At 40.2% G+C, this 72,089-nt stretch overlaps 5 protein-coding genes across 6 annotated transcripts in view; 2 read left to right on the top strand and 3 right to left on the bottom strand.

Annotated features, from left to right (window-relative positions):
* znf395b (zinc finger protein 395b) overlaps window positions 1-3,349 on the bottom strand; it is a 19,527-nt gene extending 16,178 nt beyond the window's left edge. The window contains exons 1-2 of the mRNA XM_079255377.1: window positions 3,256-3,349; window positions 777-947 (exon numbers count right to left, since the gene is read on the bottom strand). Coding sequence (XP_079111503.1) covers window positions 777-893 — 117 coding nt within the window. The 5' untranslated portion in view covers window positions 894-947; window positions 3,256-3,349. The remainder of the gene's footprint in view (window positions 1-776; window positions 948-3,255) is intronic.
* A 25,494-nt stretch (window positions 3,350-28,843) lies between these two features.
* paqr8 (progestin and adipoQ receptor family member VIII) lies at window positions 28,844-29,917 on the bottom strand (the record flags this gene model as incomplete). Its single annotated transcript, XM_079255159.1, has 1 exon — window positions 28,844-29,917. One exon carries the CDS (start codon window positions 29,915-29,917, stop codon window positions 28,844-28,846), a length of 1,074 nt encoding a protein of 357 aa, XP_079111285.1.
* Window positions 29,918-36,935: 7,018 nt separating this feature from the next.
* On the top strand, window positions 36,936-45,973 carry mcm3 (minichromosome maintenance complex component 3; the record flags this gene model as incomplete). 2 transcript variants are annotated; one of them, XM_079255371.1, is made up of 17 exons in its annotated part: window positions 36,936-37,077; window positions 37,314-37,426; window positions 38,860-39,068; window positions 39,155-39,285; window positions 39,378-39,616; window positions 39,695-39,803; window positions 39,887-40,040; window positions 41,210-41,341; window positions 41,439-41,647; window positions 41,739-41,913; window positions 42,003-42,129; window positions 42,205-42,355; window positions 42,439-42,579; window positions 42,686-42,795; window positions 45,348-45,421; window positions 45,590-45,686; window positions 45,775-45,973. In XM_079255371.1, the coding sequence occupies exons 1-17, from the start codon at window positions 37,003-37,005 to the stop codon at window positions 45,971-45,973; spliced, it is 2,445 nt and encodes an 814-aa protein (XP_079111497.1). In that variant the 5' UTR covers window positions 36,936-37,002. The 2 variants fall into 2 exon arrangements, with proteins under 2 accessions (XP_079111497.1, XP_079111496.1); XM_079255370.1 differs by having other exon boundaries at window positions 42,686-42,801.
* Window positions 45,974-56,534: 10,561 nt separating this feature from the next.
* On the top strand, window positions 56,535-59,650 carry il17a/f3 (interleukin 17a/f3; the record flags this gene model as incomplete). Its single annotated transcript, XM_079255158.1, has 4 exons — window positions 56,535-56,543; window positions 56,795-56,997; window positions 58,443-58,586; window positions 59,506-59,650. The coding sequence occupies 4 exons, from the start codon at window positions 56,535-56,537 to the stop codon at window positions 59,648-59,650; spliced, it is 501 nt and encodes a 166-aa protein (XP_079111284.1).
* A 4,637-nt stretch (window positions 59,651-64,287) lies between these two features.
* Window positions 64,288-67,603, bottom strand: stmn4 (stathmin-like 4; the record flags this gene model as incomplete). The annotated part of the gene is made up of 5 exons (XM_079255157.1): window positions 64,288-64,347; window positions 66,010-66,201; window positions 66,941-67,146; window positions 67,299-67,394; window positions 67,591-67,603. 5 exons carry the CDS (start codon window positions 67,601-67,603, stop codon window positions 64,288-64,290), a joined length of 567 nt encoding a protein of 188 aa, XP_079111283.1.
* Window positions 67,604-72,089: the final 4,486 nt, after the last annotated feature.

Raw genomic sequence — 72,089 nt, 5'->3', positions numbered from 1 at the left:
CGCTGTTGCCACATATAAAGCAGCTAAGAGAATATTTCCTGTCCATCTGTGGCATCCCGCCTGCAGACGCCACAGCCTGCCGGTGAAACAGAACGAGAAGGAAGCTGCCGCCGGCAACGGATCAGGCACCACGTCACCTCAGAGGGGCCTGAACTCTGTCGCCTTTTAGTTAATATGTTTTCCTTCTCATATCCTCCTGACTACCAGTAGTTCAATTTGTCCTCTGTGGGGGACCTTTGTAAACCTAAATATTTTCATCTCCCTGAATTCTACTGAACTAACACCTTTTGGTCTTTAAAGAGGACATTTAGTGCTTTTAAATGGTACCTCATTTGTGGGAGTGGGGCTTTGTGAACTTTCTTTCTCTCTTCAAGAAAAATGGCTCCATTTGCAACAAGCATGTTTTATGGGAAGAGCAAAAGTGCATAATACTTTTCTTTGTGCTGATTTTTACTTGAAATTTTGTAGTTATATTTTTATTGAATATCTTATAAACACATTAAATCGTTTCTTAGATAAATATGACCATATATTACCACAATATTTAAAAGTTTAAGCAATGTCCTCCGTAGTGGACGTTTGTAGTTACACATTTTTTTTCCTGGTAGTCGGGAGGATATGCATACAAATCAGCAGATTAATATTTGAAATACTGACAAAAAAAAAAAAAAAAAAAAAAAAAAGGCCGGAAGAAAACAGTGAAACTGAAAAGATACGCTAACAAAAGTCAAATTTTTTATCAGGGAATAAACATAGGATGGAGTCTAAACCCTCACCGGAGTCTGCTGCCCGTCGGGCCTGCTGCTGCCTCGCGTCGTCGAGACGGCGTCCTGCCGTCCCAACGGACAGCCTGTCCCTGCTCCAGCGCTGTCCTCTGGTCCCATAGCTGCCATGGTGCTGCTGCACACGGTGAGGGGGACTCAGCAACTCAGCAGTGTCACACTTGGCTGCAGACAAAGGACACAAACACATGATCAAAAGTAGCCTCACACATTGGTTTCTATGAGCTTAATATTATGTAAAACTACTGCACAAACAGCCTTATGCAACTTGTTGGAATATGTGCACATCTTCCTGATTGAAAGCATTAAAAAATGAGGCTAAAGATAAAAATGCTCCGCGTGAATCATGAAAAATATGTTGATCTGAACAGACGGCAGCTTTGCAGACAAGTGATTGTTGGCAAACACTCGTGCACTCATTCCATCTTGACAGCCCAGAGGAACAACGCCACAGGAGGTTTGGAAATCACTGAAGGCATCTGAGAGAAAAACAAATCTGAGTGGATTTAGATAGCGGCCAAATCGAATATGGATGTTGGTTTGTTGTCTTCTGAGGTAAACACATGACTGATAAACTCTTCAGACATAATCTGACATTTGCTTGTGCCCGTCGTCTGTAGAGGTAAAATGAGGGCAACGCTGTTTTCATCACCCGGAGGAATAATCTAAAATAAATACTTCAAAAGCTTAAATCAAGGCCTGTGCAGCAGTGAAGATACATAATTAACTATGTTATGTCAAAGCAAATAAAATAAGTTATCTCAACAATCACATAGTTAGTGAAAAATCTTCAGAACAGATATTGGCTGTACAGAAAACACTTAAAAAATAAATGAAAGATACTAAGTATATATGATTGTACTCTGTCATAATGGTACAATCAGACAACATTAATATTTAGAACCATTAAAAGATATTTTTTGTTATTATTGAAGTAAACTTTTCAATGCCCATGTAAAGTTCGAGTTTATTCTTTTAAATCTTAAATATCTACATCTAATTTGCAGCTGTTAGCATTTGTGTTGCGATTGTTATGACTACTGTGGAAAATCTATGAAAAAAATGGATGAACCTTACAAAATACGTCTTACCATTGCTTATAAATGGTAAATGGTACTATCAGGGCTGGATTACCCAATGGGCATTGGGGGCACAGGCCCAGGGGCCCACACGGAGCCCACTTGTGGCCCATTTGGAGACTAGTGGGGCCCACATAGGCCATACATCAGCAGTTTGGACATGAAACGAAATGTACATAAAAGCCAGATATTTACACCACAGTGTCTAGTGTATTGCCATTGGTACCACCGGCTGAGAGATGTTAGAAATGTTGTTTCACATTGTATCATTCACAATTTTCACAATGTTGCGCTGGGGAAGGGGGCCCGTAGAACACTCTGGGCCCAGGGGCCTGTGCAATTTTAATCCGGCCCTGGGTATTATATTATATTATATTATATTATATTATATTATATTATATTATATTATATTATATTATACGTTAGCATATTTATAATTGTACGTTGTATTATACCGACTATAACTGCTTTATTTAATTTTTATTACCCATATTAATCGATTTCGCGAGTTTTATAGATATAGCAGTTGGTTGATGTAGAGATCCGCTTCAGACGACAGCTGAGGACGAAAAAAGCTATATTCTCCTATTTTTTTCCGTCCCTAAACACACCACAAAGCCCGATTTTTTTCCCCACCTCTCCACCAATCAGAGCCGAGTATTGGGAGTAAACAAGCGCATCAGTGTGCGTGTAACGCCGTCGCTGATTGGCTGAGCGCTGATTCTTCAGTCACACACCCCCTTTCCAACAACGTGTTCAGGCACGAGTTTCGCCGGGAGGGAGCGAGCCGTACGGCGGAATATGGCTGAAAATAACTCGATATTTTTGTTTGTTTGTTTAAGAATACACAAAACGACAAAAGAGGAGGAGAAACTGTTATTAAAACAGACCAAACACCGCGGATATAATGATGAAAGTGCAGCCCGCAGGGGGGGAGTGTTAAAACTTAAACACAACACAGGCGAAAGAAATAACGTCATCTCCACGCTCATGTAGCACGAGAGAAAATGCAATGCATGCTGCTGTAGCTCATATTTAACATGCCTAATCTGCATAACTACAAGCAGACTGATATTATTTAACATAAACCGACGGTGAAACCTGAAATGAGGCAATTAGACAGAAATTTAAACAAAAATGCATTTAAAAAAAAAATGCACGTAAAGTTGGATTCTGTTTGTTAGTTGTAATAAAACGACACGTTTCAGTGAAAAATCACAAGTCAGCTTCATCATTCCCAGAGTACCTCCACCTATTTCCACCCGGCAACAAAGATTGAGATCAGGAGAAACACCCCCCGCCCCCCTCTTGCAACACCGCCATGAAGGAAACTGTTTCCACACCGTCTTTTCTGCAACACTAAACCGGCTTGGATAAAGCTTTTCTTTACTTACTCTGCCCGTGTGGACCCCTGGTCCTGCCTGTCCGGTCCGAGCTTGCAGCAGCGGGTCGTGGCTGCCTGGCTGTCCCGCCGCTCGCCGGCTCTACAGTCTGCCGGAGGAAGAAGGGGGTTGGTCTGATACGCGCCTACGTGTGTCTGCTTGGTGGACCAATGCCGGGGGTGACAGCTGGGCAGAGCGCAGAGATATCAGCCTGCGGCGCGTCGTGCACAAAAGGATGATCTAGGTGAGGGGTTACCAGAGCAGCAGCAGCAGCATCAGCAGCATCATCCTCTGTCTGTCTGTCTGTCTGCAGCATACGCAAATCTGTCTGTTGGTTCAGCTGATCTGTTTCAATCACATCAACATCCGGCGTGGATTCTCTGCAAAAACATAAACAAATAGCATCCAAATGGAACCATTTTCACCATAATACAGCATTTTTAAATGATGCATTGGTTACAAACACAAACAAGATCCAGATGAGATAACAAAATTATTAATATATACCCCCTTTACATGAGGCTGTAGATGCATACTGTATATACATATTTATGTGACTTCTAAATGCAATCAAGCTATTAATCAAATTCAGGAGAGGTTTAATTTAAATTTCATTTAAGAGCACGCAGACACACAGTAGTCTGATCCCTTCAAGCACCATTTACTGTTTCGTTTAGGCAGAAAAAAAGCCAAAAAAACCAACAAAACAGCTGACACCGTTGCATTCAGCACATCAACCCCCAACATCACATGATGAATTGCCTGCATATGAAACACGACTTGCATGTGTGTTTCAGAGCGCGTGCCTGTGTGTGTTTGTTTCTGTGTTTGAGAGGCCGGATTAGTGTCGGCTGTCTGCACCCTCTCCACCAGACATCCAGTCAGCAGGGATTTCAGGGTCTGAGCACCAACACGGCCAGAGAGAGTAACCCAGGCCTAGTCCCAATCTGATTCCTAAACCAGACGGTATTCCTTCCGCACTTACATTTCATCCATTAATGACACTGGAGCATCAGCAGACCGCTGGTTATGGCCTGGACTAGACAGATTGAGACGGATGAATAATGAAAAGATTACAGAACAGGAAGCTGGATCTAGTAAACACTCACAGCAGCGACGTTTCAACAAGACACAACTAGCGGTTGTAGCGTATGAGTATGGATGGTTTCAGGGGCTGTCATTGGGAAAATATTGGAGTCAGTTTCAGTAAGTGGTAGCGCAGTCATGTGAAAGAAAGCTCATGTTTGTCTTTTGCTTAATTATACATACCTAATAACACCGGGTGCTTTCTAGGGCTTAAAATGTGTCAAGTACAAACTGCAACAAAAAGAGGGAAATTCACTGACTGGCCACATTAACAAGTCCGTCTTATTCGTACCGGATTGGACCCATTTTTCTTTCAGAATTATTTTCATTCTTTGCGTTGTAGATTCAGCAAGGTGGAAACATCCTCAGAGATTTCCTCCATGTTGACATGAAGCATCACACAATTGCTGCACATCATGATGAGAATCTCCCGTTCCACCACATCCCAAAGCTGCTCTGCTGGACTGAGATCTGGTGACTGTGGAGGCCGTTGGAGGACAGTGAACTCATCGTCATGGTGGAGATGATGTGAGCTTTGTGACATGGTGCATCATCCTGCTGGAAGTTTCCATCAGAAGATGCTACACTGTGCTCAGAAAGGGATGGACATGGTCAGCAGCAGGACTCAGGTAGGCTGTGCTGGTTAAACCATGTCATGTTGGTACTAAGGGGACCAAAGTGGGACGAGAAACCCCACACCCCATTCCACCATCAGCAGCCTGAAGCGTTGATCCTGATGGCAGGATGGATCCATGTTGTCATGATGTTTCCAGCAGATTCTGATCCTACCATGTGAATGTGGAGCTGAACTGGAGACTCATCAGACCAGCAACGTTTCTCCATCTTCTATTGTCCAGTTCTGGTGAGTCTGTGTGAATTGTAGCCTCAGTTTCCTGTTCTTACTGACAGGAGGGAACCCACTGTGGTCTTCTGCTGCTGGAGACCATCTGCTTCCAGGCTGGACGGGTTGTGTGTTCAGAGATGATGTTCTGCAGATCTTGGTTGGAACCAGTGCTAACTGGACTTGTTGTCTTTCTATCACCTCCAACCAGTCTGACCATTCTCCTCTGACATCAGCAAGACGTTCAGGTCCAGACAGCTGCTGCTTGCTTGATATTTTCTCTTCTTCAGACCTTCTCAGTCGAGATGGTTGTGTGTGAAAATCCCAGTAGATCATTCATTCATTCATTATCCAAACCGCTCAATCCGATAAAGGGTCGCGGGCCCGGTAGATCAGCAGTTTCTGAAATACTCAGACTAACATAAAACTCATTTCTTCCTCATTCTGATGCTCAGTCTGCTCTACAGTAAGCTTTCTTCACCATGTGACTGGTTGAGTAGCCATTTGGTTACCATTAACTGGCCAGTCAGTGTACATTCCTTTCTGTTTCTACAGGAATGAAGAGTAGAACTAAGGAGCAGATCCTACTTATTAAAAGCACTTAATCAACTTATTTTAAGCAAGTGCGAAAGCCTTTATTAACCCAGAAGTTTTAAGCTTCTTTTTAAGTTTGCTTTAGAAAAATGACAGGTAGGAAGGACATTAGCAGCGATCTCAGGCTACGTTCACATCAGGGACTTGGTTCAGTTGGGCAAGGTTATTCTGAAAAAACTTCACACGTTCCTTTGATTTGGTTTGCACTTTTCTCAAGCAGATCAAACTGTCTGGACAGCATCATACCAGAACTGCTCACTAGGGGGCGATATTCCCAGATATGATCGCTGACCTTGAGGACAAAATGCAGCAAGAAAAGGGAAAGCTAGCTCATCAACTGGCCAGGACCAAAAACAGACATCCTTTCCCAGTTTGTTCATCACAAGCAAACAAAGGCGCAACAATAAATATATTCAGTATTATTGCTTTTTTCATCGCACTAACGCAGGGGTGTCCAAAGTTGGCCCTCGAGGGCCACTGTCCTGCCGGTTTTCCATGTATCCCTGTTCCAACATGTCTGGCTCACATTAAATAGATCCAACAGCTAATAAAGTTCTTCACAATGACTGATTCATTTGAGTCAGGTATGTTGGAACAAGGATACTTGGAAAACCTGCTGGGTTGTGGCCCTTTAAGACCGGAGCTGAACACCCCGGCTCTAGAGTCTGAATTCACATTTACACTACTCCAAATGAACCGTACTATCCATGGAACTGAACCAAGGTTATTTTAAAAGGGACCAAACGGCAGCGGTCTGAAAGAACTGGGATATTTTCGCTGTTAGCAAGATATTCTTGTACATATCATGACTTCCACATTTTCGCTGGCCACTCACTTTGATGCAAGGTTATATTTCGTGTGCATGAGTTACAATATTGACTTGAATGTTGGAGCACTCATGTGAACCTTGTTTGCAATTATCTTTATGATTTTTCCTACCTGTTGCACAATGACAAACACTTATGCCTTAATACTTGGAAACAGACTTTTAAACTGTTATTTACAGAAATTGTAAAAATATCTCCTCCATCATGACAATATCCACAGAGATGGTGCGACTGATATGAGATATATATATATAAAGTGAGAAACAAAAAAGGGTAATCAAACATAGACCATGTAAATGTATGACCTGTTTTAAGTTTTTATTCTTTTTTTTTTTTTTTTTTTTTTTTTTTTTTTGGCATAGTGGAAAATGTGTATTTATGCCATTAGGAATGCCCTCCCCACATTCCCCTATTGACTTCTTTAATTAATTTTCTCCTTACTTTGATTTTTTTTTTTTTTTTTATCAATATGTTAAATAATATGTGTGTATTGACATATATATGCCAATGTGAGTATCTATATTTTAGAATTTGCACTTTGCCTTGTTTCCATCTTGGTAAGTGAGTGGGTGGATGGTTGTGGGAGGATAGAGGGAACCTGACCCTACATGTGCCAATGTATAACTAACTCCCTCGGGGTGGAAAGTTATGATGTAAATAACACTCAAAATAGTTTTTTTTTTTTTTTTTTTTTTTTTTTTTTTTTTTTTTTTTTTAAAAAAGGTGATTACCAAAAAAACAGTAAATCTTAGAAATACAATGTGACTAGCCGATTGGGTTTTTCACTATTTCAGACTCCTAGTGCTGTGTATTGCCCCCTACTGGTGACCTCCAGTGTTGCCAGTATTGGCCCCTGGTCATGTTTCTGCTGTTTGCAGAAAGTACATAGAGACATAGTGGAATGTTGCATGTACTGTTGCGTACACAGCTAGTATATCCCAGCCCTAAAGGCCCATTTATACCTGATAGAAAAACAGGATATGCAAATGGATGGACAGTTTTATTCGTCTCTTGGATTGGTTATGCACTTAATTTGGTCTGTTTTCAGGGACTTTGTAATCCACCACTTGTTGTACAAAACAGCAATACCAACGGAAATCATGGGAGCAGTTCTGAGTTGTACAGCTAATATACAACCAGCGAAAGGAACAAACCAAAGAAGAAGAAGAGGAACAGGAAGACAACGATGAAGAAACTGTCAAATAAAAGACGACGCAGAAAAGCTGGAGAACAGAAAAAGAAACTGGTTTTCTTCTTATGTTTTTAGACTTTTGTAAACATCCTCATAGTGGTGGATTACCGCTACCAACCAATGTGAAAACACAGAAGTGAACTCAAAACTTAGTTCTGCCCACTAGTGGAGGAACTGACTTAACAGCTTTGACAACGTAAAACGCACATAGAATTGTGAGAAAGGCGATGTATGACGATGTTTGAAACCAAAGTCACAGATTGCATAAATATGGGAGCAGAAATGGGCTTTTAAAAAAGCAAATATTTCTGCTTATCAACCTGGGAAGGGTTGTCGAGCCGATTGCAATCAAGTTGGAGTTGTTTTACCGAGAAAAATAATTTAAAACTTTCTTTCCATCTTCGTCCCAGCAAATTTACTTCAAGGTCAGATGGTTCAACGCTCTGAGAAATTATTTTTTCTTTCTAGCGTTTGTTAAGATTGCAAAGTTGCATCCCATCAAACTGCTGGAACAAAGTCCTTTATAGGCCAAAGCTGAGACATGATTTGGACATTTTGCACCACGGTTGATAAAAATTCAAACATCACAAACAGCTCATAGCAACTATCAAGCACGGTGGTGGAAGGGTAATAATTTGGGCCTGTTTTGCATCAGCAAAAGCCCATTGGGAGCTTAAAGTCCAGACCTTGACCTGATTGTAATGCTGAAGTGGGATCTGCAGAGAGCTGTGGAAACATCCAAACCTGTTTGAACCGAAGCAACACTGTGAAGCATAGTGGACCAAAAATTCCTCCACACTGATGTCAGAGACTGATTATGTAAAGTCATGAACGGTGGGGCGGCCTTCCTTTTTAATGCACCGCTTCTTTATTCTGGCTCAGTCTGTTACATAAACGATGAAACTGTAAAATGTGTGTTCGAGATTGTTTTAACCTCCTTTTAAGACCTGAAAATCACCAGATTTGTTTTTTTAGAATTATTATTTATCAATATATCTTTATCGTATTTATATAGTATTTTATCTTTATAGTATTTAATTACTATTTTATCTTTATAGTATTTATCAATCTATATATTTTTACATGCTCATACACATATTTTCCTTTTTCCACGATTCTTGTGTCTAAAGCTTTTACAAAAATGAAATTTTCTCCATGTTTAGTTGTGCTTTTCTTTTAAAAATAAAGTTAATTAACCTCCATGCTCAGAGAGGACAGTGGCAACACATTTGCCTTTTTTATTTTAGCTTTCTTCTGTTTGCTTTAAGGATGAGTCTTCAGTGTTGAATTATTTACTCAGGATTACAGAAGTGGAAAGTACTGTAAAATGTGTTAAAAATACATTTCTTGAGACAAAGACACAGTTGAACCAGTGGCGTCTGGCACCCAAAGACACACCTGTTCTTGCCCTACTGGTCTTTCTGGTAAGAGAGAGAGGGTGGGTGAGATAGAGAAGGACATGTGTGGATGTGTGCATCCAACACAAAGGGGTCAAGAATGGAATGAGGTGCAGGTTAGTGTCCTTTCCGTAGACACAAATATTCACTACAGGGTCTCAAAAACATCAAGAAATGGTTCAATCTGCACCATGCTGAAATACAACAACTGCTGGAGAGGTTGAATAATCCTGAATAATTAAGGGACTGGAGGCAGATTTTCTTACCGTCTATTTACTAATATCTCCAAATAAATATTTATCATGATAAATATGACTAATGTACAGTTTTTCATGTCACCTTTGGTGAAAATGTGGAAATATTATTCTAATGGTTTGGCTGGTTTGGCCAAAGTGCAAAGTAAACTCAATCTCGATCCACATGGATACACCGCCTGCAATGGAATGGAGAGCTGTCCAGGGTGTACCCTGACAGTGTAAGCATGCTCCTGTTCCAGCCTTTTTGGAAAGTGAGTTAATATTTTTAAAAAAAACAACAACAATACATTTCATCATTTTGAACAATAAATACAACAATCTTTGTTGTGTGATAAGTTAAACATATAAAACGATTAGCCAATTATTGCTTTCAATTCAGTTTAATTCAGGTTTATTTGGATGTTGCCTCAGGACACTTTACAGACACATTAATTCAAGCCAATTCATAATGAATAGCCTAGTTAGGAAAACCAACAGATTACAAAAAATCTTGACATGGATCCAATCCAGCATCCTGAGCTGCACAAGCCAACGGCGGAGGGGAAAAACTCCAGAAGAACCCGCCTCAGGGAGGACAGTCATCTGGCTGGACTGGTTGGGGTGGAGAGGACAGGAAAGAGAGACCAACATCCACTGCAACTTTTATCCAGGAAGACCTGCAGAGAGAGAAGAAATATGTTAATGATGCCAAAACTGTCATGTTTCTACATAGAAGATGAGAAACAGAGAGACAAACAGAGCTCAGTGCATCATGGGATGTCTCTCAGGAATTTAAGCCTATGGCAGCATGGCTAAGGGATGACTAGAAACTCTATAATATTTGTCAAAAAGGAAGGTTTTCAGCTTGATCTTACAGGTAGAGAGGGAGTCAGACTGGGACCTGGTTTCATAAGAGAGGAGCCTGATCGCTGAACGTTCTTCCTCCTATCCTACTCTTAACACTCTGGGAACCATAAGTAAACCATCAGTTCGAGAGTGAAGTGCTCTGTTTTGAGTATATGGAACTATGATATCTTTGATATACAATGGAACTTGGACATGGGGAGCTTTATATGTAAGGAGATGAATTTTAAACTATCATGGATTTAACAGGGAGCCGATGGAAATGCACTGAAACTGGAGAAATATGATCTCTTCCGCTAGTTCTCATCAGAACCCTCACTGCAGCATTTTGGATGACTTGGAGACTTTTCAGGGCATATTTGAGACAGACCATAAATAAGGAATTGCAGTAATCCAATTTTGGAGTAACAAAAGCATGGATCCATTTTTTCTGCATCTTTCAGAGACAAGATGCCCCTGATTTTTGCAATATTACCTTGATGGAAGAAGGCGGTTCTAGAAACTGGTTTTCAATGCGAGCTGAAGGACAAATCCTGGTCAAGAAAAACTCCAAGTTTTCCAGAATAATTACATAGCTAGACCATTTTGTCCTGAGTTTTTCAGGTCCCATGACAACGAGCTCAGTCTGAGTTTAAAAGGAGAAAATTCAGAGCCATCCAGGTCTATATATCTATAAGACATCTTGGTAATCTAACAAAATATTTGGTTTCATCAGGCTTCATGGAGAAGTAAATCTGAGTATCATCTGCATAGCAAGTAAGGATTAGGCAACGAGGAGCCGTGCATCAATGCCCGATGCAGAGTCTAGAACACCACAATGTGAAGCAGAGTGCATTAAAACTGTATAATGCATGGATTTCAATTGTTCAATTCACTTATACCATGGGCCCACACAGTAAACATTTTATAATAAATGTTTATTTCTTTTTTTTAAAACTTGCTAAATACAAGTTACATTCTAAAAAACACCCAGCAATAAATTAAATTCGCAAAATGACGACCTTATTAATTTTTTTTCAGTATTCAAACACATGTTAGAGCTTAATCATCCTTCCTTGTAGTGTTTAAGGACCTTTCCCAAACTATAATAAACATTTTCAACATTCTCATATACTTTCTACACTCTCAAAAATCTATGTTTAACAACTTGAATTTCTTAATAATTACTCACCCCGTAAATTATATTACCTCTTCTCTGATGGTGCTGCCTTCCCACCCTTGTTTGTAACATTGTTTTTCACAGTAATAAGGCTCAACACATTGAAGATTACTGTACTGAAAAGCACACTGGGCTGATTCTGACAGTAAATTTGGACATAAATGATTAAAATAGGATTTACATATTTTATACTTAAATATGCAGTGCTACATAAAAAATAAAAAAAAATCTGCGAAACAGCAAGACCGCAGAAGATGAACTGTGACAAGGCGAGGGCTCACTATATGCTCAAGTATGGGAGCTATTTTATGTTGGTCTCAATGTACTTTTTATTCTAAACAACAGTTGTTGAGCTACAGGATGTTTCTCTCATTCACCTGTCGGAAGTCAGCTGATTTATATCACTTCATTACCACGTTACTATGATGACATCTGTAACAGAGTAAAATAACAGTGATTTAACTTGCCAAACCACATGTGCATTTATACAAAAATAATAATAATGCACACAAGATAGCATTAGAATTATCACTGACAATGGTCATGGTTGTGGTGGAGGTGAGAACCCAAATGCGGAGACGAGAGCAAGAGATGCGGAAACTAGACCTTTATTCCGAAGGATAAATGAAGACAAGGAAACACAGGAGACTAACAGAGAAAACACAATGGACCAGCAAACAGAACTAAAACCAAGGGCTATAAATACAGACAGAAACCAAAAAAGATACAGGTGTAATGAATAAAGTAACGAGACCAGGTGAATCTAACTAACAGGAACAAAGGCTACACAGGATCCAAGACAGGGGAACTAAACAGGAGAAAACTACAAAATAAAATAGGAATCTGGAACTTAGAAAACACACGAAACAACAAGACATGACAACCACAGTATAATGAAAGTTTATACGATGCTGTCTGATGATATTACCTAAGGGAAGCATGTATAATGTGAAAAGTATTGGTCCAAGTATAGAACCCTGAGGAACTCCATGGCTTATCCTGGTGTGTGAGGAAGACTTATCTTTTACATTTACAAACTGAAATCTATCAGATAGATATGACTGGAACCGGTCTAATGCAATCCCTTTAATCCCAATAACATGTTCCAGTCTCTGTAGCAGAATGTTGTGATCAATAGTGTCGAATGCAGCACAGACGTCTAAAAGAATGAGTACAGACGGAAGTCCTTTATCTGAGGCCATGAGAAGATCATTAGTGACTTTCACCAGTGCTGTCTCTGTGCTATGATGAGCTCTAAATCCTGACTGAAAATCTTCAAACAAATTGTTTTTGTTAGAATGGGAACATAGCTGAGTTGAAACTGTTTTCTCAAAAAGTTTAGACAGGAAGGGGAGATTGGATATTGGTCTATATTTTGCTAAAACTCCTGGATCCATAGTTGGTTTTTAAAGGAGAGGTTTGATTACAAGATTAAGGTAAATATTCTGTTGATAGAGATAAATTGATCAGGTCCAGTACAGATGTATTAACTAAGGAAAATACAGCTTGCCATTAGCATGTTGCCATTTGCGTTTATTTTATTGCAATATTTAGTTAGTTAGTGTAATTCTAGCTGTAATGGAAACACACCTGGTGAACCATGTTGCTGGCAGCTTCACCATAAAGAAAATGAGTTTTGCCCTGTTTCTTCCCACCTGAAGGGACTGTCAGACGTGGGTTGTCCATAGCAACGCCACTACAGAGATTTAGAAACTGAATACACAATCTGCGTAAAGATTTGTCAGAATTTGAACAAATGAGGCAGTATAATTTCTTTATCAAACAGCATTGTTTCACAGTTACTCTGGCCATAGATATATGACATGACACACCATTTAAGATGACATCAACATTTGCGCTTTATGTTGATTGTAGAAAATTTTCTTTTGTAAACGGGACTTTTCTTTTGTAAACATCCATAACAGAAGTTTTGGAGTCATTAGGAAAGTCTTCACACATGCCAGAAATTATTATTTCGTAAGTGTGTAACAGTAGAAATACTGTCAGTCTGTCTGGATCCCAGCAGACAATGTCTTCAACCCAAAGCCCATTACAATAAGCAAACTGTAAATTACCCGGAAAGATGTTCTCTTGCCTATCTCTTGCCTATTGAGGTGAGCCGATGAGAGTCTCTGCAGGACAGGTCTGTAGTCATCTGGTGCTGATGGTTGGTATTTTGTAGGTCCTGACATGATGTTTCCACAACATGGGAACTCTTTTCTGACTCAGGCTAGAAAAGGATTCTGAGCAGGTTTTCAGAACCCTGGGGCTGACACCACCTGGACCTGCAGCCTGGTTCTGGTTTCCCCAGTTGTTTCTTCACCCGTCTGCTATTGTGTTATTCATTGATAACTCAGAAACTATGGGAAAAAAGTTGTGGATATCCATCTTTGGGATGGAATATACAGAAATTGCAAAAAGTTGATAATATACTGTCATACAATAAATGTAGGACATTTAAGTAGAATTATATGGTCAGTAAGTATTCTAATGACAACTGGTGTGCATTATTTTTGAACAAACGCACATGTAGTTCGGCAAGTTAAACCACTGTAATATCCCTCTGTTATGGTGGTCACCATAGCAACACGTTACTCAAACAATTCAGATCAGCTGCTTTTAACAGGTGAATGAAAGAAATGCGTTGTAGCTTGACAACGGTTGTTTAGGATAAAAAGTACAGTGAGGCCAACATGAAATAGTTCCTATACTTTAGCATATTTAGCAAGTGTTGTAAAAAAGAAATACAAATTTGTTATAAAATGTTTACTGCATGGGAACATGGTATAAGTGAAATAAACAACTAGGATCCGTGCATTAGACAGTTTTAATGTACCTTGCTGCGCATTGTGGTGTTCTAGACTCCGCGTCGTGCATTATAACCGTACGACTCTTTGTTGTTTAATCCTTCCATGTATTCGGTGCTGTTTTGGTCTGATGATGTCCGAACAGTACGATGACTGCTCAGATATGAGCTGCTGAATCTGAATCTGAATGTGGTTCAGACAGTTCAGACACGTCTTTTGGGTCTTTGGAGGTTAATCACCTTGTTAGGGAACAGCATGCGGAGCTTTTAGTTAGATACCTGAACATTTGTACACTTGCATTCAGACTAAGTTCACCTGTAAAGTTTATTTTAGGTTAATTCAATCATTCTATAAGTCGAATATCCCTAACTTTTTGTGAGTAGTGTATATTCTACACTAAAAATATTCTGACTACGATTTTTTTTAATGAGGACTGCTGTTTGTTTTAGTTTTTGTTTAATTCATTCATTCATTTATTTATCATCTTACAACCATTCATTTTTATTATATCCCTTTCTGCTGAAAGTCATTAATGTTCTAATACCACACCATTACTTTACTGCTAAAGCACATCAGCAACAACATAACAGCTGACTAAAGTATCCCACAATAAATATAAGATAGAAAAAAGAGCCTAAAGCAACATAAATGAGAAAAATAATTAATATTCAAATAAAAGTAAAACAGAAAAACTAAACAAGATTTATAAAGTTTAAATAAAATATATGAATACAAAAGGTAACATTTTAAGACACAGAAGACTAGATTGGAAAATAGGCACTAAAAGTATGTTTTTAAATGAGTTTTCAAAAGACGGAGCCGTCTGACCTGCATCAGCCGGCACATTTTACCAGCTATGAATGAGGAAAGGATTTATAAAACATCTTCTGAACAGTTACAAGCATCTGGTCAGCTGGAGAGCTTGAGATGGCGTGTAAGCATGAAGCAGCCACAGATAAAAAGTTGTAAGACCATCAAGAAGAATCTAAACTTGAACAGGAAGCCAGAGAAAAGCTGGAGTTGTGTTCTCCTGTTTGCTTCCACCAGCTAAAAAAACATATAAATCTGTGTTTTGTACCAGCTGTACAGATGAGAACATTTGTTATTTAAAATTTGCTTAGAATAAAGCCAAATCCATTTATGAATGACCATAAAAGCAACAAGGCTCAAATATGAAGCAAATGTCAACAAAAGCACAAATAAACGGACACAAAATGTTCTGAGTGTTTAATCTCCGATGGCAGGAAAAGCAGCGTCATGGACAGCAATGTGTCTCAGTGGGGTGTGTCTTATTTCAACAGTTCAGTTGACAAGCATGCCAGCGGATGGCATGACAACAGGCATTTCAGGAATGATGACTCCACCCTGCTCTTAGATCTGGCGACCTTTAGTTCCCTTTGAATTTCCCGTTGTTACAGGTCCCACTCCCATATTATCAGCATCAATTGCTTTGTTTCTATTTAGTCTAATTCTGCAGCACAGTCTCGATCTGACACAGCTGATCCGAGCTGTAATATGAGCTGATGGAACACGAAGAGAACATGAAAACAATAGAACAAATACAAATAAAAGATTTTCAGACCTTTCATTGGTAATGAAGGGTCTGAAAAATCCCTTCAGTTTATCAGCATCAACACAAAGACGAGTAAGCAAGGGTAAACTTCGTAAACATGTTCTTCTCTAAGCCTTAGTACAGGACATTTTGACATCATGAACTGGTATTTTGGTTAACCCGGTTATAAATCAAAGGTAAAACACGCATACATTTAGAAAAAGAAATAAAAAGTTTGAGTTTTCAAAGAACTGGTTCATTCAGTAACAGATGAAACAGACATTACATTTATTTTGACAATTTTCGGCTTTGAAGGCTAAAGTTTGCCATTTGGTCATCCATCTCCACCTTGGATTATTGCAGCTGAAGTGATGTGTGATGGACAGAATATGAGGACTCTGTGCAGGTTCATATGAGAAGGAATTAAAACATTTATAATATAAAACTGTCAGAATTAAAGCAGTTTTAGGAGTTACAGAATATGTACCAGCCTTTACAGCAGTTTTGGAGCTAATAAGGACTGGAAAAAATGCAAGATTGCAAGATGACTTTAGTTGCAAAAGATCTGATATAACTGAGGTTTACATGTTGTATTAACTGATTTAAATGATTGGTAACAACAGGATTATTGTTTTATTGTAAAAGTGTGATGCTTTTCCTCAACTTAGCCAGTTCTGTTTTCTCTCTCTACATCTTGAGGTGAAGTTATATTCAATCTGTCATCGCTCTGTTGGTTCATGTGGAAATCAAGCAGAAGCTATTATTTACTTCTGAAACTAATTACTTCTCGATTCATCTACATCTTGAGAGCAGCAGGTTGTCTTATTGTTCACATTTCACAGCTGTTAAAAACTCTGCATATTAAGCACCAATCAAGTAATTATTGTCTGGAATAATCACCTCAAAGACTGGACATCTGAAATAATCTGGTACTGGTGTTCCTACTTTCAATATTTTCCATTGTTTCTGTCTTTATTTTAGTCTCACAGTTAAATCAAGACATTTGTTCTCATTTTGAGTATGATTGGCGTGTGAACTACGTAGATAAATATATGAAAGAGCAGATGAAGGGTTAAATGAACTCAGAATCAGTAAGTTGTACTTTTGATTAAAGTGTGCTCTGATAAATGAATGTGTGGCGTGATGTGTTCAAGATGTAGATTGAAGCTGAAGCTTCTCCAACCCTTCCTTGTCTTTTCCATTCATATGTCCATTTGGGACAATGTAAAGTTTGGAAAACTGGTGGCCTGTGCAGTGGGAGGTTCAGTATGAGAGCAAGATCCTTCTGACTGTAGGCTTTAGAAACGGGGTTTTCTCTGGTGTGTTTATGTGTTCTGGATTGTCGCTGGTTGCTCAGTGGGTCGTTACAACCCTATCTAGTGTATTTGGAGGCATGTCTTCGTGGTTTCGCCATGTGGAGTAGACTGCAGTTTCCACTTCTGTAAGTTTTAAAAGAGAAATATTTAGTGAAATCTTGATTTCTGAAATAATACTTCTGAGGAAATATCTTTTAATATGCAGAGAACTCACCATTGGATCTTCCTGTTTTAGTCGCAGCGTTCCCATTGGCTCCTGCTCCATCAGTTTGCTAAAGAGAAAAACAAAAAGAGATATGTATATGGTAAATGTGATGTTAGCGCGTAGGCTGTTAATACACCATTTTTACCATGGGTATACCAACTAAAACAATTGTATTAAAGGGTTTCCCACTGCCAGTAAACACAAGTTAACCCCTCAATGCCCTGAGGAATTGTACAAACATGGAAACTGAGTCTCTAAAAGAAGCTATGAAAATACTCTGTATTAGACACGTTCTTCATAATCATGATATTATCTGATTATTAAATAGGTTTTGGCTGCACTGCAGACATCAGCCCTAAACAAAAGGACTAAAATGAGCAAATAGTTGTCTTACACAAATCATTTTTTGTCTAAAATAGATGTTGTCTTCTGTCTCATTTTGTTCATGAGGAGCTCTTATCTCAGTGTGAGACATTATATTAGTAAATAAATGTTTTGCATAACAGGGAAATAAAAAGTGAGGCTGCATACTGTTGTAGTCTAATTGCAACTAAAAATGACCCTGAGCAACCAGGTGTTGTGTTCCCATCTGATCACAACAGGAGCTGAGAATGAAGGATGAGAATGTGGGACTGAATGAAAAACTTATTGCTGTACTAAATAAATACTGTTAGAATGTGTTTTATGTTTTTTTTAATCAATATAAAACTGATTAAGACTTCAGCTGTGTCCAAAATATAGATACAAAAAGCATATAAGATTTAAAATGTTAATTTGCATAATTTAACGAAGTAATTTTCACATTTAGTGCATTTTTATACAGTTATGCTAGATGCTAGTAGCAACATGATCATTATTCATACAGATGTGAAACTTAGCTAAATTCTTGTTTATCTCTTAGCATGATCCTATATACATAAACAAGTTGCTACAATAAAAAAGTTCAGCTTGATGTGTATAAACCCTGGGTATATAAAATCCAAGGCTAGCATGCCAGTCCATGTTAGCTTGAAGGTTGATGAAGGTGTTTTATGTGCTAAAGATCATTATTGGCATTTCTTTTTTATCACTTAGTCTAAAACAACAGATGTACTTTGTTAGGGTTAGGCAAATATCATAGTTTATGGTCTTTTGAGGTACTTTTAGCCCTCTTTACACTGGTAAAGCAAACATGCTAACGCCTGCTAACATCTGCAATGAAGCGTTTATTAGCATTTTGACCCACATCAAATAATTCTGTTGTAAATTTTAGCCATTTATAGTTCAGCTTGGTAACAGCATACCTGCTACCTGCCACAGAGATGGACAAAGCTTATTTTTTCCTTCTTTCTTGACAGAAACATGTTTTCTGACAGTAATGTCTCATGTTAAGGTGCTGAAATGGACTCCAACGACTAATAGACACAAAAAAGGATGAGAAAACTGTGATTCTTTTTTGTTTAAAATGGAAGTGAAGACAGACGGAATCTTATGTTTGGTTGTGCTATATGGTGTTCGAATCTGTGTTCTGGTACAAAGTGGTATTGACATTTTAACTTGAAAACTGGGTTGAATTCGAACTGTTGAATAAGATATTCTTAAATACCAGTTTTAGACTTATCCTTTGGTTTCTAATGTCTTTCTCTAGTTTTGTTTTTGTCATAAGGTTATTTTCATGCACCTTACATAACATTTTCTGTTTACTACCTGTTCATGTTTCACAGCAGGCTACCAGCCACTGATTGAAACACCTTTATCTTATCAGTATAAATTTTATCGTCTTCCCTCTCTTTAGAACTGGATTCTTGTCTTCTTTTTCTTTTAAGCATCACTGGCTTAGCATACATTATGTGTTTACTTCAACTCAGTTTTTCATTTTTGCTATTATTAACTCATAACAAAACAATTCCACATTTCAGAATTGACTTGATACATTATTCAGTGTGGGGAAATAAACTCTCAAACATCATTGGCCACAGTGACGCAAAAACAACCAGAGCAACTCTTCAGAGCCATCTCTGGGACCTTTTTTTTTTTATTTTTTTTTTTTTTTTTTACATTTCTCAGTGGCTGTGATCACAGTTTCCTGTTGGTGTTATTATTTTTGCCTCACCTGTCAAGGTATGCAGGTATCAGTCTGGCTAACTTCTGAATTATATTTACTACTTAGGTTAGTTTAGGTTGGTATCTCATCACAATTGCTATGTTGACATGGGAGCAACGTTTCTCCTGCTTCTATTGTCCAGTTCTGGTGAGTCTGTGTGAATTGTAGCCTCGGTTTCCTGTTCTTACTGACAGGAGTGGCACCCGGTGTGGTTCTCTGCTGCTGGAAACCATCTGCTTTATGGTTGGACGTGTTGTGTGTTCAGAGATGATGTTCACCATATCTTGGTTGGAACCAGTGCTTACTGGACTTCTTGTTGTGTTTAAATCATCTCCAACCAGTCTGTCCATTCTCCTCTGACATTAACAAGACGTTCTGGTAGAGAGGACTGGATTCAAATACTCAGATCAGCCTGACTGGTGCCAACAATCATGTCACATTCTAAGTCCTTTTGATCCATCTTAAATTCATTCCTCATTCTGATGCTCTGTTTGAACTTTAACCACTCATCTTGACCATGTCTACATGACTAAATTTATTGAGTTTGTGCCATGTGATTGGATGATTAGATATTGTTCTTGTTGTTTTTATGGCCAGTAAGTGTTTCCATATAACGTTTTTAACGTTGTTTATGAATCTGCAACTTCTTTGTTTTTATCTCCAGTGTATAATTATAATTAATTGCTTTGTCCATAAACTAAATATAGTGTAATATCAATCATAAATGATCATTTTTTATTAAATTTACCTAAATTCTTTCCAAACATTTCCCTAAATCTTACGCAATTAGACGTTTTCACTGATGGTGCAATCCATTTTAGCTATGTAATGAGTTTTCATGGTTTGGATGTAATGAGGCCAGCAGCGGATCCAGTCTCACAACCTCAACCATCTTCTGACTAATTGCTGATCATCAGCCAGTAATTGTTCTTAATTAGCAGCTAATGAAACTATAATAAAGACTACATGCTATATTTACACATTGATCCAGCTGCATTAATGAAGTGCTACTTTGGTGATAAATGAATACAGAGATGGATATAAAGACCTGACAACAGACAGAGATGAAGGCGGGAGTACATACCTTGGCTCCGTTCACGTCGTAGGCACTGCTGCTTCTGTGAATGTGAAGACAGTAAAATGAGAGGTCATCAAATGTTATGTTGGTATTATGTCCATGCATTGGATGTATATGAGGGCAAAGGCCTCTTTATATGAAATCAAAACTCTGTTATGTTTGACTTTTTCCATGGTTTTCATGCATTCTGATTTGCTCTGTAAAATATATGTTTCTCCAATAGCTTTTATTTCAGCATCAGCTCTTCTTTTCCCATCTCACCATTGGTTCCAGTACTACAATACAAAGATGAGGTGGTTCCAATCCATGCCAACACTCAGAGTTAATGCTTCTGGGTAAAAAGGTACTGATGGAACAAACTTTCTTAGGCAAAATGTTATACATTTAATCTTTGTTTGAAATGTATTTGAAAGGTGCTTTTATTGATCTTGAGCTCTGGCAAGACCTTTCTCAGACTTGTACTGGCAACATTTCCCTTGAGACTCAAGAGAAGCCAAGACTCTGGAATTTGACAATATAGTGAAAACTTCAACTTTTTATATGTCTCAAGTTTTAAATTGATCACAACTTCAGGCTCAGTTTAATTAAACATGCCTGTGGGAACTGGGAAGCTTGATACCTGCTCAAATTCTTTAAGAAAAGGCACTTCAGTATCAGGAAACAATGGAACATCCTCTGTTAAAGGAAATGATCCATTTGGGTTATCCAGTTGTACTAGTTGTGATATATATTGCTAAACATGAGGACAGGAAGTTGATTGTGAGCACGCTTTGATAGCAAAGTATTTTATTTAGTTCCCTTTTGTAATTTCAAGACAATGCAGGCTGGTGTATAGTGTCTCTTCAGACAAGAAGTGGACGTCCATGTCCATTGTGGTCAAAGAAAAGATGAAGATCTTATTTGGTTGTACCATAGACTGTATATAAAAAGATGGACGGAGCCTCCGTGACATATATATATATATATATATATATATATATACTTATATATGTATATATATATATATATATATATATATATATATATATATATATATATATATATATATATATATATATATATATATATATATATATATATATATATATATAGTCCCAGCTGTCTTGGATCTGCTTAAATATGGTGGATCCCTTATTGGACTGCATCATTTTCTTCTGCCAATCTTGGAAAGGTTGAGTTTTTCTTCTTTTTGTGTTTTGGGTTGATGTCTGTTTCTTTTTGATTTGGAGAACTTTGATTGTTTTGTCGTTTGATACCTTACTAGTCAGTTCTATCTCTATTTATTTTGTTGGCCTCTTTTATGGACCCCAAAATGAGTGTATTTTGTATTTACTGTCTTATTTGTACATAAATCTGAAATATGTTGTGTAATCCCTTGCGCCTCTATGGTTTGGACACTGACAATAGGTATTGAATAATATTACACACTATGTTAATACTAAATAGCAAAAGTTTCATCACTAGTCCATGTGACTTCCAGGGTGACAGATTACACTGCCTACGCGGAACATTGCACTTAATCTTTTCTCTGAGAAAAATCAACACAAGCTGGCACCAGTGCACTTCCTTCTTTTAAATCTACAGACAATCCTCTGAGTTATGAGTAATGACTCCAATCTGTCACCATAGTCTGATGGTGGTTTTCATTCTTGTGAGTGACGAAAAAGCCCTGGAATGTACCGGAACAGACTGCAGAGGATAAACCTCAAACTTCCTCTGTGCCACTCTCACTGATAAGTTTCGGTGAGGCGGCTGGAAGAAACGGTGTGCGGACCAACAGGTGCACCCACCGATGCATATGAAAACAGGCTTTAAAGCTGTGCATGGACATGGATTTTCACTTGAAGATCTGAGCAGAACCATCAGGTTTGGAGCTTGTTGATCTGAGCCTGACCCATTCTGCTCAACTGCTTCTGCTGTAAAATGATATGGGACTGAAGTTCAGCAACTCCTCCTCTTCAAAGAGGCAACGCCCTCAACCAAAACCGCTTATCAGGTCTAACAAGTCTCTGGGCTGCGCTTTACGATGGTGATGAATAGGAATTAAAGCTTTCAGGGAACCAAAAAATGAATCACCCACTCCAAACAAGAGAAGACTTGCTTTCTCCAGGCATGTGTCATCATTACTCACAGGTGCCACACATTTGGTGGCATGGACCTATACCTACATTGAGTACACATATGCTTATTTTTTTTAAAGGTAAGATAATTCTTAGTTTTTATGCCAGAGAATTCCTCTTGTTTTAAGAGTAATTTTACTTGTTTTGGGAAGTCTTGACATGTCAAATTTTCTTGTTCTGTTGGCAGATAATTTATCTTATTTTAAGCAACATTTACCTCATTTTTGTATATTTTTTCTTGTTTTTAAAGGCTGTGTTTTTGCAGTGTAATTCCTTTAGTCCCTGGCATGACAGGCTGTAAATGATCCAGTACAGTTTATCACATAATGTACTGGAGTTAAACAGACTAATAAGCGTCCCTCACCTGTTACACTTGGCACAAAGGGCGAGAAGAGTGATGCTAAGGACCAGGAAGGCAACTAGGGAGATAATTCCCACCTCCTGAGAGGAAAGCCAACTCAGATCTCCAACCATCCCGACTGGAGCCATCGTGCTCTGTTGGGGATAAACATCAAACATGAGCACCATGTCAAACCCAAATTAACATTCCTAAAAACAACAAGTCAAGGTATACAGCTGAATATATCAAATTTCCATTCATTTTCCCTGCTATGATATATCTCACTCTAAAGACAACTATCCAGCTGATTGTTTAAAAGAATAAAAACAGCTAGAAATACCTTAAAAAAATCTCTAAAGTATCGATCATAACTTACGTCGTGTGCTGCCTGGCTGTGCCGTAGCTCTGATGTCGCTCTGTCACCAACTGCTGTCAGTCACTCAGCTGCTTTTTGCTTTATGTGCCTCACAGCATTCAGGCGGGTCAGGGAGGGACTCCATCCACTGCCATCCCGCCTGTTATGAAGGAGGTGTTGACACAGCCCCATAGCTGGCTCATCGTCTTTTTTATCGCATTTAAATTACATCCCCAGCTGAAGGTCTCTGCACCTGACATGCCTGTGGCCTCAAGGAATGCAGGAATGCACATTTTTTTTACCCCGAACTGGCACAGTTACCACACCGGTTGCTGGCTGATCAGGGGAAAATCTAAAAAAAGATCATTGAAAGAAGCAGAAAAAAGCTGCTACGACTTGGATGTTTGAGGCTAGACTGTGAGATGGTTTATGTTGTGTTGTTGTTTAAAGGAATGTGACAAGGAAATGATGATTCAGTGGTGATTCTGTAATGCAAACAACGCCTCCCTCTAGCAGCAGTTTGTATTACTGCAGAAAATGTGCAGCTCATTACAGGCAGAAGAGATTTTCTTTTTAATCTTAGTCCTTCCGCATTTTAAACATGCTTCTTTCTTTTTTTGTCTTGTTGTCTGCTTGACATTTCAACTATTTCCTTAACATTTAATGCTCGTATTGCTATCACAAAAGTAATCTATATGAACGTATTTAAACACCTTAAGATCAGTTTACTGTAAACATTCATGGAGAGGATTTAAAACTGTACTGCTGCTGTAGTTTCTCCATCTTCATCTGATAGACTCTGGGCACTGAAATTATACTCACAAGGAAGGTATTAGAGGAAAAAATAGGATCTTTGTTCTGCTGCAGACTGCAGCTTAGAGCTGGATGCAGAGTACGCCCAGTAAAACTGCATTACTCTGCTTCCAGGCTGCAGTTTCGGATCTACAAGGCAAAGTTTTTGCTCTGTAGATGGTCATATGTTTTAGTTATGAATATAATGATCCGTTTAAATGAGTTTCCCAATAAGCGGAGATGGATCAGGTTCATTTCTGTCCATAAATGTGACAACCAGGCATGCCTTTACAAGGTGGATTGTTTTATGTGTGTTGGTGTATAATTGTGTGGTTCATGGAGTGAATGCATGAAGCCACTGCTGTACAATAATAATGTCAGACATGAACATTTTTCTCTTCTACAGAAGTAAGCTCATTGTAATAAGCCGAGGAATAATTAATACATGCTGTACTTTGTACTACCAGGTTAGATCCTGTTTTTCCTTCGAATTGCTTTCATTCTTTGTGTCAAAGTTTCAACAAGGTGTTGCAAACATTCCTCAGAGGTTTCGCTCCACATTGACACGAAGCATCACGCAGCTGCTGCAGATTTATCGGCTCAGACGATGCTGCGCTGGACACGGTCAGCAACAATCCAATATTTCATTCTTTTAGCATCTTGCAGTAACTCTTCTCTCCGTTGTTGTATTTCCAGTCAAAACAGCCGAGGAGGATGGAAAAAACAACTGTACGCCAGCCCCGGTAGAGGGGTAGGAGCGATCACCTTTCCTGGTCTTCACAGGAAAGGAGGTTCGACGTTAAATCCAGGAGACAGTGAGCAGAAGTGATGAGAACCTGCATGGCAGCTGGAATGAAACGGACAAGATGAAGGACAGTCAACTAGAAAGCAACTCTGGCTGAGCTTTGGAACGATGTGCAATACTTTATCACATTGTCTTGTGAAGATAAAATGTAGTCACCATGGAGACAACAGTGCTCAAAATTAGCATCACTTTGTAAGAAGGAGAATTGGTTCAAACTCAATCCTTGATCTCGTAGCTGAGATCAACCATCCCCAAGTAGGCTGTTCCTTCCAGTCTGTACGTCTACACGGCCTCTTCGCTCTGCAACAGAGATAAGAGGCCTCGGTCAGCAGATATGTAGCCACAATAAATAAGCTCTGTACTTTGACTAAACGTTTACGCTGTGCCTCAGAACAGCAAGCCACACCTGAGAGTCCCGCTGGAGAGTTGCATGGATCAGTGGTTCAGCCATGGTGAAGGTGTTTCCCAGTGATGAGGAGGCTGCAATATAAAGATGTCTTAGGTGCCAAGTGACGGCTGCATTTACATGTTTTATTGACAGGAAGGTCAGTCCGTTTGCAGGATATAAAACAGCATTTTTCTGCAGAAATATATTTATAAACTTGAATGGGAAATTAATCATTTTGAACCAAGAGAAGGAAAGAATATCAGCGATATGAACCTGATAGAAGACTCACAACAGAAGAGCGAGGACATCTGTGATTCGCAACCCTTTCTTTGGCCAGAGACATGAAAGCAGAGAGGAAGAGGAGAAGCTTGCGCATTGCTACAATCTGGCAGAAAGCTCCTCGAGATGGATGTGGATCAAAAGAAGAGCCGTGGATTCTGTAGCTAGCCATATGGAGACGAGCAGGAGTCTGATCAGCTGTTGTTGGAGCATGTGCGATGTGAAAATATGTTGATTTGAGTAACATTTCAGGCATCAGTGGGAATGCGAGGATAACTGCTAACTTCCAGTCAGGCTAAGGCTTCCAGAGCTCCATTTGCATGGTTCACAAATAAATATAAGCTTTTTATTAACTTTGCACAAAAGCTAATAAGCTTTTTTTTTTCTTTTTGCCGTACAATAAAGTCCCCAACACACATATCTGCACCTCTCAGCATCCATAAATCTTTACTCACACCCACATCGTAATAACACCCATGTCCAATACTTGTTTAGCAGCTCCACGCTGAAATAATCATCTGTTGAAACTTCACATAAAAGGCGATCCATACCGCTCAGCAGCTTTAATTTGCTCCTTTTGCTGGGATCCACATGAGGTTGGATCAGGGGCAAAAAGCTAAATCAATAGGCACTGCCACAGCGAGTGACAGGAAGCCAGCTCGCGGCGAATTTCTAATATTTCCAGCTTTTTCCTTGAAACCACCATTTGTGCACACAGTGATCCAACGAACACATAATTCCTGTTTAACTTTGCAGAGGAAGAGGGGATTACTGAAGGTGTGTATGAATCTGTTGTGCTGTAACAGATTACATTAACACTTTCCATAAAACACTAAACAACACAGAACAATTTGCAAATGCAGTGTACTGCATGGTTAAACGTATGAGCATCTCCTGAGTTGGAGTCTGCATGTATGGGACCCAACTGTCCAGGTTATCCTCTTTGCTCTTATAGTTATGGGTAGTCTAGCCAACCTTTACTTATGTAGCAATGGGGATGTTACCTAATGCACTGAGATGTACCTCGCTCTATTTCTCTAATATATTAATGTATAAATATATGCCAATATGGCCGTCTCTAACTTATTTCTCCTTTTTTCCACAGGTCTTCCTGATTAAGTGCAGTTGTACATGTTGATCTGTCTTTCCTGTCGTCTCCACCCCAACCAGTCGAGGCAGATGGCTGCCCTCCCTGAGCCGGGTTCTGCCGGAGGTTTTCTTCCTGTTAAAGGGGAGTTTTTTCCTTCCCACTGTCGCCGCATGCAGCTCAGGATGGGGGATTGGATCCAAGTCATGATTTGATGCAATCAGTTGGTTTCTATCATAGGATATATATGAATTGGCTTGAAATGATGTGTATGTAAAGTGCCCTGTGGCAACATTATTGTGAAGTGGCGCTGTACAAATAAAGCTGAACTGAACTGAATTGAATTGAATTAAACGTGTTGCTGGAAACATGCTTAATAGAGTCTGATGCTTGTCTTGACTTTTTCTTTTTTTTTTATTTGGAACAAACACCAGAAACAACCGAAGTAGCAGCTCTCTGCAAAGGTTAAAAATATCTGCATACCAGCATCTCAGAAGGTGTGATCTGACACAACTCATGCTGGATTATAGATGTAAAATGGAGTATGAAGTCCATCAGAGAGAGATGTGATGAGGGGGGGTGGGCGAGATACTTTTTCTTCCATCTGCGTCCAGTCTGCATGGTCAGGCTGACTGATATTACAATGACAAAAGTTTTCTATAAGATAAGATCTTGCTCATGGACTGATACTGGGCTGTCCGAAACTGGTCTCTGGAAATTCACTGAGAGGCGTGCTTACACCTTCAGAATGGTTAAAATGCAGAAGGTCTGACCTCGCAGGTAAAACCACAGAGGCGCTCAGCTTGTGTAATATCTACAAACAGGATCAACATGATCATCTTGTGTGTGAGCGTATGAACCATCCTGCAGATCTTCATCATGTAATTTGTCCATTTTCATAGATTTGTTTAAAACTCTTTGTGTTTTCCAGGTTGTTTTGCATCATGTAAGACTTTTTCATGGTGGCAGAAAAGAAAATGTGTTTTCACTAAATATGAAGTTACATATCTCGCTGGACAGTTTTATTCTGGTTTTTCTTTATTAACCACACACACCACTGCTCAGACGTAGCCTGTCCCCCACTCTGAGGACTGTTCTGCCAACTTGTCTCCATGCACTTATCCTCTTTGTTCACCCAAATCCTGCTATCTGGCTAGCTCAGTTTGTTGAAAGCCATAATCCAGATTTGCTCTTTTACTCTGGCTGCATTGTTGAACCATTAGTTCCTGGTAAAGTGGACTGAACGGAGTGTTTAACCATCTTAACTGAGATTCCATACTGCATGAGGCAGAAATGCTTTGTTTTAAGGGAACTCTTCACCTTGCATTGTGTCAACGTCAAGGTTACCATTATTCAGCGAAGCTTGCAAGTTTCCAAACGAAAAGAAAAGGAAAGAAAATCTGAGAAAACTCAACAGAATTTCTTAAGATTAAGAAGCAGATGTAGAGATGCGTTGCTTCAAGTATATCTTTGATGATGACAATATGTTGGCCTGCCAGCATGTCCACAATGTATCCGCCCAAGACCGGATTATCCAACGGGCATTATGGGCACACAGGGCCCCACACCCATCGGGGGCTCATGTGGGACCCACGTAGGGATCAGCAGTTTGGACATGAAACAGATAGTTACACCACAGTGTTAGTGTACTGCTATTGGTACCTTTAGCTGAGAGATGTTAGAAAAGTTATTTCACAGTGTATCATTATCATTTTTACAATATTACGTTGTGGAATGGGGCCCCTGGAACATTCTGGACCCAGGGACCTGTGCACTTTTAATTCGGCCCTGTATCCGCCTTTCACCCAGCCCCTTGGTGACCCTGAACAGCTACATAAAAAGGATATAAAATGTACAAGAGTGAAAAAAAATGTTTGCAAAACTTGTAAATTAATAGATTAATAAAGACAAACGTATTTGTTTTACGTGACTATTCTCTGCAACACATCCGCTGTCATGATGCCCGTTGCACGTGGGGGTGAGTCACAGTGGAAAACTTGACTGAGCCGTGCTACTTCATTCTTTATGCAGCTGAGGAATTTTCAGACTCGATGATCGTAGCCGACCAGAAATATTTCACTTTGTTTTATTAGTTAAATTAAACGAATCACATTCCACACAAAATTACAAACTGTCGCACAAATCCACAAATAAATTTTCTGCGTTCAGTATGGTTTACTTTTCAAAGTCACAATCATCACTTGTTCCTGTCTTGTTTACGCAGCAGTTCCTTGTTAATGTGCTTCATTGTGATTAATGCGGTCAAGATGCAGCACATGAACAGGGCAGGGAAGGACACACACCCCCACCACAGCTGCCTCTCTCCAAATACGTCTTGCAGTGTATGTCGCCGCCTGGCATAGTCCTCAAATAGTGCCTCCAGCTGGAACATGGTGCACAGGGACAGAAACAAGTGGAAGACCTGGTGGCCCTGGCCCACAATGTCACAGTAGCCCGGAAAGAAGTGCTCAGGGACGGGACAGGAGAAGAAGAAGGCAGCCAGCAAAAAAGAGGCAATCTGCAGGGCATGAAATGGGAGAGAGGCTTCCTGTTCCCAAGACACAGTAAGCAGGCGGTGAGCTACAGGGCTGATGTCCAGCAGATAGGCGAGGCTGGTCGGGATCAGCTGGCAGATTTTACGCTGGAGTGGATATGGCCGCCTGTACCTGGACTTTGCGAAGCAGCAGCCAGCACAGGAGAGCCACGCGAAGAAGGCGGCTCCGGGTAAAAAGTACAACCCCACGCTTTCTCTCCACGATGGCTCCGATGTGTAAAAGTAATGACCAAGCGAGCAACCATACTGGTAGATGGCCACGCCCACATAGTCCATGAAGAAGAAGAAGTAGTGCGCATGTTCGGAGTGAGACTGCAAGAGGTGCGCTGCCACACTGAGGCACAAATACGTGACGGCGGACACCATGAAGAGGCTGAGAGGTAGAGAGGCTGTGTCTGGGGCGTACCCCAGGGCACCTGCCTTGGCCCACCAGCGGAGCAGCAGCACGGGAATCGCTAGTAGGTGAGTCCAAACGTTCAGGGATTCGTTGTGTCGCTGAAAGAGGCTGAGGAAGTAGCAGCGCCAGTCTTGCTGGGCAGGACGGTAACCTGACAGGATGTAGGGCTCTCTGAACAGGACGGGGACCTCGGCAGCAGTGACGGTGGGACGGGGTGATGACACCGAGGAGGGGAGGAGGTCTGACAGGTGAGGGAGGCAACTTAGATGCTTGATGCTCAGCGTCAAGGTGCTGAGCCGCTGCAGCACGTCAGCTGACATGACCGTTGGATGGAGTACCTGTAGGAGAGAGTAAATAGATGCAGGTTAGTGGAGAGTTCAGTAAATGCTGGAAGAACACAGTTATTCATTAGCTGCAATGCCAACAGAAAGCCATTGTGGGTTTGTTGTGAAGCAACCATATCGTCAGGTCAGCTTGGGCCAAGAATTTACTTGTCTGCAGGTTTGTCATGGCTGCGTTGCTTATTTTGTTTGAAGCATCGTTCGTGCACATCCTGAGAAATTCATGCTGCGATGACAGAAGCTGCATTATGTGAGGTAGCCGTCTGGACAGTGTAAGGACCGATTTGACCAGATATAAGGTCACAGGGTTGACAGTGGTAAAAATATGTTGACATGATTAGATTTCATAACTTGGGATAAAGAAAGTAGTTCTATCTATCATGTTTGTTGGTTTGTTTACAAATGTAGCAACTTTTTCCAGTCTGACTTCTCTAATGTGCCCCCACCCCCCTTCCCCTCCAAAAACATGTGCAATACATTAGCAAGTAAAGACAATTACGTTCACAAAGGAACAGGTTGCCTTTGTGAGTGCAAAATTAAAAAGCAACAGTACAGTCGGCCTTAAAATGCATGAAACTGTTCTGTGAGTCAGGTAAAGGTTGGCTCAGGATCCAGAGGAAAAGAGTCTGATGCTTAGGCTACGTTCACGTGAACACGAGTAATGTGCAAAAGTGACTTTCCCTCATACTTTTCTAAAAACATTACATTCACATGGCGCCATGTTTTTAAAAAAAAAAAAAAAAAAAAAAAGAACATGAAAATGCACAGACACCAAAAAGTAGCAACAACCCTGCTTCAGAAGCAATGTTGACCAATCAGAGACTCACAAAAAATGACCACTTTTCACAAAGAAAGTGTTACGTTGCAATGTCCTCAAGAAGATATCACGGCATATATTTAAGTTAAAAATATTGCAGCATTCTGTATGGTCCTGTGTGATCCATTGCTGGCAATGTCTTCACAGGAAAACACAGGTTGCCTTTCACCCAAGCGGCAACTTCTGGCGGTTTGAAGTAAAACCTATGTGGAAGTGCCAAAAATAGCAGGATTTGAAATTCTGCATTTTTTAGAGGCGTGTCTTACTGATTGACAAGTATCCGACCTCCCGCTTCAAGTGAGAAGAATGTAGAAAAAAACTGAGATTTTTATCTGTTAACAGCGTGACCAGAGACTGTATATAAAAAGACGGACGGAGTTTTCTGAAGAGCTGAATTGAAGCTCGGTGGGTGGCTCCTACCATCGCCATCTTGGCAGCGTCATGCGTGTCGTCTCGCCTGGAAAATACAAATATTGGCAAAGAGGTGGAGCTGAGAGGGGGCTGTGAGCGTCATTGTGGCTGATTGACATTGAGCGAACTCAGATCTGCCTGTAGCTAAGAGCTAACCGAGCTAACTCGGAGATAACAGCAGCTAACCAGCTAATGGAGGTAAGCGAGCTAAAGCTGCCACCTGTCAGTGAGAACATTGCTGAATCTCACGAGCACTGGATGCGTGTGGCATTCAGACTGTTATTGTAGAGTCATAAATGAGGTTAAAAAAACGAAACAAACTAAATTAGGAAGAATATTTAATATTTTACTCTGTTTTAGTTGTTTGTCCTTAATTTTTTATATAAATTTGAGGTCATTACCAAGGAGGTTATGTTTTACCCGACTTAGTCTGTGTTCAAGATAACTCAAAAAGTTATGGACGGATTTTCATGAATTTTTCAGAAGTTGTTGGAAATGTGAAAAAGAAGAACTGATTTAATTTTGGTGGTGATCTGGATCACCGTTTTGATCCAGGAATTTTTAAAAGGATTCTTTAACATTGTGCTTGCCGGAGGTTTGCGCCCTCCAAGTGCTTTTCTAGTTGTTTGAAAGATTTCCACCTTATTATGGTTCGGAGTTTGATGCTCGGTCCTGTTATTGTTTAGGCCAAATATTTCAGCTTATTTTAATATTTTAGGTTGTCATTTGGCTGTCTGTTGATACATTTGTTTGTTAAAACTTTGATGATTGATAATTGTTTAATTTTTTCCTTATTTTAACGAGTCTATAATTTTTATATTCCGTTTCCCCCCCCTGAGGGATTTCCACCTTATTGTAGTCTGGAGGGGTTTGCGTGCCTCAGTGACCTTAAGAGTTATACCAGCAGGAGCTTTAGCTTCTGGTGGGACACCCAAGCTGGACAGGTCTTTGGTTAGAGGCCTGACAAAGTGTTATCCATTTCTTCACACTTTTAGACAATCACAACAAAAACAGCTGAAGCATGATGCCCCCTCATGTATGCATTCCTAGAGCCGGCCTTGCTGTGAAGTATCAGACGATACGGTTTCATTGGTGTTGTTGAGGGCTTTTGATACACCAGGGCTTCCGTTGTTGTGCGATGCTAGAATATTTTTATATACAGTCTATGCCTAGAATGCATTATTTGTTTGAATGTGATGCACAATTTCAACGTTACGGCCCATCTATGTTCCCTTATGTAGGTAAACCAGGTGGTCAGTTTCAGATATAGTTGTAGTTGCTGCATTCATGCTTCCATGCCATGGTTAAGTCAGTTCATCACAACAACCTGCATTTATTTAACTCCCTAAACTTAGTAGTTAGTTAGTTAGTGCGGTTACACAAACCACTCAGATCACACAGTAGCATTTATATTGATAGATTAACCAAAACTAGTTTGCAGACTCTGGGAAACTGTAGCTGCAACTGTCTCCATCTCACAAGGCGTTGCCTCATGTTGAACGTTGAAGTTTGTTTTCTACATAGCAACTGAGTAAACACTGCTCACACAAAGAAGCATGTGTTGGACAAGAAGACATTCTTCTGCACAAAAAGAGGAGAAGGTATGTGGTCAAACCAGAAATCACGCTGATGCAGACACTGTTGTCACAAAGTAGGTAGACAAAACTGCAGCTTGTGTGTCTTTTCCTACAGGGTGCACTTAAACCTTTTCTTCTATTTATTCTCTACTGCCACAAAAACAAGGTTTTCCACACTACACTTCATATCCTGACAATCCCAGCAATGAAATCTTCCAAGGTGGAGCAGTTTCAGTCAAGGCTTTGGGCAAACAGGGTGAATCTGAGGTTTGGTGCCCATCATTAAAATCTTCCACAGTGATGTTTGTTGTACTTAAATAATAAAAAGAAAAAACAAGGAACAAGCGGAGACACAGGATAGGTCAGATGCATGAAATCGTGATTTTTATGCTTTAATTTAAGGTTAAAAGTCAACAGAAAAAAGAGGGGTCCTCTCACCTGCTCGTGACCGGACACCTGTTGATCTTCCAGACTGGCGCGTGGATGCTGAAATCTTCTTTAGTTTCTTTGTTAAAATCCCTTCAGTCCCTCAGGATCTCCTAAAAACGAAGCAGGCAGACTGAAATGACTACATGTTGCAGCAGCGAGGTGTTTGGGAGGCAGCAGCCGGTAAAAACAGCTGACCCGGCGTGGAGTGGGCGGAGCCAAATCACCGCAAACAAGGAAATATCCACGCGTGATTCTGACGTTCATGAATGAAACATATCAATGAAACATAAAGACTGACATATAGTCATCTTTTTATTTCTCTCTCACTTTTCTAAAAGGTCCCCTTTGCATTTATTTCACATTTGCATAAATTCTTGCAGGATGATAATTTAGACAATACATAAACATATTTTTATATACACTACCAGTCAAAAGTTTGGACACGTTTTTCCCATTAAGTCCAATGGGAAAGTGTTACTTTTGACTGGTGTTGTGTATAGAGTCGTCCTCAAATGTATTCATCTCCTTCCATTAAAGAAAAGGCAGAAATTTCAACAGTCACTTAAATAACTAGAGACTGAAAAAAGGAGGAAAAAATAGAAATGAGATCAATTATAATTTAGTGATATAAGACACTGTTTTTTATTTATTTGAGTTGAAGGAAAACAAACAGATAGATCCTGGACAAATTAGAGCATTTTTCTGATGACAAAATACCTGTCAACAGGAAACTTTTCAACAAATATTAGGTGATGAGTGATGTAACATAGTTTATCATACTCGTTTGCTTTTTTAAAAAAAAATATTTCTATTGAAGCAGAATTAGAAAATAATGTAATGATGTCATGTTTATTTATTATTATTTTTTGTCAAATTCAGCTTAATTCACAGGCAGCTGTTTTTACTTCTTTAATCAGAAGGTATGAATAAATCTCTCTCTGTGTATATATATATATATATATATATATATATATATATATATATATATATATATATATATATATATATATATATATACAAAACTAAAGCTTTAGTTCTGTCATCTCTTTTTGTCTTCTGCTTCCTTTAATATTTAAGCACACTTCACGCTGCAGTGTGTAAAGTTTTCAGCTATGTGTGTTTTTGTTGGTGCAAAAGTAAGATTTATTGTCTGTTAAACTGTTTTATCTTTGCAGCTCAAAAAATGGGAACAAATTCTGTGTTTTATGTGTTGATACAACACTCGTTCACCCTTTGAGGTTTCTTCCTCCTTATATTTTAATGATTAATGTGTCATTATTAAAAGCTTCACTGTTTCTTCGGGAAAGGATTGAAAATGTCTTAAGCAACAGTTTTGTTTAAAGAAACTCTCTGTGAATGCGTGGGTTCTCTCCGGGTTCTCCGGCTTCCCCTACCATCCAAATTCATGCATGTTAGGTTGAATGTTTACTCTAAATTGTCCCTATAGTGAGTGTAAGCATGACTTGTTGTGTCTGTGTGGTCCTGTGATGGATTGGTGACCTGTCCAGGTGTACTCTGCCTCTCATCCAGTGATTGCTGGGATAGGCGACAGCTTCCCACAACCCTGAACTGGACTAAGCGGTTAAGAAAATGAATGGATGGAGAAGAAGAGGGAGTAGTTTTCCTGTTCGCAAGGATCAAAACTGAATAAAAACTAAGCTGGATTTAGGTCACACTACTCTCCTTCCCAACATAATTAAACTCAGAATAAGGAAAACAAAATAAAAAGAAGCCTGAAGAGAGAAGAATTAAATTTAATTCTGTTTGGAGATCACAGATACGGAGGAGGAAGCCAGCGGCTGCATTCAGTCTTCTGCAGGCTGAGGTCAGAAGCTGTAAATGGAGACAGGAGGTGGATTTCTGTTCACACTAAACAGAGGCTGCAGAAGGAGATCAGCTCCAATAAATTGTGAATTAAACCTCATCAAAGGATGTTATCTGAACCGCTGACAGATCAGGAGTGCAGAATAAAGGAGATCTGAACTAAAACCAGCCAGAGAAAACTCCCTGTCAGCTGCAGGTGTTGTGTGTTGGAGCAACAGGTTCAACATCATCTCGCTTTATCTGCACTGATGAACACACACACACACCATGTTTTAACAGAAAAATCAGTGTGAACGTGACAACTGATGCAAAATATTTATCAGAATTCCTGACTTACTCACTGAAACCCAGAGGGACGTTGTCCAGGACGCCAAAAGCGAGATTTCCCCTGAAAACACACGCAGGTCAGAGCTCACTTACTTAGTTTAATATAGACATAATGAATAACTAATAACTGCTCTCCTGTCTGTTTATAAAACACACACCTGGAGAATGAAATGAAAATACTTTATTTATCCCAGGAGAAAATGGTAATGTTTTAAAAAATAGATAATGATTAATTTATTTCATGTTTTTAATGTGATGAACAGCATGAATGGATGTGTTGTGTATTCCTGTTTTGGTGTTTTTATTGTGTCTGTAGCACTCTCCTTATCACTCTCCTTATCTCCATTATCAGATAAAGAATTGATGCTGCTAGTATCTAGACTTTATTATTTATTGTCTTTTTCCTCCATCTTTTCATTTTATACACAGCTTTTTCCTATTAAGTGGGGGAGGGTGGCAAACATCATGACAACAGAATCCATCCTGCCCTCAGGATCAACAGTTTAGGCCGCTGGTGGGGTAACAATGTGGGGGATATTTTCACATCCCACTTTGGTCCCCTTAGTACCAGCATGACCTGGTTTAACCAGCACAGCCTACCTGAGTCCTGCTGCTGACCATGTCCATCCCTTTCTGAGCACAGTGTAGCATCTTCTGATGGAAACTTCCAGCAGGATGATGCACCATGTCACAAAGCTCACATCATCTCCACCATGACGATGAGTTCACTGTCCTCCAACGGCTCCACAGTCACCAGATCTCAGTCCAGCAGAGCAGCTTTGGGACGTGGTGGAACGGGAGATTCTCATCATGATGTGCAGCAACTGTGTGATGCTTCATGTCAACATGGAGGAAATTTCTGAGGAATGTTAACAACACCAACACAGGTAAATCCAACCAGGTACTAGCAATGTGGCTCCTGTAAAGGAATGTCCTCTTTACTCCTTTTCCCCCATAACTTAAAATTAATACTCTCCCTTTGTCCAACTTTTAATGTCAGAACGATTTTTTTTCTAAGTTAATACCACGGATCACTTATCAGTTGTGCTAATATGAATAATACCTCATTTATGTGGGTAATTATTTGAGTGCTATTTGAAAGAAATATTTATGATATATGCAGATAAATATGCTGCTGTCGTCATTTAAATTGCTCAGAACGTCTCATTCGTGACTCTGGTGTAAAAAAAACGTGTTTATGGCGCCCTCTCCTGGACGAACATAAAACAGCGCTTAGTTTTAACCATAGCTTGTGTATATATATATATATATATATATATATATATATATATATATATATATATATATATATATATATATATATATATATATATATATATATATATATATACTTTCACAAACGATCTATGGTTTTAACCCCTTTTCTTCCGGCTCCAACAGCCCCGCCTCATCCGGCAACATTTTCGCGGGAGTTCTTCAAGAGGGCGGGATCACGTGACGAGGAGAAGATTTCATTGGACGGCTCCACTTTTACCCGCCGAATATGCAGAAGAGTGTGTTCTGTGGCGACCAATCACACGGCACGCTTTACGCACACGCAACACGCAGTGGCGCGAAAACCTTTCAGTTGTGTGGTTTTACGGCGGAGGAGCTCGAGTTGCGTTGAGGATTTTGAGGCTGTTCTGGCCAAGGTGAATAAAAAGTAACTAATCAGAATAATGGCAACCGACACCGTAGATGACCGGGAGATGAGAGAAGCTCAGAGAGACTACCTGGACTTTCTGGACGACGAGGTAAGTTTAACTTTTATTCGGTTAAAATAATTTGTGAGGGTGAAACGAGAAGCCATGCGGCCACAACAAAAGAAGTACGACTTATTGGGTTGATTTTCCCCCCAAAAATATAATTTTCAACATTTTGAATAACTTTAGCGGTTAGCTTAGCTAATAACCCGAACGTAGAAGCTGGGAAATGGTGTTTAAAAGAACTTTGTGTAAATAATTCGTCTCTTTTCTTGTCCAACCTACAGCAAGACCAAGGGATTTATCAGAGCAAAGTTCGGGACATGATCAGCGAGAATAAAGCTCGTCTCATCGTCAACATCAACGACCTGAGGAGACGCAACGAGAACCGGGCTGCAAAGTAAGAAAATGTGGCTTAAATGTGTCTCCACCATAGACTGGATATAAAAACTGTATATAAAACTCCACAGAGACATTATAAAAGTGTTTATAAAACACTATTTACAGACATTGTATCCAGTTAAACTCATTGAAACAACATTTTTAAGACATCACATCTGACAAATATGCAACACAGCGTGTCGCTGCATCATGTGGAGACCAGTAGTAACAGCCTTACATGTATACACTGCTAGTCTTTTACTGACATTTAGATTGTAAAATTTTGTAAGAAATCAGATTTCGTAAGAAAACACTATTTGTAGACACCGAAAACAAGCAAATACATTTGTGATCGTTTTTACAACAAGTACTTCAGAAGCAAACTGCTACTAAATGCATGGCTGTGTGGACGGATCTGTACCGTGGATCGTCAGTCCTGGTCCTCAAGGGTCTCTTCCTGCAGGTTTTCCATGCATTCCTGCACATGAAGGTCTGCATTATGACTGATTCATTCAACTCAGGTGTGTTAGAGCAGGGCTGCATGGAAAAATTTAGTTTTGGAGAAATTAACTCAGTGATCAGAATGTTTACATGAACAACATGAGCCGTCATCACACTCCTTTTTCCTCAGGGAAAGATGTCACGCCGACACACTTATGGAAATTTCAGTTTGTGTTGTCCTGTGTCCTACAGATGAGTTCGTCTCGCGCTCCTCGAGGACATTTTAGTTGCATATTTTGCTGAATTTACATTCAAAATACCAGAGAAAGCCAAATAGGCGACCACATGAACAATGGTGCAAAATTGAGACCATCCAGTGAGAGCTGCATAAAATCCTCCACTTTACTGTCATCTCATGCAGAGGGAACGGCTGGTTTAACAGGAATCACGGAGATTTAGAACGACGTGAAACAAGACGAACCCGTGCAGACAACCGCTGTTTGTTTTTAGAAGAGAAAGTATCATGAAATAACTAAAGAGGGTCTTTTTGTCATTTTCTTTACACTAGTCTGTAAATAAAAACCTGCTCATGGAGGGAAAAAACCAAACAAAAAGTATTTTCAGCCATGTTTCATGTTGGATCTGTTAAAAGATCGTCTCAGACGTCCTGCAGGTAAATCTTCCTCTGTGATTAAACCAGTGTTTTTCATCAGCTGTGCCCTGAGAAATGAACCAATTTCACCTGATTGGTCTAAAAAGCAGCGCTGTGTTCATTCAAACACACCCCAGTGAAAGATAATAAACATTTCTTCTTGTTTTAATCTGATTTCCATTCAAGAGGCTGTGATGAGATGGACTTTATATTAATAATATGGACTTCAAACTAAAACTAAACTAAAAATTGTTTTTTTTGGTTTGTGCTTGCCTTGTGATTTTTCAGTGATTAAAAAGTGTGCCTTGGCTCAAAAAAGATTGAGAAACGTTGGATTAAAGGTCATTTTCTCCCGTCAGACTGATGAACAACGCGTTTGAGGAGCTGGTCGCGTTCCAGCGGGCGCTGAAGGACCTGGTGGCCACGGTGGACGGCACCTACGCCAAGCAGCACGAGGAGTTCTTCATCGGTCTGGAGGGCAGCTTCGGCTCCAAGCACGTCTCTCCGCGCACGCTGACCTCCCGCCTGCTGGGCAGCATGGTGTGCGTTGAGGGCATTGTCACCAAATGTGAGCTCCTCTCGATTAAATGCCGCCAAAAAATAGCAAATGTGGATGATAATTAGATTTATTCAACCTTGTCGTCGTTGTTTCAGGTTCCCTTGTGCGTCCTAAAGTCGTCCGAAGCGTCCACTACTGTCCAGCCACCAAAAAGACGATGGAGAGGAAGTACACCGACCTGACCTCCCTGGAAGCCTTCCCGAGCAGCGCCATTTACCCCACAAAGGTGCCGCAGCAGCTCCGTTTCTTCTCTTCACCATTTTCTTTTAAAAACAGTAAAAAAAAAAAAAAAACTCCTGAAACTTTTTGTTCCTCCAGGATGAGGAGAACAACCCGCTGGAGACGGAGTTCGGTCTGTCCATATACAAAGACCACCAGACCGTCACCGTGCAGGAGATGCCAGAGAAGGCGCCGGCTGGCCAGCTTCCTCGCTCGGTGGACATCATCCTGGACAACGACCTGGTGGACCTCATCAAACCGGGAGACCGGGTCCAGGTCATCGGGACGTACCGCTGCCTGCCCGGCAAGAAGGGAGGGTTCACCTCCGGCACCTTCAGGTGAGGCGCTTCAGGTGAGACGCGTTCAGGCCTGGAAGCCGCCGCTCCTCCGCTAACTTGGCTCCTGGTTCCTCGCAGGACCATCATGATAGCGTGCCACGTCAAGCAAATGAGCAAGGAGGTGTCGCCGCACTTCTCCGCCGCCGACGTGGCCAAAATCCGGAAGTTCAGCTGCACGCGGTCCACCGTGAGTCCTCCTCGCAGGTTCCTCTCCGTGCTGGTCTTCGGTCAAACAAGCAGCTCACGTTTGTGCTTTTTTTATTTAACCAGAACGTGTTTGACCAGCTGGCGCGCTCGCTGGCGCCCAGCATCCACGGCCACGAGTACATCAAGAAGGCGATTCTCTGCATGCTGCTGGGGGGAGTGGAGAAGGTTCTGGAGAACGGTTCCCGCATCAGAGGAGACATCAACGTCCTGCTCATTGGTAGCGTTTATTTACCAACCTTTTCATGCATGTGCACAACGTGGACGTCGTTGCTATGGTGTGGATTTTTAATGAATTTATTGTCAGTTTTTTCTTTAAAAAATATATATAATATACAAGTTGTGTTTTTTCTTTTTTGGTTTTTTTTTTTCCTTTTCTCCTCTGCTGTGTCCGGTCCGGTTCTGTGGGAATGAGCAGAAATGTCAAAAAAAAAAAATGAAAAGAATAAAATTTAGCAGTCAAGAGGAGCCTCAGATCTGCTTCTCCAGGAACAGTAAATGTGTTCAACACAAAACGGCAGCCAGACCTTCGAATGCTGGACTGGTTTTAAAACAGAAACAATCCTTTTATTGCTCTTTAAGTTTTGTTTAATTCAGTCTTTTTATACATCATGGAAAAGAAATACTAATATACTACTCGTGTAATAATATATTTGTTTATCGTCACTGATGGAAAAATGCTTCTTGGAAACTAGTGGCGTTAATGACATGGAGCGAACGCGTCCTGCAGGTTTTACGTCACGCTCTCCGGGCTGGCGAGCCGACCTCCATGGCGCTCGTCTCTTTATAACTACACTAGTCCAGCGGGGACGAGTCTTTGTTTGTTGGGAATAACTCCTCCTCTGTCGAACTTTTCCGCTCCAACGCGCTTCTTCTGCAACTCCGACCGACGTTAGCTTCAGTTCAGACGGAACTTCACTGGAAATGACGCCACTCGGGGATCCTTGCTGTTTGTGCCGTTTTAATGCGATTGGTCGAAGGGGTGGAAAAATCCAAAATCGGGATTTTTTTTTTGCTTCATAATTTAAAAATCTTTTTTTTTGGTTAAAAAAAAAACTTTGTTTTTTTTCCCCCAGACAAATACAAATTATCCATTAGAACATTTTTGTTATTTTTATTGTTTTTATTGATCTTTTTACTTTTCTTCTTGGGTGTTACGGCATTATATTTTTCCTCGTTGAAATCAAGAAAAAAAAATGACAAGCAACAAAGTTTTATTCTTTTTTTTTTTTTTTTTGTTTTTTTATCTACAAAAATCAGCAATATTGATGAATTGAGAATCGCAATATAAATCGAATAGATCGGGACAAAAGCGTATCATCACACCACTAATCGGGACGTGCTCGAAGCCTGGCGGTTGATCCGAAACCTGTTTCTGTGTTTTAACAGGCGACCCCTCCGTTGCCAAGTCCCAGCTGCTGCGCTACGTCCTGCACACGGCTCCCAGAGCCATCCCCACCACCGGGCGGGGCTCATCTGGCGTCGGTCTTACGGCTGCGGTCACGACTGACCAGGAGACAGGTACACACACACATTCTGTCGTTAGTGCTGAAGAACTTCCAGCTCTCTGTGTGTTTGAAGCTGGAAACATCAGCCTCTGATTGGTCCCGTTCCCCAGGTGAGCGCCGCCTGGAGGCGGGCGCCATGGTGCTGGCCGACCGCGGCGTGGTCTGCATCGACGAGTTCGACAAGATGTCCGACATGGACCGCACGGCCATCCACGAGGTGATGGAGCAGGGCCGTGTCACCATCGCCAAGGCCGGCATCCACGCGCGCCTCAACGCCCGCTGCTCCGTGCTGGCCGCCGCCAACCCCGTCTATGGCAGGGTGAGCGTCACGTCACGTCGGCCCCCAAACTGCTGAGTCATGCAGGTTAACCCCCCCCCCTCACCTCTCCCGCGCTGCGTCTTCTCCGCAGTACGATCAGTATAAGACCCCCATGGAGAACATCGGGCTGCAGGACTCCCTGCTGTCGCGTTTCGACCTCCTCTTCATCATGCTGGACCAGATGGACCCGGAGCAGGACCGGGAGATCTCCGACCACGTGCTGAGGATGCACCGCTACCGCGACCCCCGTGAGCAGGAGGGAGCAGGTACACACCCCCCCTCTGTAAATACATCATTCATGCTGCTGTTTTGCAGCAATGCTTAAAATAAAGGTCTTTTATTTTTGTCCTTTCAGCCATGACTCTGGGCGGCACCGTGGACGTCCTGACCACAGAAGATCCGGACGCCGTAGCAGAGGAGCACGAGGAGCTGCAGGTCTACGAGAAGCACAACAACCTGCTGCATGGAAGCAAAAGGAAGAAGTGAGACAGAAAAACGTCCCGTTGATCCGCGGCGGTGAAGGCGGTGCGAAACACAACCTGCTTCTGTCCTTTCAGGGACAAGATCGTCAGCAAGGAGTTCATGAGGAAGTACATCCACATCGCCAAGGCGGTGGCGCCCGTGCTCACGGAGGAGGCGGCCAATCACATCGCAGAGGAGTACTCCAGGCTGAGGAGCCAGGAGCAGCAGGGCTCTGAAGTCGCGCGGGTGAGGAGACGCCAGGCGTAGAGGCGGAAGACGTCTCGCTCGCCATAGAAAGATGGCACTCTGACCTTCTGTTCTCCGTTCAGACCTCTCCGGTGACGGCGCGGACGCTGGAGACGCTGATCCGTCTGTCCACGGCGCACGCCAAGGCCCGCATGAGCAAAGCCGTGGAGCTGGAGGACACGGAGGTCGCCGTGGAGCTGGTCCAGTTCGCTTACTTTAAGAAGGTTGGGCGGACTTCGCCGCGGCGCCGAACGAAGTGAGGAGTTGTGTCGCAGCATGGTGGCGAGCTCATGACTGTGGGGGGGGGGGGGGGGTCTCGGTTCTGTGCAGGTTCTGGACAAGGAGAAGAAGCGCTCTAAGAGAGATCGGGACTCCGGCTCAGAGGATGAGGAGGATGAAGAGGCGGCCACGCAGCCTTCACAGAGAACCCAGAGGAAGAGGTACTGGTTCACACACACTGATCCAGGACCTCTGGTCTTCATCCGGGTCTCTGGGACCAGAAAGAGGGTTTTGACATCAGGAGTCCATTAAACTCCGAGGACTTGGTTTTGTTTGGGGTGTGGAGACATTTTTCCAGACAAAGATGGTACTTCCTAAAATAAGAGGAGTTTCAGTCCACCAGCAGATCCTGGTGGTCTGGGCTGATCAGGTCCAGGTGGTCTGGGCTGATCAGGTCCAGGTGGTCTGGTCTGATCAGGTCCTGGTGGTCTGGGCTGATCAGGTCCAGGTGGTCTGGGCTGATCAGGTCCTGGTGGTCTGGGCTGATCAGGTCCTGGTGGTCTGGGCTGATCAGGTCCAGGTGGTCTGGGCTGATCAGGTCCAGGTGGTCTGGGCTGATCAGGTCCTGGTGGTCTGGGCTGATCAGGTCCAGGTGGTCTGGGCTGATCAGGTCCTGGTGGTCTGGGCTGATCAGGTCCTGGTGGTCTGGGCTGATCAGGTCCAGGTGGTCTGGGCTGATCAGGTCCAGGTGGTCTGGGCTGATCAGGTCCCAGTGAGCCGTTCCTCCTGTTCAGAGGAAGCGTGTCGCTCCACACGCGTACATTTTGGTTGTTTACCTGCCATGCTGGTAAAGACTGTGCGCTGAACCCACAATGCACTTTGTTTTGTTGTCACTTCCTGTCTTTGATCCACTTAAAATGGACTGAGACCTGCGTTTGTAGTTCTGATTTGATCCGAATCAGTTTTGTGTTCACATTTCCCCAAACGAAGCGACTTTCTGAGAGTCGGATCAATAAGGCTGATGTGAATGCACCTAAAAGTCGTCTTCTGAAGGATCTGACTGGTTCGTAAGGCGCTGAAAACTTTAAAAGTCACCAGTAAAACCATAAAATAAACTCTAAACCATCCTGGTAGTCTGTAAGCAGGACCAGTGTCTCTGGTCTGGATTCTAGTTACAGGTCTGGCTGCTGACTTCAGTCTGGTTTATCTGGTGAGACGTATATAAAGGAAATAAAAACGTGGAAAATAGTTCTTTTTAAAATTGATCATAATCTATTCAATTCAATTCAATTCAACTTTATTTATATAGCGTCAAATCACGGCAATGCCATCTCAAGACGCTTTACAGACAGAGGGGAAAACATAATGAAGGCTAATTCATAATAGCCTATATAAGGAAACCAACAGATTGAGTTGAGTCCAACTCAATCTCCCATCCTGAGCAAGCACACTGGCGACAGTGGGAAGGAAAAAAACTCCCTTTTAACAGGAAGGAAACCTCCGGCAGAACCCGGCTCAGGACAGGCAGCCATCTGCCTCTGCTGTGTGGGGGGAAGAGGACAGAAAGACAACAGACAACAGGAACTGCTACTCCTGGCCAGGGAGACCTGCTGAGACAGGAGACATACATGTTAATGTTGCAACACTGTTATGGGGGGGGGGGGGTAAAAGAAAGAGATAAAGAGAAAAAGAAAGAAGCTCAGTGTATCAGGAAATGTCCCTCAGCAGTCTAAACCTATAGCAGCATAACTAATCTATAAATACGTAGTAAATGATGAAGACTTCAGCACTTTGTTTCTGTGACGTGCAGTCAAACCAAACACCACCAGCAGATGGCGCTGTTGGTTTCATGGTGTGTTTTTGATCAATTAAAAACTTAACTTAAACTTAAGTAACTTAAATTAAGCTGCAGAAAATATGGAGACGTTCAGATTTTATGTTTTAAAGAAAAACAACTTTTTTTCTGGATAATGTGACCCAGAGGAGGAACCTGAAACTAACCCTCCTGGGCCACCATAGTTAAAAGGAGAACTGGACTTGGGTTTATTTAATATAAATTTTAATGCAAACTGTTTACAGTGTTTACAGTACAGTTGTGCAGACGACAAAGTGCAAAACTGGAACAGAAAACAATAAAAAATGAGAAATTGTTTGAATGCAAAGCAAAAAAAGTCTTTCAGATGATCGTGCGAAGCGTTGTAGAGCTGCAGCAGGTCTTCCAGCTCCATGCATCAGTCTGCAAGAGGATAAAATGCTGTTTAAACCAGTGTTTTAGTCCTGGTCCTGGAGGCGCACTGCCCTGCATGTGTTGTAGGTAAACCCTACGTCACCACATCGGACTCAGATCAATGACTCATCATCAGGTTTTCATAGAACTTGGCGAGCAGTGAAATGAACCCGTGTTGGTAGGAACTGCAACATGCAGGGCGGGGGTCTCCGAGGACCAGGATAAAGGAACACTGGTCTAAACGTTTCGGTCTCTAAGCTGCAGCTTTCCAGGTGAAACGTTCCTCTCACAAGCGGTCCCTCAGGTACCAGAGATGATTCGTTTCAATGTAAAGCTTCACCTCCATCTTTCCGGTTGTCGAAACGTTGACAACACAGTTTTGTCATTTTCTGTTGCGGCTGAGAAGATCAGGTTTGGTAAAGCTGCTCAACACAAATTTGTTAAACTTTCATTCCTGATGAGGGTTTGCAGGCAGAAGAGGAAATCTGCAAACAGATTGGATCAATAAAGTTGTCTTCCTCTGAGCGTTTTCCTCGTGTCCTGCAGGGGGCGAAGCGGCTCTCAGAGCGGTGAACCCTACAGCCCGTATGACTTCAGCGAGGAGCAGGAGGTCCCTGAGAGTAAGGAACCAAGATGCAATGAAGACAAATGCTTGATATAAAGAAGAAAACAAAATTCTGTGCAGAGTTTAGCAGCTGCTGCTCATATAGTCATAAAATAAAACTAAAACTGAACAGTTTGGTGGAATATGGAAGATTTTAAACCATTGTGGGTTTTTTGCTTTGCAGTTCAGGCTGGTACTCCTAAACCAGCCAAGGCCCAGCGAGAGGAGGAGCCCATGGAGGCCGCGGCGCAGGCTGCAGACGTGGAGCTGTCCGCCGAGAGGTGGGCGACTCGATAAGCATCCGATCAGTGCGGCAGGAGTTGCCGTGCTGGGAAATGTAACCAGATTTATTTATTGTTTGTCTTTCAGACTAAAGGAGTTCAAGTCCTCGCTGTTCGCCATCTTCCAGTCCAGGCACTCCCAGTCGGTGAAGATGGCGACGCTGATGGACGACATCAACAAAGAGCGCGAGAGTCGCTTCACAGAGCCTGAAGTTCGCGCCGCTTTGGCTCGAATGCAGGATGATAACCAGGTCATGGTGGCGGATGACATCATCCTCCTCATCTGAGGGAGGCGGTGTGGGATTTCTACCGTCAGATGGGCGGTGGCGGCGGTGGATTTAGTCCTGTGTGTGGACTCTGCATTTACTCCTGTTTCACACATGTTTGTGCTTCTTGAATCCTGATGAGAAAACATTTAATGATGTAATGATCGAGACGATGGAGGTGAATCGTAGTTTAAGATATGAAAAGTGTATTATTACCACAACTCAGAAATGCTTCCCACTTTCTCTGGTGTGTACTTGTATATAGTGAAGTTTTGCAATAAAGTTCTGCTGTTAAATAAAAATTAAAATCTTTGATACTCACTTGGCTTCTTGATTTAACAGAGTGGCTTCACTTAAAGGGGCGAAAAGTGGGAATTTAGCTTTTCTGGAATGAGTGAATTAAAAAAATGTAAAGATTTATTCATTTTCTATCCAGTTTAAACGGATTCAAGGTCGCAGAAAGCTGCAGGTTATCCTCAGATAAGAGGCAGGATACGCCCCGGATGGGTCACCTGTCTGCTGCAGGGCAAAATGTAAAGAGATGCAGGTCATTTCTTCAGGAATATGTTTGTGCAAAGTGCAGAACAAGTGAGCGATTCGTTAAAAGACGAGATGTGTGTGAAATGAAATGAGAAATACTTTATTAATCCCCAAAAGGAAATTCAATGTTGTAGTTGTAGAGGTCTTGTTCCGGAGGCTGATGGCTGCTGGCAAGAATGATCTTTATCTTTCAGTCTTACATCGGACCTGAAGAAGCCTCTCACTGAACACACTTTGTTGTTTCATCACTGTGTTGTGGAGAGGGTGTGAAGAATCCTCCATCATCTTCATCAGCTTGTGCAGCATTCTTCTTTGGACAATCCGCTCCAGCGGCTCCAGAGTTACTCCAAGCGCAGAACCAGCTTTCTTGATCGGTTTGTTGACTGATACACCCCACAACTGCAGAGTCATCAGAGTATTTCTGCAGATGGCAGGACTCAGAGTTGTACTGGAAGTCTGAGGTGTACAATGTGAAGAGGAATGGTGAGAGTACAGTTCCTTGTGGTGCACCAGTGCTGCTGACCTCCATCTCAGACACACAACCTTTCAGTCTCACAAACTGGGGTCTGTGAGGTAGTCATAGATCCAGGTGGTTGTGTAAATAATAACTTATCAAGATGCATTGACTAATTTTGAATGCACTACTTTTTTCTTTTTGGATATTCAGACACCGTTAAGAAATGGCTTGACCGCTGTGTAGGAAATAGTGTGGACATTCAGACACAGCCTGCGTTTTGGTCTACAGCACAGGTCCTCAAAGGCCGGTATTCTGCAGGTTTTTGTTGTTTCCACGCTGCAACACACCAGACCGAAACTCATAAATAGGTTGACAAGAAGCTGCAGGATCCATTTGATTTGAATCAGCTGTGTTGGTAGAAGGAAACAACAAAAACCTGCAGGAAACCGGCCCTCGAGGACTGGGGTTTTACACCCCTGGTCTACAGGAATTGCACAACAGCAAACATTGCAAGTAATCTATTGGATTTTTTTGTCCCTTTTAATAATCCTGAAACAAATAGGGGATTAAATCAAATCATAAAATATGTATTTCTCTTAAGCTTTTTATTTTTTATGTCTTATGTTAACAGATGTAATCATAAAGTAGTGACGGGTGCAAACTTCATAAAGCAAAACAGCTGCATATAGGAATAGAAATGCAAGTGGGAAACGCTGCCTATAACAGAAGAGCGCTGCAAATTAAAAAACATAATGCCGAAAAAAAAAACAAAAAAAAACAGCGCTACAAATTAAGAAACGAACTGCAAATCCAGAAAAGCGCTGCATAAACAGCTGCAACAAGAAAACGCTGCATATTCAGTCTCACAACGGAAGTGCTCCGGTGACTTTCTATCCAGAGACCATCAAAGGGCAACTGTAGGAAGCTTGTGCGCTGGTGCCACTTCTACTGTAAAAGCAGAGACGTCATATATACATAGATATAAGCGCTAGAGAGTGAACAACCAGCGTTGCCGCCATATTGGATGGGTCTCCGCTTTGGGTCTTGCTGCAGAATCAACGTAGTTTCCCCACAAAACTGTTTTCTGTGGAACAACGTGTATGTACTACACACAAACAAAACACTTTTCTACATAACTGGTTGCTAAACAATGTTAACAAAGTGAATAATCTACTAAATACAAATGATAAATTTGACTCTTTTGAATTATTTATAGAAAATTATATTAATGCTTCACAAAGAAAGTTTTACATGGTTGTAAAATTACCTCCGCCAAGAAGGTTATGTTTTTACCGGTTTTATTTGTCTGTTTGTGTTCAAGACAACTTAAAACGGTTATGGATGGATTTTCATGACATTTGCAGGACTTGTTGGAAATGTGAAAAGGAAGAACTAATTTAATTTTGGTGGTGATTCGGATCACCGTTTGGATCCAGGAACCTTTTAAAGGCCTTGGTGGAGGTTTAAGCTCTTCGAGTGTTTTTCTAGGTAACTTTAGAAATGCACAGTTTTGATAAAATACTTTATTTTCAGACTTTGTACAACTGTATCTCTATATTGATAAATTAATAAATGTAAATAATAGAAAGAGTCAACCATAGTCAAGAGTAAGCCAGCAACTATCCCCGTATTTTGTTCAGGTTTCAATAACCGGCGAAATATTGAAAGCAGATTGTGTGGAATTACATTTCACAAGGTTGAATAATTTATTTAACCAGATAAAATTAGATAAATCCAAATGCATCAATAAACAATCAAACATGTTAGTATCAAACCTTTTTACATTTATTTATATTGCAGCGACCTTATGTCTTAGTTAAATAGCATTATTTAAAAAATTATTTAGCATAAAAGCATGTCGTATTTAATATTTTATAGTGATATGTATCATAATATCTCTGCCCTTTGTAACAAACCAAACTGTGAGAAAAATCAGGGAAAATTCATGAAGTTATTGTTGTGGTTGGACCTACAGCTTAGCAATAAATGCATGGGAGACCCATCCAAGATGGCGGCGCGATGAGACGTCAGCTCCTGTAGGCAGCGTTGATACTATGGAGCGTCTATGTACAAACAATTTATGGGTAAGAGGGAAGGAGTGGGATGACAAATGCATGGAATTTATGCTGTGGTCTCTAATACTCTAATACATTTATTAAGTATTAGTACCGTTTAGTCCGATTAAGGGTTGCGGAGGAGCTGGAGCCAATCCCAGCAGTCTTTGAACGAGAGTCACTAATAGTTGGGAAAGTTAAATTAATGTCCCGTTATTTCGTTATGGGCGTTACCATAGCAACGTGTTCATCAACTGACTTTTGACAGGTGAATGAGAAAAAATTCGCAGTGGCTTGAAGCCAACTATCGAGGCCAACATAAAATAGTTCCTATACTTAAGCATATTTTGCAAACAACATTTGTTATAAGATGTTTTCCATGTGGGACAATGGTGCGCGTCATTCCGTGAAATGCGGCTCCTCGTTGTTTAATCCTTACATTTTGACTGTATTTGTTTGTTGCCTGTCTCATGACTTGAAAGGAAGTCATATTATCATAACAGTTTGACAACACTAATAAAATAATTTACTGCACAACACACCGGCGCAGAGGAGCAGTGGCTGCGCAGATTCTGCCTAAAAAACAGACATTTTTACTGGCTGGTGTATTTTTGTTTTATTTTTATCATTTTTTAGATTGAGTGTTGATGTGTGTGACCGACATGTGTAGGCTGTTGGAAAGTTAGGAAAATACAGAACAAAGTGCATCCCATTTTGGTTAAATTTGTCTGTCAATTAAAGAACAATTCTGTATTTTACAGGACGGGTGGCAAAAATAGATCGTATAAGAAAGATGGACGGAGCCTAAAAGTGAAGCCTATCCGGAAGTGCATAAAACTGCAGTTCCTCCTTCATCCACTAGGGGCTGCAAAACAGAGCAAATCCCCATAGACTCCCATGTTAAAAAGACCAACTTCACAGCAGAAATAAAAATGTTTACAGCCTGGTTCAAAAACCCATTTTCAGTTTAATAAGTCAGGTTTACCTTCATGACAACTTTGGGGGAGTGAATTTTTTTCTAACTCACCCATTTCAAAGTAATTTAATCTTGAAATTTTTCATATTTAGGGGCGTGTCCTTTTGATTGACATGTACCCAATCTCCCGCTTCAAGTAAGAAGAACGTAGTATAACTGTTTTTAGCCTGTTAACAACGTGACTTAGCTTTAGCCTGCTTACCTCCATTAGCTGGTTAGCTCCTGTTATCTCGGAGTTAGCTCAGTTAGCTCCTAGCTACAGGCAGCTTGGAGTTCGCTTGATGTCAATCATCCACCATGATGCTCACAACCCCCCCTCTCAGCTCACCTCTTTGCCCATATTTGTATTTTCCAGATGAGGTGACAGGCATGCCCCTGCCAGGATGGCGATGGGTGACGTCATGGAGGCTCCGTCCATCTTTTTATACAGTCTATGGTGGCAATCCTACCTGAAGTAGTTTTTCTCCCGTGCACAATCGCCTCTTGTGTCCCCTTTTTTTGTCTCTGGGTAGAAACTCAATGAAACACTTCTGTTGTTAGATATGCAGTGTTTTCTTCCCCCCCCCCCCCAATTTTTTATTGCAGAATTGAACAAAAAACTACAGAACATAAACTGATAAGTCAGGTGGTCAAAAACAAAAAGAAAAGAGGTACAAAGAGAATTTGAAAGCTAAGAAATTTACATATAAAATTGAGTGTATTCACCTGTGTATACACATCAAGCAATATGCAACGTTTTCTTGTAGAAGCTGTTTAGTTTATGCAAAGTTTTTTGGTATTTGCAGTCCCTTTCTGGATTTGCAGCACATTTTTTCCCCTTGCATTACGTTTTTGGATTTGCAGCGCTCTTCTATACATGCAGTGTTTCCCACTTGCATTTCTATTCCTATATGCATCTGTTTTTCTATATCAAGTGCATTTGCACCCGTCGACCACCGTTTTAGGTAGTTTTGGCTCTCCATACAAGCCTGCTGCTTGTCCCTCAAAAGCATTTTCTTTACATATGTGGCTCCACTCCAAAGAAAAATAAAAAACTAGATGAGATTTATTCATTGTTGCAACAAAGAAATAATTTACAAAACAATCTTTTCCTTACTTTTTAGGTCAAGTTTTATATTTATTTGGTTTGTTTCTTCTTCTTTTTTTTTTTTTTTTTTTTAAATCTGGGTATTTTGTTGATGGTGACTGTAAAAGGATTCCCCCATAAATCTATGAATTTACATATTAACCAGGCCGGTGTTGCTTATCATTTCTATTATGACTAGCTGATGAACTTTTAAGGTTCCCAGAAGGAATTTAAACATTAATAAATGGGTTGTTGTTTCTATACTACTGTTTCCGTAGTATTGTTTACATGAATGTAGGTCTCAAGTTGTAAAGCCCATATTTGCAAAAATTCCTCCACCTTCTTATTGAGAAATCACTGGTCGGCTTTATCTATCCTTGTGGTTCATGTTTCTTTTTCATTCTTTATTACTCATTGATCTGTTGAGCAACTTGCCATTTTAGGTGGCAATGCCACACAGCAATCACGGCATGCTGCAGGTGTAAACTGAAACCTTTTGTTCCACAACGTGGCCCAGATCAGAATGAAGATACCACTCACAGCTGCTCAAGTCATACCAAAACAACTAGAGCTTAGAGTGAATGCAACAAAACACAAGGTCTTTTATGAGCCCGACACCCACACCTGATTCATATCAAATTGTAAATGTTAGTCTGCTTTAGCTTTCTATCACTGCAGCTAACGGTTACTTTACCAGGTTTTACTCTCTCTTTTATATCTTTAGCGTGATTTAACCTGAAAATGAGGAAATGCTTCACTGTGTGAAAACTGCCATATAAAAAGTCATGAGAAATAAAACATCTGATAATCTGGATCACCAAGCCAAAATGTTTATGTTTTTAGTTCAAGTTCCATAGAAAGATAATTTGTTTGTTTGTGAGGTGCAGTATGTGCAGCTTGATGTCAAACCGCAACAAGCAACAACATTGCTAGCACGTTGGGGGCTGTCAGGAGGTCTAAGTCCTTCCTCTTTGTGAAAAAGTCAAGAAATATTTCCATCTCTTCTCATTCTTATTTCTTACTATACAAAATCAGACTAGTTAATGGCTGCATTTTTCCCATCCATCCCCATCCATCCATTCCACCATCCATCCATCCATCCTTTTATTGACTCCATCCATCCATCCATCCATTCCACCATCCATCCATCCATCCTTTTATTGACTCCATCCATCCATCCATCCATTCCACTATCCATCCATCCATCCTTTTATTGACTCCATCCATCCATTCCACCATCCATCCATCCATCCTTTTATTGACTCCTTCCATCCATCCATCCATTCCACCATCCATCCATCCATCCTTTTATTGACTCCATCCATCCATCCATCCATCCATTCCACCATCCATCCATCCATCCTTTTATTGACTCCATCCATCCATCCATCCATCCATCCAATCCACCATTCATCCATTTATCCATCCATCCAATCCACCATCCATTCATCCATCCATCCTTTTATTGACTCCATCATCCATCCATCCATCCAATCCACCATCCATTCATCCATCCATCCATCCATCCTTTTATTGACTCCATCCATCCATCCATCCATCCAATCCACCATCCATCCATTTATCCATCCATCCATCCATCCAATCCACCATTCATCCATTTATCCATCCATCCATCCATCCAATCCACCATCCATCCACCCATCCATCCAATCCACCATCCATCCATTTATCCATCCATCCAATCCACCATTCATCCATTTATCCATCCATCCATCCATCCATCCAATCCACCATCCATCCATCCATCCATCCATCCATTCATCCATCCATCCATCCATCCATCCAATCCAATCCACCATCCATCCATCCATCCATCCATCCATCCATCCAACCTAAGCAGAACTAATTTATTTCTATCACATAACTAGATTAGAACATATAGGCTTATGCTAGCTACAGGTTAACAGCATTATGTAACATTAGCAGCTGTACTGGGACAGGAACAAAAATTGCAACAAACAATTGCAACCAAATATTAGTATGAGGATTACTAGTTAATACCAGAAAACAACTTCATAATTGGTGTAAAAAACCTAATAGTGGTGATTAATGTAGGTCTGGGCAGACATTTATGTCCTTCTCCAGTGACCAGCCTTAAATTTCCATCAAGACACAACAGAAAAGAAGTTGAATGGATTTAATCACTGACTTATATATGTCAGAATTTGGATGGCAGTGTTAATATTTCATGTCCAGTAGTGTAACAGATTGTTGTTTATGGTTATTTATTGGCTTATAAATTCAATATATATAGAAGTGTTACTTGAGAGAAACCATATCACCTGCTCTCTGTTTTAATTAGGTGAATCTTGAAATGAATCGTAATACATAAAAAATTCATTTTAATTATCTGTAATTCTTCAAACCGATTATATTTGCAGACTGCATCATAAATGTATTTGACCTGCTATTATAACCATTTTTCCTGAACATGACAATTTAATGTTAAACCTGAACCTTGACTTGCATCCTCTTCTGCTACATTACCCAGAAATGAGCCTTCATTACGCTGGTATCTGTAAGCCGCATCAGAGTTCTTGTATCTCACCTTTACCCACTTCTGGTTTCTGCTACAGTATCACACCCTGATCTGCTCAGGATTACAGAAACTGTTATAGATGATGGGTAGGATGGGTTGTTCTGCTCTCTGCTTGGCCTAATTATCTCAGAGATCAACCGCTCATTTTAACTTCGGACAAACTTATTCCTGTGAGAGATTTTATCCTCCATAATTTACTGTTTGCTGACTGAAAATCAATAATGATGTGTTTGATTAATCTGTTCTGATCCACACTTGGGAGGGGGAAGAAGAGATATTTGCCAAAAGAAATGAGAAAACTTGCAAAAATCACAAAGCAACTTTCAGCCCAGTTCAAGCTGATATTACAGTTTGATCATCTCAAGACATTAAAACAGAAGAAAACAAATATAAGTGATAAAATAAGCCTTCATAACATGAAAACATAGCTGGGAGTTTCCATAAATGTTATGCACCGTTGTTTTAATGCAATCATCAAATAAACGTTTAAACAAACATCAAGTCTTAATAATATCGCAGAATCATACTTTACAGCCACTTTCTGAGGTTCACCTGCTCAACCAATCATTAACACGATCAGCTAACCAGCCAATCACATGGCAGCAGCTCCAGTCACGTAGACATGGTGAAGACAACTTGCTAAAGTTCAAACGGAGCATCAGAGCAAGGAAGAAAGGGGATTTACGTGACTTTGAATGCAGCATGGTTGTTGGTCTGAGTATTTACTGGGATTTTCCCACACAATAGAGAACCTTCTGGACAGACTGGTTGGAGAGGGTAGAAAGCCGACAACAAGTCATATAAGTACCACTCATCAGGAAGTACAGGCCGTTCCAAACTCTGATCAAATGCACTGATCACGTCAAAGATCGGACGCTCCTGAACTTCCTGCAGTTAAATAAAGAAGAACAAATCCAGAAGTCTGGGTGCCGTCCTGGACTCAGACCTGAACTTCAGCGCTAGCACAGCTGTGAAGTCACCTTTTGTTACTTAAAGAACATCTGGAGGATTAAATAACTGATGACTCAGCAGGATTTAGACTACTATAATGCTGACCATACAGGTTTCCCTAAAAAGACCACTAGACAACTGCAGTTAGTCCAGAATGCTGCTGATCCAGTCCTCACTAAGACCAAGAAAGTGGATCATATAAGTCCAGCCCCTAGGTCTTCACACTGGTTCCTGTCTGTCAAAAAATGCCTTCAAAATCCTGCTGTTAATTTATAAAGCACTGAACTGCTTAAAAGCTAGGGTAGGTAATGTTGGGAGCAAGTAGGATCTGAAAGTGGCACCCAGTTTTGGCTCCTCCCCCTCTGGTTTTGCTCCTTGCATGATCCAAGGCTTTTTTTTATTTTTTATTTTCCACCAACGATTTTCTCTTTCTTGGCTGTTTAGCAGGAGGGGGAAAATAAACCAAGCCGGCTTATTTTCTCAGCCATGTTTGCCTTCTGAGTTTCTTCTTCACTACTTTGTATTTTCATCCTAACACGCTGTTTATATGCAGGGTGTGGCTGTATGCGCTGCTGGAGGGGGAGGAGGGGAGCCGGGAGAAGAAGCTTAGGAAAAATAAGAAATGAACAACTTCATTTGGGTCGGAACGTTTGGATTGTTCAGAGTTTTTACAGATTTACAGTAAACTGAGGGGTCTAACTATATTTCTTATTGTTCATGATTACAGAATGTATAGACTACTATCAGGACGAGGAACCACTTCACCCAGAGTAAAATAAAATGTCTCTGAGAAAGATTACCTCCCCCAGCTTTAAGACCAAAATACATCCAGGATGGTCTTTCTTCGTTCCCGGAGTTGGAACCAAACAAGGAGAACCAGAAACCTGCAGGTCTCCCGAAACCCTCAGCTGCTTTAAATAAAGGTTAAAACTTCTCTATTTGACACTTTTTATCAAAACAACTTAATTCCACACAGACACTCTTATTTTATATGCATTTTCTTCTATTTTAGCTTGTCTTTATTTTTTTAAATTTATTTTAAATGTACTAATTACTCCGTTTCCTTAGTTTCCTTTTTACCTAAAGAACTCTTGTGCATGAAATGTGCTACAACTAACCTGCCTAGCGTCATATACTCGCTGTGAAACCTTTTTTTCTTTCATCCAGAACTTCTCTGCCCCACTTTATATGTTCCTTACTCATATAATGCTCGAGACGAGAAGATCTTATCACATTTAAGAATTATGCTGGTTCATTACCAGAACCCCTGTCAGCATTTCCCTGACCTAGTTGTTCAGACTGTATTGGCAGAGCGTGGGTGTAGTTCCAAGTCTTATGATCTGAATGACTCAAGTAAAAAGTTCAGAGTTGAGGCGGGTCATGATGCTTAGTGTCTGTGCTTTACTGTGATGATGTAGCTGAAGCAGTCCAGGTCCCATAATATACTGATTTCAGCATGGACATCCACTATCAGGCCGGGATTTGAACCAGATGTGTCTGATTTTGTTTGAACCTACATCAAACCTTTCATTTTTCTTCTTCTTTTTCTCTGAGAAACATCTGTTTTCCCCACCGTTTAAGTGAAGCGCAGAAGTTTTCCCACCAGATCAAAAAGATACATAAGTGGAAAAAAATGCTTTCACACCTTTAAGTTGTCAGCTTGCAAGTCTTTTTTAGGGGATTATCCTCTGTGAAAAACCTGCGCACTCAGGCTGAGAGAGAAAGAAATGGAGATGAACATGGACAAAGAAAGAAGAAAAAAAATAAAAAAGAAAGACCACAGACAAAACCGAGTTTATCTAGCCTAAAGATCAACTCGCGCTCCTTCCAAATTAGTGGTAGACAAAGCGGAAATGCGCGGCACATCTTAGCAGAACGCACAGACACAGTCTGGCTGCATATAAACACCGCTGGAGAGTAAACACAGCCAGCTTGCAGAGGAGCTGCAGCTGGACGCTGAAAGTGAAGCAACGTCGTCATGCTGCTGGTGAGTCAGGCTCTCACCACAAACCATCTCAGGGTTGTTTAACAACTCATTTTGTGATCACATGAAAAGTTTGTTTAGTTTGTTGAACTGGGAGAAGTCACAACATTCCATGTTGCTGTGAAATCTAATCTAACATCATCTTATCTTGTTGAATTTGCTGATCAGGACCTTTGAGCTTATCTGATCTGTTTGAGTTTCTTGTCTTTACTCAGAAATCCTCCTGGTTGCTTTTGTTCTTTCTTCTTCTTCAGGTTCTTAAAGCGTTACTGGTGCTGAGTGTTTCCTCGCTGCTGCAGGCCAGGAAAAGGCCGGCGGTGATGGTACAGATGAAGGATGCCACCTCATCCAGAGGTGTCAGCGTGCAGCTGGGCCTGGACACTTCGATTTTACGTGACATGTCCAGAACGTCTGCCTCAGACGTCGCCAACATGTCTTTGTCACCATGGATTTACAGGTGAGGAGCCTCTTTTTCAGGGACGCACCGCGGACGGCTGATTGTGGTGTCGTTTCTGTGTATCTTTAATGGGAAAAACAGATGATTTTCGACACTTTAACCTTTCTCTTCATATTTCTTGACTCTAAATTTACCTTCAGACTTAGATTAAAGTGACAAGAAGTGACACAAATACAGGAAACAGTAAAAATGCTGATCGTGCACTTTTGGAAAAAAAACTGCACAATTATAAAGGTCTTGTGATTAAAAAAAAAAAAAAAAAAAAAGATTTCTTAAAAACAAACAAGCCGTTCATTCATGCTAAATGGGACTAAAACTGAAGCTCTGAGTGATTCTAAAAGAAGAGAAACCGAACTTCCCTTCATATCTGCACTTTCTGGGGTTGCTGAGAAGTTTCTGTTAAATATCCTGCAGCCGATAGTAAAACAGATCCAGGTAAACCGTCGCCTCCTCCGCCTGGTTCAGACTGCTGATGGTTAACTGGACTCAGCAGACCAGTACAACCCAAACCAGCGATCTCCTTTACTAAGCGCTGCTTTTATTCTGGCGTAGTTACCTCCGCCAAGGAGGTTATGTTTTTGCCGGCGTTTATCTCTGTCTGTCTGTCTGTCTATGTCTGTTCAAGATCACTCAAAAAGTTATGGACGGATTTCATGAAATTACCAGGAGTTGTTGGAAATGTGAAAAGGAAGAACTGATTTAATTTTCAGGAACTTTTTAAAAGCCTTGGCGGAGGTTTTGCGCTCTCTGAGTGCTTTTCTAGCTCATCGCGTGAAGCACGGAGAACAATCAGAGATCTCAGAGAGATTAAAGCCACTGCTTCAAACAGTCAGAAAACAGAGAAGATGTCAAACCTGAGCGTGGGACACTAAAGAAGCTGTTTGCCTTCAGGCAGGAGCTCTGAATATGATGCTAGACACAACCTGTCAGCGTGAAAACCTGGATGGATGCTTCCAAAGCGTCAACGAGAGCGTAACACCTCCTTCAGACCGTCTCTCAGCTTCTCCGACAGGAGGGTTGTTTATGATCAAATCTTGTACTTTTTGTTCTCTGGGGTGCTGAGTCCATTCAGGGACCTGGAACATGAACATGCCATCAGGACAGAGGCAGGGACACCCTGGACGGGTCATCAGAGACAAACTCACTCCTAGGGTCAATTTAGAGTTACCATTTAACCTACTGTGTGTCTTTGGACTGTTGGAGGAAGCAGAAACACAGAAAATGCCTGCAGGAGATCGAGGCAAGAACCTTCCTGCTGTCAGATAACAGTTCGGTTGTTTTCATGTTGGACGATTCTTGTCTTTTTCTTTTGCATTTCTTTAATCTTTTTGTCAATATTTTTGTGTTATTTGAGTCTTCATGATGGAAACTGACTCTGTCTCACTGGCACAGCCGTCGTCCATGAAGGAAAACGGATGTTTCATGCTTCTTTCATTCCTCCACAGAGACGACTGCAAGGCGTCTCGTTTACCCATGCGGATCTCCCAGGCCCACTGCCTGACCTCCGGCTGTCTGAGCCCGCTGGGGGGGCAGGAGGACTCATCTCTGGAGGTCAAACCCATCCGGTATGAGATCCTGGTCCTCCACAGGTAGGCCTCTGATTCCCCCCCCCTTTTTTTTTTTAAAGCTGATTAAAAGAAAGGAGGTTTTTGTGTGCATGAAAAGCACGCAGAGTGTCCAGGAATGCAAACTGGAAAACATTTTTCTCTGTTAGATGCTTTTCCTGTTGCAGCAACATTCCAGATAATAAGAGCATTCAGAATAAATCACCAGTTTACGATAAACTACAGCAGTTTATATAACATATATAACATATAAAGCAATCTCACAGTTAAGCCGCTGCTTTAAACAGTCAGTAAACAGGCAAAGAAAAAAAATGTAAAATGCAGATAGAGACCACAGTCTGACAGGTTTTCATGCATCATAAAGCCTTACTGTGGATTTATTCAATCTCTGTGTCTTCGTTTCATTTTGTATAAATCATGTTAGAGCAGAGCTGTGTGGGTGCCAGAGTCATCTTATCGGTTGGCTCTGCGACTAGAAGAGCTCAGCCAGCCAATCTGAGAGCTCCCTAATGACACGGCGCGATAAGAATCTAAACATAAAAGAAAGTGTTGGAGGAACAAAAAATAGTTTGAAAACTTCCTATAATTAGGTTTTTTTTCAAAAAAGAAAACGTTAGATGCTTCTGTTTTTCAGGTAGAGACAGAAAAATGGATTTTTTTCTTTTGTTTTGTCACAGAAAAAGCAGATACAGCTGGAAAAAGTATTTCTATTGTCATTAATGAGACTTTGTTCTGCAAGGGTTAAAAAGAGTTAAATCAACAATAGAAAGGAGAGAATTACATCGATTTGGTTCCTCCTCTTATTGTCATTAGTGTTGTTTTTTTTTTTTTAAACTCTATCTGAAACCTCTCAGTGCGATCTAACTGATTAATGCCTTTAAACTGAAGACAGCAGTGAATTCATATATTCTGCTCACACAAACTTTCCTCTTTCCCTCCGCAGAGTCCAAAAGCAAACAAAGATAGAAAAGAGAACAAAGAAAGAAAAGCAGACAAAGAATCGAGGAAAGTATGAATTTGTTCTGGGAACCCAGGTGGTCACCGTCGGCTGCACCTGCGTGAGGCCCGCCATCATTCCTCAAAAGTGACCAGAACTTTCAATGTTGGCGTGAATTAAATGCTTTCCTCATTTCTGATTAGTTTCAGGAAATGCTTTAGAGCAGCGACTGATCAGTATGAATGTAACTTTACAGATGATGCAGTGGTTGTAATATCAGGACTTTACTAGCGCGATCAGCTGACGCTTTAACGCTTAATGCAGGGGTGTAAAAAGTCGGTCCTCAGGAGCCGCTGTCCTGCAGGTTTTCCATGTATCCCTGCTCCAACACACCTTACTTCCTTTAAATGGATCCAACAGCCCAGGGAGTTCTGCACAGACTGCTTTGAGTCAGGTTTGTTGGAGCAGGGATGCATGGAAAACCTGCAGGATTGTGGACCAGCGCTGGACATGCCTGGCTTAATGCCTCTGTTATGCAGTTTGTGATGTTTTTATTAGTTATCAAGATAAAAATATGCTAATGAGGTGAAAGAGAGCTGTTTTGTTGGGAATTAGGATGTAAAATATGCAGACTAGAGCTTTGTTGTTTTTACTAATAGATGCAAAACAGTGGAACTTTGGAGCAGGTCCAGTTAAAGCAGGGGTGTCCAGGTCTGGCCCTGCAGACTTTCCAGGTGTCCCTGATGCAACAACCTTGACTTAAATGAATGAGTTATTGTGCAGAACATCATAGGCTGTTGGAACCATTTAATTTGATTCAGACGTAGGACACCCCTGAGTTAAAGGTGCACACGCAGCACTGGTTTTAATCATGGTCTGATTTTCAGGAATTAAATTTTATTCATGTCTACATGCTTTTCAAAACTTTGTTTGTAATATTATTCTTTTCTAGTCTCATAAAAACATTAAATAAAGCACAAAAAGAAGGTAAATTTGTATTTGTTTGATTATTTCTCCCCTTTTATAAAAACCAAATGGTGTTGTGTGATTTATAACTGCAGGTTTGTGCTTCTACAGTTGTGCTCATATTTATTCATCCCCTTTCATTAAAGAAGGAAAAAACCAGCTGCCTGTAAAATAAGCTGAAATTGACAAAAGTAATGATAAATAAAAAATTTTATGAAAATATTTACAATATTTTCTAATTCTGGAATTTCTTTTTTTTAAAAAGCAAATAAATAAGATAATTTATTACATATTCCATCAGTCATAAACTAATATTTAGTTGAACAATCCTTTAATGTTTCCGCTCCAGTCAGGTGTTTTCTGTTCCTCTCAGTCAGACTTCTGCACCTGTTGACAGGTATTTTCTCCTACTGTTCAACAGAAAAATGCTCTTATTTGTCCAGAACTGATTTGTTTGTTTTGTTTTTCTTTCTTTCTTCAACTCAATTAAATTAAAAAACAGTGTCTTATATTACTAAATTATATTTTTGCTATTTTTTATTTATTACACAACTGTATCTAATGAGAAACACAACTAAATGTTTGTATAAGCCCCAAAGAAAATGTTCTCCTGTTGATGTCGGCTCTTGTTTTGCGGTCGTTCTGTGTTTTTGTGTCAGTCACAGATTTACGACCGACTGGCACTTAGCTGATTGACAGACATGTTAAAGTGGGATTCTGGATCAAACCGTGGTCACATATCTCCAGAATCAGAACCTAGCACCAAATCAAATCAAATCAAACTTTATTTCTTGAGCACTTTTCATGCCTCAGGCAACACAAAGTGCTTTACAGGATAAAATCAAGTCATAAGGATTAAAACAAACAGTGGATAAAAAGGCATTTAAAAAAATAGACACAAGCTCTTTCCACACACTCACACACACACACAAGGACATAGACTCCTCCATCCTCCTTTAGAGCCACGACCATCACAGACCATCTCCAGAGCTTGGTAGAAGAGTTTGGTCACGCTGTACATACCGCAGCGACCTTCGTTCAGCAACTTGTCCTCATCCCACTGAAAAATGTTACAAACTGGTGACCAGCATGAGGAGGAGGTACTGAGCAGTTGTGTCTGTGGATCTTATACACTCTGCTGAGATCCCTGACAGGGTAAAATGAATAAAGTGTGAAAATGGTCATAGTGTGTCGATTTCCTTCTTACTGTGGGAGTGAAATCATCTGATCCACCAAAAGCATGAGTGAACGCCTACAAGCGAGCATTGAATGGAATTTTGCCTCATTTTTAGCAGCCAATGCCCACATTTTTAGCTCATTCCACAAAATAACAATCCTTACAATTAATTAGGGATGCACCGATACCGATACCAGTATTGTATCGGCTCAATACCAAGCGTGTGTACTCGTACCGATACCACCCTAGTCAAGCTACCGCAGATGTGTTTGATGCTTTGGACGTGTTTTAAAAGAAATAAATGCCTTGAATGTTAAAATGTGACATTTTTTGTGACACTAAAACAGCGATCTTCACTGTTAATTCAACAAGAGCCAAACTCAATACAGTAAGACAGGAGGAGAGCCGCCACCCCTCCAAAAAAAGCGTTCCCACGCTACGTATCCTGCTACGTTGCCAAATCAGTAACATTCAGCTTTTTAGAAAGGAATGGTTATCCTAAATGTTGCATGGAGTAACGGCATTCTTATGCAACAGTATATGGTGAAAATACAACAATGCCTCCAGGATGTGGGCGTTTCTTTTTCAATATATATACAGAGCTACCGACGGAGCAGCTCTTTGGCTGAGTTCGATGCAGCTGAAATCAGCCAAAACCTGCAACTCTGACAGGGTCAGTTAGGGCCGTTAGGACAGCAAAGTTTCTGCAAGCAGCCTGCAGCTCTTGTTTGTGGAGAGAACTGCAGCGTTGAGGATCATTATGACTTGTTTAGATGCATTTTCAGAAAGTCCGCGGCTGCTTCACGAGCTGCAAGTCAAGAGTCAGTGAGCCGCATGCGACGAGGAACACGGCACTAAAAGCTGGATCTTTGTTTCAAAACAACACATTTATAGTTGTATTTAGGTAAAATGTGTCAAATCAGAATAAAACTTATTGAAATTGTTAGATCTGTAATGTTATTATATTTGTATTGGTGAGGTAACTTCAGAAAGGATGGGTCATTTATTACAACCTAATGAAATCTTACACAGTTATAACAGCAATATTATTATTAAATTAAATTAAATTAAATTATATTATATTATATTATATTATATTATATTATATTATATTATATTACTATAATCACAATAATATTGACATTTGGTATCGGCACATATCGGTTTCTGCAGAAATATTTAAATTTCAGATATCGGTATTGGATTGGTGCTCCCAAAAAGTGGGTCGGTGCATCCCTACAAAAAATTCCTGATTGTAAAGGTGACTAACCAGGCTTTTCAATGATGCATAAACGCTATTATCAAAGGTGAGACACCGGGCGAAGTTTAGATTGAAAAGAAGAAAAAAGTTCTGTGCTCAACCTGAAATAAAGACACCAAAGTAAGCTCTTTTTTTTTTTTTTTTTTTTTTTACTGATCATGCCAAATAATACAGTCAATCCAATCTTGAAGATATACAGCACACACAGTCACAGCAAGTACAAATCCCATGTTACGCCTCCCCCGTTACTACGCAAACAGCTACACATTTCAGTCCGCAGAAACGGTTCTTATGCTCTTCTCATTCAGACATGCCAAGGCAAACGAAGACTGAACTGTCCCCCCGTCCTGATGTTCAACGTCCCCTTTGTATGCATGTGCTTTCCAGTTGTGCTTAATGAAAGAAGAGTGCAATCAGTGCTCTAAAACTAAGAGACTCGGATGCAAGTCACTGATCTACTACACTACAGCTAAAGGTTTTTACAGAGAATCTGACAGCGGCAGAATACAGCAAAACTTCCTTCATATGTCGAGTTTATTGTGTCACTTTTGACCCCTTTAGAGCACCATAGAAAGAAACAGAAGCGTGATTCTTCATTTAACTTTTGTTAAGTGTTCAGAGAGATTCACTGAGCTTAGCAAACAGACGTCCCAGGACACACGGAAAGAACCTAAAAATGCTGCGGAGAAGCATTAACATAAGAACGGAGAAACTAGGGAGTTTATTTTTATTTCTGAATCTGTTTAAGCGTCTTGTTACAGTCTAAAATGTGTTGGTTATAGCAGAACAGTAGCAATGAAACGGAATAGATGGTTTCAGTGTGTCCACCTTGAAGCACACCATGCAGGTTTCCTCTGTTGACTCCAATAGTCTGCTTAGAAACAGCGACTCTGGCTGTGTTTCTGCCAGTTTGCAAGCATTTACTGACTGTTTCTGCAGGAAAACACGCAGAATGATGCTAAAACTTCACTGTTTATTCTAATGTTCTGCTTTCTGCTGGGAGCAGTGGAAAATAGAGACGTATGATACAAGGTTTTATTTTTAATCCTGCACCTAACACCGGAAATGTTTGTGTAGATGTCATCGGAAGTCCCACCCGCCCCCCCATCTCATTTCCTTTAGAGAAAAAAAACACTTTTTAACGTCAAGAAATGACCAGCATTTGTTCAACAATTTTTACAGCATCAACTTCAATGTGAAACCAGACAATTACAAGTCATTTAAGTTGCTGTTGGATTCAGGTTGCTGTTTTACTTTGTTTTAATCCCCTCCTTTTTAAAAAAAAAATGTTTTATTCAAAATGGATTAAAAAAAGAAAAAAAGAAAAAAACCCAAAACTTGCGGTCTTCATCTTTTGCTCTTTTAGCTCCCTGAGTTTGCGCATCTACCGGCAGGCTCCCTCCTTCATCTCCTTGTTCTTCCTCACTTCTTCTGCGTGTTTATCCTGCCAGACAAACACAGGAAGAAAAAGTCATTAACATTCATGAATTTATTTACATTAATGAGGGAAGTGCCAGCTGAACAAGGGAACACGCCGCAGTTTTTCACAAAGATTTAACAAGCTAATCGAAGCTAACGAGCAGAACTAAAAACTTCTCAGCTCATCAAATATTCAGGATTACAAATCAAGCTGGTGAATGATGATTCATTTGATTTGTACTCAGAAGTGAGATGTTTCAAGTTGGAAATGCAACACAAATACCTCTTGAAGTTAAAGTGGAAAGCAGAGTTGGAGCAGACGCACCAACCGTGACTTACTGCTCACAAATCAGCACAAAGTATAGCAGTCAAAAACATTCAGTTTTACATAAATGTGATTGTTTAAGTGTGTGCAAATCAATGCTAAACATTGTCCTTTCCAACTTCTACCTGTAGACTCACTTCATCCATGTTTGTGTCATTGTTTCAAACGCTGCATAGCGCATGTTTGCAAGCTAACAACAGGAAACGCTGCTAACGTGGTTAGCTTGTTTATCGCTCTCTCTCTCATGACTGAAAAGAGAAAAATAAGCAGAGATTTGCCAAGTTATGGCCTGAAACTCTCATTTACAGGTTTTCAAGTGTTTTTTTTTTTCTTCAGTGTAACTTAATTTGACTAAAACACAAACACAAGGCAACATACCATAAAACAAATGTCTCAGATGAGTCAATGTTTGAATTGAAATAAATATAAACAAATATAAATATTAGGGGTGGGAAAATCAAATTGAAAAATTGAATATCAGGACTTTTTGCTTCACAATTTTAAAACCAATTTTTTGTGAAAAAATGATTTTTTTTTTTCAAATAAATAAATATAATCCATTATAAAATGTTTTGGTCATTTTTTAAAATAGTTTTTATTGATCTTTTTACTTGTCTTTCTGGGCATTATAGCAGGAGAATGATGGTCTGGCTACTGTGTTGTTTTTTCTTCATAGAAATCAAGAAAAACGATGAGCAAAAAAAAGTTTTATACATGTTTTTTTTTTTGTTTTTTTTGTTTGTTTTTAGTCTACAAAAATCAGCAATATTGAGTAGTTGTGAGAATAGCAATTCAAGCCGAATCAGCACCCAAAAAAATCTAAATCAAATTGAATCGGCACGAAATATTGTCACAGTGCTAACAATAATAATAATAATAATAATAATAATAATAATAATAATAATAATAATAATAATGAATTTTTTTTTAAAATAATGGATTATATTTATTTATTTGAAAAAAAATCATTTTAACAAAAAATGATTTTTTGATTATTAAATTTTATATATATATATATATATATATATATATATATATATATATACACACACACATATATATATATATTATATATATATATATATATATATATATATAAAATTTAATATAAATAATTAATCTATTTTTATATTGAATTTAATAATCAAATATCAGGATTTTTTTGTTTTACAATTTTAAAACCAATGTTTTGTTAAAATGATTTTTTTTTTCAAATAAATAAATATAATCCACTATAAAAAAAAAAAAGGTCATTTTTATTATTATGTACAGAGCGAGAGTGTTAACACTTCCTGAAATTGGGAAAATAAGAACTTTCATTAAGATCTGAAAATGGTTGAACCCCGGTCAGCGGACACGTACCTTCTCCTGCAGCCTCTCCAACATGGCTGCCAAGAGGGCCTCTCTGTTCTCCTTGTTGGCCTCCATTTTCTGCTCCAGCTTCTCTTTAGCGTTTTTGATGAAGTTGTTGTTTTCCTCAAAAGCCTTTTGAATCACCTCTCGCTCGTGCTCCCTCTTCTCTGCCAGGTGCTTCAGCAGCTCCGCCTCCTGGCACTGCGAGTGGATGGAAAATTTAGTCAACCAGAGAAAGTTGTTTTACAAAAAACATTTGAACTTCACCAAACAAATTTAATTAGTTTTTCTGCACTCAGATTGCAGATTTAATGTTTGACTTTCATGTCTCTTTCTGATGTGGCCTGTTGGCTAAACCAGTACCACCATATGGGATCCATTCGTCATGCTTTGAAAATGTGGTGCAAAGAATAAAAAAATGAAAGTAAAGTGTATAAAATTATAATAGAACACATTCTTTCAAATACGATACATGTCTAAAGATGTCCAAAATGAGTCATTATATTAACTACTAACTATTAACTAAGTAATATTATATTAACTACTTTATACGAGTTATTTTGTGTAATACAGGAAATAAAATCTACATATTTGAAAAGATGATCTTAGCAAGATGTCTTAAATGCCTCTCTGTACCTCCCCCTCCTCTCCAGCATCGTCTCTTTGCTCCATTAATTCAGGCTGTTAAATGTTTGTGTCCTTGCATCTTTGTACCTTATGTCCCATTTCTCATTTCTGCCCTCCCTCTTCCCTCACTTTTTTTCTATTCAATGCAGCACTCCCTCCCACCTGCCTTTTATCTGCCTCCCCTTTTTCTTTTTGTGCCGTCCATGGGCTGATAAATCACACAAAGAGTCTCGACAGGTGTTCGCCATGCCATCGAGCTACAAATAGTCAGAGTTGTTGGTTGAGTTCCAGGCCTCATCCTGCTCCCCCTCACCTTTCGCCTCTCCTCAGCAGCCTCCAGCTTCTTTTGGATCTCCTCCAGGGACGGATCGCGCCGCTGCGGCATTGAGGTGTTGAGTTCTGGCACACCGTCAAAGGAAGGTGGCTTGAGGATGACCTCGAAAGCCTGGCCTGACGTCCGCTTGTTCAGCTCAATCACTTCAACATCTTTGATGACGCACCAGCCCAAATCCACTGCATCTGTGGTGTTAGATAATATTACTACAATATTAGCAATAAATCCTTCTGACTTATTTCGATATATCAACATCTTATGTGTATAAATCTCTTAAAGCATATATAATGAGATGATTTGAGTCGTTTTAGTCATAATTAATGTTTGTAATTTGTACCTTCTGCCTTGTAAGTAGCTTTTTCTGCAGTCTGTGGGTTCAGGCAGGAGCAGAACAAAGACACCAGGGGGAGCTCTTTGACCTTCTCTTTATACGCTGAAGATGCAGAAACACACACACAAATGTTTGACATGAGCCAGCATCTAATAAGCAGTGATGTAACTCTCATTCCCATTGACATGATTAGTCATTTGCCTTACGCTACATTAACAGTCATCATAATAACGCAGAGCGGATGGTAAAATCCTAACTCATCTGTAAAAGAGAGGTGCTGTGAGGTGACTGTGTTTACCTGCCAGAGTCATCTTCTCTCTGTGTATGTACCTCTCCAGGGATGCTGAGGATCCGTCTCACTGTCAGAGACACAGGGAAAGACCTTAATGAAGCAGCTATAAAGGTCACAATGAATGTGAGAAGCAGCGGACAGAATTAAAGCGACTCCACAATGCAGAGCACTTGTATTACCTGCTACCACAAAGGTTCTGCATTCTGCATTGATGCTGTCCTTTCATGCAGCTTTGCATTTTACCTCTCAGTGGCTCATCTGCACACAAGCTGCGGTTTAAATGAGATGTTCTGGTTTGACGCCAGTCAAGCCACTTGGCACACAAACTCCAAATTTGTTTTATGCTTATGTCATTAACTAAAATGAACCAGTTCAGGACCAGTGTCTTTTTGTGCTTTGGAGACATTCTGCATGGACAAAAAACGGAACATAGCAGAGAAAAAAATAACTCAAAATGATCACTTTGAGCAAACTTTATGACACAATGGCTTGGTTTATGTCTTAAATTGATAAATCCTCAATGGAAAAAAATGACAGAATTTCTTGTACAAATGAGAAATAACTTCTATATATTGTCTAACAGTACTAACTACTATTGTCTCTATAAAGCACTTTGAATCACCCTGTTGTTGAATTGTACTACATGCATAAAATTCAGAGTTCTGTTCATGTATTTGTTATGACCAAGGCTGGATTATCCAATGGTGCTGTATGGGCACAGGCCCAGGGGCCCATGCCCACTTGGGGCCCACGTAGGGAAAACACCAGCAGTTTGGACATAAAACAAAATGTATATAAAAGCCAGATAGTTCCACCACAGTGTCCAGTGTGTTGCTACTGGTGCCACTGGCTGAGTTGTTTCACAGTGTATCATGCACAATTTTCACAATGTTGCAGTGGGGAAGGGGGCCCCTGGAACACCCTGGGCCCAGGGGCCTGTGCACTTTTAATCCGGCCCTGGGTATGACAGCAATATGATCTCTTTGTGAACGGTCTTGCAGCAGACTTATGAAACAAATATTAGCAGTTCTTTGTCAAAATATAGAGAATTACAGCCATTTGGACATACATTAGGGATACGATTCAAAACAGAAAATACAAGCTTTTACAAAAATGATTTCCTGTTGTTATGTAACGAACCAAGTTTTGTGAAAATGATTCCAACATGATTATTTGGCGCAAATCTCAGAAGGAAGGAGGATGTATATTTTCTTCCCAGCCAACTGTTTTATTGCGGTAAATTGCAGCCATGACATAAGTGGGAAAGGCAGCTGTAAATCTTTGTGAGGATTCAAGAAAGAAGGTTGAATAAGAAAGCACAGTATCAGCTTCTTTTGGCAGATGCTAGAAATGCACCAACAGTGTAGCAATCTGTGCTGTATACATCCACGCAGTGCCTCGATTGTAGATGGTTTACCGTAATAAATTACTATCATTGGCAAGTAGCAAGGGGGCGAAAATGCAAATTAACAGAAATTCTGATGAAAGTAGATCCTAAAAATTGGAAAGAATTTGTAGAGGAACAAATTATCTCAGCAAACTATCACCTATTTCTGCTCTGTCTCTCTCCATGTCTGTCAGATGGTGTCGTCAGAAGGATGGCATGAATCTGTCTTATTTATAGCCTTATGTAGCTTTCAAATGAGTGGCCAAGCTATTAAACATGAAACCATCAATGATTTATTCCCTTGATTAAAACACAAGATAATTTTCTCTACCATTGCTGCTCAGTGTGTTTCCATTAAAAAAATCTTTTTAGTCTTCAGCATATTTTTCTAGAGACCTTCATCATGTATGAATCATGTATAAATCCAAATGTGTCCAGAATATCCAACTATTATTGACCTTCTCTCAGCCAAGTGTAAAATCTGCTTAAAATTAGGACCAGTGGCATTATCTTTCTTAGACTCACAGTGTTCATATTAGTTTCACGTTTCAGGAAAAGCCAAACCAGCGGAGCTTCAACATTTGCCGTTCTTGTCTGCCAACAGATTACCTAGAACTGATGGAAGCCATGTTGTCGATTGATTCATTTGTTCAAACTGAAGATCCTTTTAACCTTATACTAGTTTAGGATAACTTTCAAAGAAGTCTTTTTTTTTTATCAAAATAAAAGTTTTTGTTCACAAGTTTTATCTGGTATCGTCAGCTATTGAATGGCTTTTTGAGTTGTTGTCTGTGAAAAGTTAGATTAGCTTCTTTAGTTTAAAACTATGCTAAGCTAAGCTAACCTGGGTCCAGCTCTGTAAGCCTGCCAAGACTTTCTCAGGATATGGTGACATCAGATGGCAGTCAATAGTTTGACGTTAAATTTTTTTTAACAAAAAAAAAAAAAAAAAGCTTTAAAAGAAATACTGATAAGGTATTATATTCAAAAAGGATTTTCTTTTTCTTAAAATTCTGTCTGATATCAGATATCTAAATGTTGTCCATCAACAGAGTACAGCTGGACCTTTAAGACAATTTCTCACCAAGATATTGGTTTATATTTGTTTATAAAAATCATTCAATAACCCTTTGGGCTTTCATCTGTAGAAAGTTTGTTTAACTGCTTCAGCTGGCAACAATGCTAAGGTAAGCTAAGCTAAACTAGCTCCAGTTTTGTAGCACCCTGCTAGATATAAAGATAATTGAAAACAGATGACAGTATTGGATTAATTTCCTTAAGTTTTAGCAAACCTCAGAGCAAAAAAGATTTGGTTTTAATGTATTATAATGTCAAATAGCTTTTATTTTAGTAAATAAATTTGTCTGTCTGATACTAGATTGTAGAATACTGACTTTCTGCAAAGGATTTCTCTTTGTTTAATTTGCCTATCTGTCAAACAAAGTCAAATCTTTAAGACAATATTTAATCAAAGTAAAGTATTTTTTCACATGTCTATGCACACAAATAATCTAAGAGTTAAGCAATTAACTATGGTGAATCAGGCTGGCTATTTCAGCCTGCTACAGTGCTTAGCTATGCTAACCTGGCTCCAGTTTTGAAACTTCCAACCCCGTACATCTGGAATTATTACAATGCTTTTCAATACTTGTGCTACCTAAAAGGTAATAAGAGATTAAATGTAATGTGATTAATTTGATATGATTTGTCACAAAACTTAAACAGGTGAACAAGAAGGAATACCAACCTTAGCTAGAGCTAGCTAGCCCACACTAGCTAGCACTCTTTAATGCTAATCTTGATTAGCTAACTTGACATGAAGGAGCAATTAACATCTATTTATCTATGTATAGCAAACTACTGAGTGACAGAAGTGTACTAATGAGACAACCTATGGCAACAAGAAGGACAGCCATGACATTATGTTGCACTGCACACTCCCCTTTGACCACCCTGACATCCTGTGGGACCGACACAAGCAAGGACACACATGCATACACATACTAATCAGGTGGTGAACACATTACTTTGCTTCACTGTTGGAATCTATGCAGACACATACATACACATGCAGCTGCGTCTCATCATGTGAAACCACCCAGGTCACAGATCAATGCATGGTTTCCTGCTGGCATAAGAGTGCTTTGTGTTTTGTTTGCTAGTTTGCACTAAGAAAGAAAGCAGTTTGTAAAGGAACCTTTTGTATATTATAATGAAATTGTTTATTGCACTGATTTTGTAATTTAATTTTAATCTCAGGAAATCTGAGCCTTTACTGAAGTAGACAAGGAATATAAAATAGAGTTAATTAGCATACAATTTGTTTGAGTTTGCATATTGGGGAAAAGAAGATGTCTGTTTTTCTGTCTTTGTGTTAAACGACACTCAGCCTATACTGTAGCTCAAGGAACAAAAAAAAAAATGGAGGAAACGCCTGTTGAATATTGGGAGGGGCTTTACGATTTACCATGCAGCTAACATTATGACTATAGGTTTACTTTCACCCAAACCTCAATACTACGCTAAACAGGATGCTTTTTGTACAAACCAAACCAAATATAAAAAATACTTAAAGAAACTAAAAAAAAAAACCAGAATCATGAGTCAGTCATGCCTCCACCACGCCCACTAAATCCATAAGCGCACTTTGTCTACAAACATACCCACTTCTGTCAGTCAAATAAAGAACTTAAATATCTTTCCATACTTTAGGTAGTTCTGCTTTCAGCTAAACAACCCAAGATTTGAACTCTGATATCCTCAGTTTTCCACGTGACATTTGATTTTAAATAATAATTTAATCTTTCCTTTTATATGTGTTTCTACAGCTGCAGTGGTTGATATAAATACGTGAATATGTTGTCAGATTTATGCATAACAATAAGAAGCACCTTTTAGTTAATCTCCAACTTATCTGAGGGATCTTTACACACCAATATTAAAGTACCCCCCCCCCCCCCCCCCCCCCGATGATGGAGTTATTTTACAGAGGTTACTTTGTACACTGTGATTTTCTACTTAATGTTCGGATCACTAACAACACAAGACTGAATGTTTAAGGTTGAAGAGATGAAAACACAACTTTTTGCAGCTTTTTTGCATTTTTTTGTCACGCTAT

Source organism: Telmatherina bonti (assembly GCF_933228915.1).
Source record: "Telmatherina bonti genome assembly, chromosome: 16".
NCBI lineage: Eukaryota > Metazoa > Chordata > Actinopteri > Atheriniformes > Telmatherinidae > Telmatherina > Telmatherina bonti.
This window is presented reverse-complemented; position numbering and strand designations above follow the sequence as displayed.